Source organism: Ammodytes marinus (genome assembly GCF_949987685.1).
Source record: "Ammodytes marinus genome assembly, chromosome: 5".
Taxonomy (NCBI): domain Eukaryota; kingdom Metazoa; phylum Chordata; class Actinopteri; order Uranoscopiformes; family Ammodytidae; genus Ammodytes; species Ammodytes marinus.
The window spans coordinates 21,169,534-21,230,481 of NC_137234.1; the positions used below are offsets into that span (position 1 = coordinate 21,169,534).

General features: G+C 42.0%; 4 protein-coding genes across 4 annotated transcripts in view; 2 read left to right on the forward strand and 2 right to left on the reverse strand.

Moving 5' to 3' along the window:
* rhcgb (Rh family, C glycoprotein b) overlaps positions 1–549 on the forward strand; it is a gene marked incomplete at both ends in the record, with an annotated part of 7,669 nt that extends 7,120 nt beyond the window's left edge. Inside the window, one exon of the mRNA XM_080027812.1 lies at positions 522–549. Coding sequence (XP_079883938.1) covers positions 522–549 — 28 coding nt within the window. The remainder of the gene's footprint in view (positions 1–521) is intronic.
* Positions 550–25,646: 25,097 nt separating this feature from the next.
* On the reverse strand, positions 25,647–28,887 carry LOC307251098 (Golgi apparatus membrane protein TVP23 homolog A-like; the record flags this gene model as incomplete). Its single annotated transcript, XM_080028419.1, has 6 exons — positions 25,647–25,673; positions 25,772–25,900; positions 27,610–27,738; positions 27,986–28,075; positions 28,233–28,377; positions 28,808–28,887. 6 exons carry the CDS (start codon positions 28,885–28,887, stop codon positions 25,647–25,649), a joined length of 600 nt encoding a protein of 199 aa, XP_079884545.1.
* Positions 28,888–29,664: 777 nt separating this feature from the next.
* polg (polymerase (DNA directed), gamma) lies at positions 29,665–38,823 on the forward strand. The gene is made up of 23 exons (XM_080028607.1): positions 29,665–29,689; positions 30,347–30,945; positions 31,817–32,012; positions 32,206–32,373; positions 32,508–32,654; positions 32,780–32,859; positions 32,953–33,135; positions 33,337–33,470; positions 33,627–33,750; positions 33,864–34,088; positions 34,214–34,331; positions 34,591–34,674; positions 34,841–34,954; positions 35,067–35,227; positions 35,334–35,387; positions 35,487–35,604; positions 35,832–35,967; positions 36,078–36,324; positions 36,440–36,562; positions 36,711–36,879; positions 36,996–37,204; positions 37,312–37,472; positions 38,390–38,823. The coding sequence occupies exons 2-23, from the start codon at positions 30,374–30,376 to the stop codon at positions 38,452–38,454; spliced, it is 3,588 nt and encodes a 1,195-aa protein (XP_079884733.1). The 5' UTR covers positions 29,665–29,689; positions 30,347–30,373; the 3' UTR covers positions 38,455–38,823.
* On the reverse strand, positions 37,907–54,586 carry fanci (FA complementation group I). Its single transcript, XM_080028063.1, has 38 exons — positions 54,504–54,586; positions 54,286–54,385; positions 54,116–54,188; positions 53,802–53,932; positions 51,957–52,110; positions 51,761–51,818; positions 51,537–51,578; positions 51,253–51,376; positions 51,058–51,143; positions 50,833–50,965; positions 50,645–50,722; positions 50,406–50,542; positions 49,473–49,653; positions 49,269–49,356; positions 49,031–49,161; positions 48,393–48,463; positions 48,109–48,223; positions 44,871–44,993; positions 44,656–44,724; positions 44,489–44,590; positions 44,198–44,395; positions 43,673–43,794; positions 42,255–42,416; positions 41,807–41,986; positions 41,539–41,705; positions 41,353–41,429; positions 41,049–41,165; positions 40,914–40,965; positions 40,700–40,827; positions 40,475–40,540; positions 40,261–40,357; positions 39,944–40,131; positions 39,787–39,843; positions 39,650–39,709; positions 39,414–39,488; positions 39,115–39,210; positions 38,862–38,963; positions 37,907–38,655 (listed from the first exon to the last, which is right to left on the reverse strand). The coding sequence occupies exons 2-38, from the start codon at positions 54,376–54,378 to the stop codon at positions 38,590–38,592; spliced, it is 3,999 nt and encodes a 1,332-aa protein (XP_079884189.1). The 5' UTR covers positions 54,379–54,385; positions 54,504–54,586; the 3' UTR covers positions 37,907–38,589.
* Between the last annotated feature and the right edge of the window lie 6,362 nt (positions 54,587–60,948).

Below are 60,948 nucleotides of genomic sequence, written 5' to 3' on the forward strand. Positions count from 1 at the left end.
CGTGTTTCATACAGTATGGACACACAGTCAGCATGTGGAGAGTGTGGCACCACAGAGTCTGTGGCCACTCTATCACTGAGTGTGGGTTAGGTTACGAAATGCTGACACGGACCCCGTGCTCTGAACTTCCCAGGTTAAGTTCAAGGTGCTGTTTGTTGATAGTGGTTTTTCACATGCTCCACTCCTCGAAGTGACCTTGAAGTTCTGCAACTGAAGTCGTGCTTACTGTGGAAATGAAAATGATGCTATTCGGGGGTGAATGAACTGTGGAGTGCAGAAGATTAAAAATGTAAATACATGATAGATTATCTACAGTGTAGAGTGATATTGACTTTAAATGAACATCATCGACAGGCCAAATGTCAATGAATAAAAAAAGTTTATGTTTTTAAAACACAGGACATAAAAGGAAATACAATCATCAAAACCATTACATCCCACTTGTTTTAAGTATTAGATTTGATAATATTTAACTGTATTCTTTTCAAATGTTGTGTTTCTTTTGTTGATGCTTTTTTCAGAGCTGTGTCAAATTTCAACATGGAGTAGCAGAACTGATCCGGATCGATCTGTCTTCATCACACATGGCCTGTTTGTCACTAAATTTGCGACTGCACAGAAATATCACTGTGATCAAATTATTGCTCACCAATCAAAACACATTTTTTTTCATACAATGAATGTATGTCTGTTAACAAGGTTGATTAGCCCTGTTTAATCATAAAATCTTTTTTGTTTGTTTGTCTATAGTGAATATATATGCCAGTGTTGTAAGAGAAGTTTTTTTATTATTATCTGTTAAAATCAATTCATATTTAATCGAACGTATTAAAACTATTATTACATATGTGACATTTTCTTGGATCTATTTGAGTAACTAATCTCATTTCAACACTGAGAGACTACACTTTTACTTTTTAATTTACAACAAAATGTGTTAAAAACAGAACAGAACCACAGGTTCTTATAAAACGGTTGTAAGACAAATATCTAAATCTTTCCCTTTTTCTTTCCTTTTTTAAAAACATTTATTTTGATTTGCACTTTAAAATAGTTTTTCTGCTGGACTTTCACCTGATTTAAATGTCTTTTGTCGATGTGCTGTAACAGACTGCAGTTCAGAATTTTAAGGTGAGTTCATGCTGTCAGCTTATTTGTCAAATGTTTGCATTGTTACGTCTTGTCCTTATGTAACTTGTATCAAATGCATTAAAAAAACAGAACTCAAATGATTTTGTGTGTCTCCATGGAGAACTTTTATAGTGTGATCATGTAATGAGAATGATTTAGCATGTTGATGGATAAAAAAAGAAAGAGCTGAAAAAGAATTAAATAACCACTAATATATCACAACTACAAGAACTATTTAAATAGTATTTAAATATATAAATTATAAACCCTTTATTGAATGTTCATGTACAGCTTATGAATTCTCAATGGGGGGATAAATTAAAGTGTCAGTGGATATTTTTTACCCACTTCCTTCAAATAAGAATTTTGTATCTGACCATTGCACACAGTAGAAGGCAAAAACTGTTTGTTTATGGTAATGTGACATTGAAGATTAATAAAGAATTATTAACAAAGCATTATAATGCATTATATATGTTTATACTATTGTTTAAGAAATTGAATACCACTTAACCCCTTGTAGATACATAATTATGCCTAAGAAGTCATGCGTTTCCTTCATTTAAGAGCCCTTGAGTGTCCCCTTCCCTAGTGGGGTCAGATTGAGGTTGAAGGTCACACCCTTATTGCTCTCTCGAGACACTGTGGTGGCCAAAAACTAACCAGCCTCATCATCATGTCCTCGGGTCAAAAGGTAGCAAAAGGGGCAAGGTCACTGACATGGCTTGCGCACATATGCTGGAGTCAATCATTTTTATATGGTTGATAGAGAGAATTCCTGTGTATTTATACATTGAATATTGACACCTGGGTGGTTATTTGAAGGAGTAGATTTATTCAAAGAAAACAAAACAAAAGGAATGACGCCCAGTTTGTCTACAAATACAGAATATCATGGCCCTATGCAGTTCATTTTAGAACAGTCCTGTCCATCTTCTGGTGACGCCTGTCATTTTCCAAGTTATTGGTGGAACAGCAGCAGTGGCGGGAGCGCCGATGATTCCCACACATGACTAGCTGCTAGGAATCCATCTCCTCCGTCCAGTCCCCTTGCTAACAAAGGCAGGCTTAGTGCTGTTTTCTTTTGTCATCAGTAACGTGTTTGAGTAAAGGAGGTAATGGTGCCACAAGTGCTCCAATTAAACGAGATGCAGCCCTGCTGGGAAGAAAGGCTCCCCCACTGCCCTCGATACCTCCCTCCCTTCCTACCAATACATACATACAGTCACACAAACCGGGCCCCCTTCTCATCCTACCCCCATGCAGTTCCCGCTACAGCTCTGCTCATGTTTATTCATCCGCCACTTAAATAAGGGCAATTGCAGAGGCCTGTTAACAAGAAATCAGAGTTATTTTTATAAATGATACAAGGCCTTCTTCGCCCTCTAAATCCGTGGCAGCCATGTCTGCATGAAGCTGGCCGTTCTTTGGACAAATAGTGACCAAAGATGTGACTTCTGAACACAAACTGTATGTGGGTCAGCACAGAAGAAAGGGTTTAGGGGTTAGGAGGACGAGAGGCGAGATGGAATAAAACTTCGGGAGGCAAGGGGGCATGAAAAGGGGGAGGCACATGTAGGCAAAGAATGAGGCCTCACTTTTCATTACTGACTGACTGCCTGCCATCCAGGCTCAATCATGATCTTTTGATTGACAGGTCGAAGGGAAGCAGAGGGTGGGAACGAGGGTTGCAGGTCGAGGGCTCAGAATAGCCCCACAAAACACGCTCCCATATAGGGGGCTGCTTAGACGCTCATTAATGATAAAGAACATACCAGGAAAAGTGCATTTTCGCCTGCACGCCAGCGACGTTGTTTGTAGGGTCGAGATTAGTTTGTAATCTTCTACACACGAGTGAGGTAAAAACGTATAGAACACTGCAGGGCTAAGTGCTATGTGGGAGGTCGGCTTACACCACCTGGTTGTGGTATTTTGTCTTTTTTTTTTTTTTTGCTCATGTTACCATTTTGAAAACAAGAAAACAAACAACCCAATATGTCTGATTGGGGATTATGTTGCCTTCCAGCATATATTCGTCTCCACGTTTTCTTCTTGCAGTTCACAGATATGTGTCAGTCACTGCAGTAAAACTCCACTGAATCCACTTTACAGTTACGAGGATTTACAGCGGTTAGAGAGGCATTCAGGGATCCATGTTTCCTCCCTTGTTAAGAGGCTAGTAAAAGCCCCTATTGAAAGCAACCACAACTCCATAGAACTGTTCATAAACTATTCAAGCCTTTTACGCTACTTCTCGCTCTCTACTTTCTGTCCATACAGCTTTAGTGTCCCCTAAAGGTTACCTCTCAGCAGGTGCATCTGACTTTACCAAAACCTTTCTGACCATTTCGATGCGGTCTGTCTTTTTTAGAACATGAACCTGGCACTTATTGAGCGCCATATTTTCCCACAATCAGTCCTGTCCTCTTAGTCCTGGAGAAGTTATTAATTCAGCTACCGTTCCTTAAGTACATTTCAGGGGGGACAACCTTATGTTCCAGTACGTTCATTTGACAGATAAGGTTTCAGGTAAAGATTTTACATTAACATATTATAAGTTTGGAAAATTAAATGTATTGGTTTCCAACCTCTTTTGCTTGTGACCATTTACATGGAAAACACTAGTACAGTTGGGTACTTTGAGGTAACCTAGTAAAATCTTACTGGAGTACTACACATTTTCAACAATAAATTGTTCTACAGCAGTAAGGTGCTAGTTACTTTAGAGGTGAACATTTTTCATGCAGAAAAATCTAATCACTCCTTTAAACACATTGTTGGAGATAAAACAACCCAACAGCATAAGAAAGCTGTTAATAAGCTCTACTTCAATCATTTTAAGCATATAATATGTATAACAGTATAAATTCTGCATATTGGATACTTTTTGTGAAAATTTTTGCTGATAAAACTGAACATTTTGAATGTAATTTTTTTTTTTTTAAGATATCTTTTTGGCATTTTTATGCTTTATTGATAGTGTAGAGACAGAGTTGAAATGGGGCAGAGAGGGGAGTGACATGCAGAGAACGACCGCGGGCTGGAATCGAACCCGGGTCAGCTGCTGGCCGAGGCCCATGGGGGGGACGCCCTACCAACTGAGCTAAGGGCGCCCCAAAACTGAACATTTTGAATGCAGAACTTAACTTTTCTACCTATCAGTAGAAAATAATTGAAATATATCGTGTATAGTAACATATCAGTTAGTTATAAAAGCCATTTACCTGCTGGACCAAGAACAATCTTTGATATTGTAAGTACATTTTTCTGATAGTATATGTTTAACTTAAGTCATGCTTTTGAATGAAGGACCTTTACCTATAGTGGAGTATTTTGAAATAGCTGTTCTCATACATTCACTGGAATACATGAGCCCAGCACTTCTCCCACAACTGTCCATCACTGTTTTCTCTGTCCTGCTTGCAACCTGCAGATGAACCTCCCAGCTCTGCCCGCCCCAGGTATCCACACAGGCCTCTCCACACCACTGACCATCCACAGAGGCTGCTTAAGTGTCCCTATCGGACCACAGTGGTGAGGAACAGCAGATTAACCATGATCCTATCCGCTCACCGCTAGCCCCTTCATACGCTCGGTTACACCAGCATTTAAAAGGAGGAGGGTACACCATTCAGGCCCCTGATATGAATCCCAGACGTGGGGACAAGAACAGAGCTTTCACCCCCTGTTTCACAGAAAAAAGACCCCTTTCTGGCACCCACTAATTCTGGTTGCTACGGGCTTCTGGGTTCAATGGCGGACTCCCGTTGTGAGGGGACAAAGCCCCTCAGTCATCCGGCGATGGTTGCTAGGGGTGGCAGAATGTATGGGGAGGGACGGGCTGCCGTTGTCCCAGACGAAATGTCTCTCTTAAGGCAGCCAAGATCTGGTGATTGACAGGTGGCTACACGCTCCACTGCGGATCACACGGGAGGTCTTGGGGGCCTTACATATGTGACCGTGTGTGTGTGTGTGTATGTGTGTGTGTGTGTGTGTGTGTGTGTGTGTGTGTGTGTGTGTGTGTTTTGTGTGGATAAGTGTTTGTAGGCCTATGTGTCCATGGGAGGTTATGTTGGTTGGCAGAGTGAACAGAGAGGTTGGGGGGCATATTAAGCTTATGGTAGGTTTCTGCCACTATGAAAGTGGCACCATTTATTACCTGTAGAGGGAGCTGCTACTGCTTCAAGTAGATGCTTAATCATCCTGTGATAAGCTACTGTGTTGGCGTCTTTGCCTGTGGGCCTGCAGCCGACAGTGTTGGAAGGAGTACTCAGATGCACCAGAACAACAATGTAAAAAAAAAAAAAATGCTTCTTTCGTGAATCAATACTATGTAAGATTTAAGTTTTGTCTTGTTGTCAATTCGCTTGGATGTTTGAGACTGCACGGTTGAACTTGAACTAGTCCTCCTAACGTGCATGGATGTCTGTGCCATCTTTCAAATATTTGGAATATTTTCTAAATAAAGTTTAGTTTAGTGAAATGAAAACTATATTTTTTACATTTTAAATGAAAATCATTCAATAAATAGATAGAAAGTGAAAGCTGAAATAAAACAAAAGAGCAACATTAAATAAAAACTAGGGCCATCCTCTAACTATCAACTTAAATAATTATAGATCCAAGTAAAATTCTTGGTAATATGGTTGATACAAGTGTCATACATTGTAACCTACATTGTCTTGTAATGGTGCTTATTTAAATTCCATTGCTAAATATTGAGAATATGGATTTAAAAGAACTGCACACAGTGAATAATATATAGTTATGCATGTACATAAATATTTCATATATAGGTAAGCATAGTACAGAGATAAAAATTACGGTAATGAATAACAATTCATGGGTTGCACAGTGCAAGCAGCCAAAAGAACATTATTGAAGGAAGAGACTATCATAAATGTGCATTTCATCCTAGTTTAGTTTTTTTTTAAATAAAAAATAGGAGCTTCACTGTCAGAGGTGAAGATAAACGCTTCTGTGTAAGTGGGACATGGGGGGGAGCAGATTGAAAATAAAAAAGGGGCAATTTACGTCTGTGTGGATTTGTGTTCAGTTCATCTGCATCTAAAGGATTAGTGATAGTCTAAATTTGCATCTCTCCTCCTCCGGCCTGGGAACCGCTATGCTCGCCAGTCGCTAGACACCAGCGCTCCCTGTCTCCCCCTCCAGGGGCCACGGAGGTGAGTGGGAACAGACAGGGGTAGGATGAGGGGATCTAAAGGGGGTTCAAACACCACACACCGTCTCCCCTCACATAGACTGTCTGGGACTGTCTGGGTTGAGCACTCCCAGACAGGGAGCCCTAACACCCGTCAGATGCTGCCCCGCGCCCGCCCCGTCCCCCATCCCCATCCCCCCCTTCCCCTTGGACTTGACTCTCTGTCACCGTGGCCCTCCAGACAGTCTGAGGTCAGAGGCTAACACAGCAGCCACACATCAGACACGGTTCATGTCCCCTGTGTCCACAATGAATGCTGAATGGTAAATCACCCTAAAATCAAGCCTGTTGGAATGTGACTTTTTGGATTCCAGCAGAGAAGGACCCCGAACACCCCAGAAAATGATTGTGACAATATATGATGAGCATGAACACGGTTTAATTGTTTTTCATTCGTTATTTCTCTCTGTCTCGTCATGTCAATGTTGTATGGTTAAAATAAATATTGCCTTCTTTTTTCAAACAGTGCTTCAAAATGCACATGAATAATTTTACTTTATTCATAAAGAAAATCCTCTTTCAGCTATAGAAAGTAGCATCTCCAAGCAGCCAATCTACATTTTACTACTTCTACTTTCACCTTTGACTGCTGACTCACAAAGTCTTTGTCCAATCACAGCCGAGGAAACCAGCGTGTCATGACAGATTTGCTAGAGGAGGCAACGGCTGCATCCTCACGTGGCTTTTTTGTAAAATGCCACCCTTTGCGCGCCTCATGTGATCATGCGCACTGTGCAGCTGACTGACTGTGTCTCATCGTGGGCTCATCTCTCTCCCACATACTATCAACCTCTGTCCTGCTGGTCCTGCTCCCTGTCTCCAAACCCCTTTTCCTATTTGAAACGGCACGTCACATGTGCATTTCTTTTATCCTTTCATCTAAACGTATATAATAAAATTGTCTGACTGTCTGATTCGTTCACTATCGTAAACTTGTAGTAGCCTACATCAGCTCATTCATTTGGAAGACATTTTACACCCTATCAAGCCAATTAATACTGTTTCCTATGCCTTCGGCTGGATTTAAAATTACCATCGAGAGGAATGTTAAGCTAGCAGTCCCAAAAGACTAGTATACCTACAGTACAGTACAGTATACTTCAGCACAGTGCACAGTGAAAGAACAAAGCTTCCTCTCCTCACTCAGGAGGGGCATACCGTTAGTTTCAATGTTTCATACTGGACACAGACCAGACAAGTTATTCACTCTAGTAGCCTACGTTATTTCCTTGCAGCACCAAACCCCTGAACCTGCACATTATCTGAAATGATTCCACCTGCTCTTTAACCCCTTGTCTCAAGATGAAGAAGGATTTTAAAGGTTACTCTGCTACATTAAGGAGTGTAAATGACATTTAGATTTTTTTTCCCTGAGTAGGCCTACACATTAAATTAGCAGAAAGTAAAATATGCCTAATGTAGATATCAAGTCAGAGCAATAAGCACAAAAGTCAAGTATTAGTGAAGTTAATGAAATGATAAAATAACATAGGCCATTAATTAGTTTTATTTGGCTCGTAAAATGGGCTGCAGCCTTTTTTACTTTATATTCTCCCTTTTCTGTGTTGAACTATAGGGCTCCCTTTATGTAGGCCTAAGCTATAGCCTAATTAATTTTTTTTTCTGAATTGCACTTTACGAGGCTACGTCTGATTTAAGTTAATTTTCACTTTAACGCCTCACAAAACCCAATTCAGAAAACATCCTCAATAAAAACGGATATGTTCTCTTTTTTTCAAAACGGTTAAGAAACACAAAAGGCTGCGGATCACAAAAGAGTGCTCGGTTTTTATTGGACAAAAAATAATATAGGCCTAGGCTACACAGCCTACACAGGCCTGTAACAAAACTATAATAGGCAAAATAAGTCAGGCTACTGCATTTGTTTAACCACTTGATGTCTGTTTTTACATGCATTCATGAATATCTAGACATATTGTCCTATTTTAGCATTATGTTTTGCCTCATTCGTTATTAAGAACCCAACTGTAGCCCAACTTCACTGCATGACGCGTCGTCAAAAATCTACATTTTTAATTAGGCCTACCTGTGTGTAATCAACAGGCTACACGTTATTACATACCGTTCAAACATCCCAGCAGACCGTCGTTTGTGTGCCATGTGGCCTGTGACAGGAGCGTACAGTTTGGCTCTGAAGACCCACAGCACATTACACCGGCTGTCCATTAACTGTATTACAGGCCGCGAATGAGCCGCAGCACGAGGCGGCACACGCTGCACTGTTGCTATTACGTACCAATCAAAGGAGGCGATTTGGCTGCACACACTGTTGTAAAATATGATGTAAAGTCGTAAATAAAAATGTGCAAATTGACGTCCGGTCAAATTAAACAACCACTTACAAGAAGGAGAAAATAAATGTTTTTTTTGTTTTGTTTTAAATGAGAGAGGGAGACAGCGAAGGGGACAGACATTCGTTTGAGCATTCATTCTATCATGAAATATACGAATGAATGATTTAAGGATTTATTGATTAGGCCTACTTATCAGGCATTTTTATGAACTTATGAACTACTAGGCCTATAGGCTACCTTATTTGTTGTTGTTGATGCAGGAATATCATAGACACATTTAGATTAAGCACACATTGTTGAACACATGCATCGACTATTTCCCAAACCAGAGGATCACTGAATCATTGACTAAATTGTTCCATAAAAATACTATAATTCTTTCCCTATGATACATGGTAGCCTTCCGTGGGGATTTTACAATCAGGCTTTTTATTCCCATGCATGGTGTGATAACTTGTGGTAACAGTTTGTGCTTGTTGCTGTCCTTTCAGCACTCCATTATGATTCCTCACTCTGCCTCTGACAAAACTACATATATGCTTCAAAAAGACCAAATGTTCATATTCTTTTATCAATATCATCTCTGGTTTTTGAATTCACCAACAATTTCAGCTGATCGCCATATTTTTTCTTTTTTATATACATTTTCATTATCCACAATTTAATTATTTATGGAATCCACAGTAGTTGGGATTAAGCATCAGCTCCAGGAGGAACCAATTGATTATGAAGAGACCCTGTGGAAGGAGAAAGGGCCCCCTGTTGTTTCATACCAGCTCCTATAACTTCCCAAAGTGCGGGGGCCCAGAGGCAGGGCTGTGTGTGGAGTGAGTGGGCCTCCAGTAAATGGCTGCGGAGCTTCTCTTCTGAAGCAGTGGCGGTAGGGTGGGTGGTGAGGAAGGACTTGTAGGACACATTAAATCAGCCTGATTAGGAGTTTAGGCGAGGGCAAGGCTCAGGTCTGGCTGAAAAGCAGGCTGGGCAGCCCTTGAGTGATACTATTCACATCCTGCAAGGAAAGTTCAGTGTCAGAGGAGTTCACAGGCCCCATCTCCATTCTTATGCTAAAAGATCATAGACATGGACTCATTCAGCGGCTGGAAAGGCATAAACAGCTTCTGCCCACTTTCCCTCCAAAATTTCCTCGACTTGAGCGCTGAGGTCCTGCCTCTGTGCTACCCTCTCTTGTTGCTGCTGAAGTGGAAATGTGGTTTTGATGCAAGATTATCAAACTGAAAGTCTTCTATCAATGTTTATTTGCAACTATACTCAATTCAATCTGGAGACACTTAATGAACCAGAGGTTTAAAGAATGAACATTGATTTTTATTGAATGTGCAAAATCAGAAAAGTCTTTGGCGGTTAGACCCCATCGTGAATTGAAATCATCTGCAGGAGGTAGTAAAGCCATGGGCTGTGCAGAATACACCCCCGATGGAGCCTAGACACTGGTGGTGGTGGAAGCTGAGGTTTGGATGATGATGATGATGATGATGATGATGATGATGATGATGATGATGACGGGAGGAGGATGATGATGATGATGATGGGAGGAGGATGGGCTGGAGGAGGGTTGCATCGGAGCTGGAATGACAACTGACAGAAAAGAGAGGACGATTTTTAAACTTTGACAGGAGCGAAGTAATTGGCTCCCTGAGGCTGGGATGAAAGTGATAGGTTAAGGCTAATAGAGAGGACGCCTGCACGCCACTGAATAGGCCGGGAAGAATGAGCGAATTAACTGAGGGAGGAGTCTGAATACACGGTGCAGAATACCAGTCTTCCTCATAGCACTTTCGCTAAGCTTCATATCAAATCAGTTTTTCTTTATACAGCCCAATATCACTAACAGCTGTTTGCCTCAGTCCGTACACAATATGACACCCTCTGCCCCAAGCTTGACTGAGGATAACTCACAGCAAAAAAGTTTACCAGAGAGAAATACTCTTGTATCAAAGGCTAAACTTTGAACAAGAAGAGTTATGGATGGGATGTATCTTTCTAGATTAGCTAAACATCCAAAGCTAAACATTATTTGTTATTCTTATTTACTTCTTCAAAAAACCTCTGGGAGCTGAACTTGTTGTTTGCCACTTACAGAATATACTCTGACACTCCCAGTCACTGATTTGTTGTGTTTTTACCAGGCAACCTGATTTTATTACCCCTACTGTGACTTCCTCATGCATTTCCTTTTTAGTCTGTGGATCCAGTGGTCACTGGGGAATAGCAGGAAATAGCCACTTAATTAGCAGCCCTTGACCTTTGGCTCCAGCTCAGACGGCTCCTGACCGCCACATCCCTCCAGCCTGTTTATTGTCCTCTGGGGGACTGTCCACATCATGACCCTTGGCCCCTTGCTGACCTGTAGGGACTTCACCAACATGTCCCTGACCGGCTGCCCCGCCTAACCAAGACACTCATCATAAAGCAATATTCAACCCAATAAGCAGCTGATTCAAGCAAACGGATGGCAGGTTACTGAAGCTGCCATTATCATTCCCACACCAGAATGAATCTAAAGCACACGTTTACAGAGCATATTGGGTAAAGTCAACAGAATATGAAGCATTTTTTAATGAGTGAAATCACATCAGTGTGACCTTTTTTTTTTTTTTTTCAAATAAATCATTGGAACATTTTGGGCTTTCGTTCCATCCAGACTTCTGCAGAGGCTGATTTCACTAATTGGTTTCCATTCATCCAAAGAGGGGAACTAATCACCAAAATCAGCCGCTGCACAGTTTGGATGGAGTGAAAACATGCTGACTCCTGCGCACACCTCCATGAGCGTGATCTCTGCTGCAGCATGAGAAGGATTTTGGCATTTAAGCAGATGTGAAAAAAAAATATTCAAATTTCTCCCTCTCACTTTATTTGTGACAATGTTTGTCTTTTGAATATTTATCGTCTATATTAGATTCTCCATTATAGTAGATTCTCACAAGGTATACATTTGTGTTTTTTGTTTTGTTTTTTTTAGATAACTTATCCTTGTAAAGTTTATGTTTCCATTACAATGTATTTCTAATGATGATATGGTGATTCAAGTCAAGTCAGGTTAATGTATACTGTATATCCCTATATCACAAATTACAATTTGGCTCGGGGGCTTAAAACATTAAGGACGTATACCTTCAGAAATCCTGGATTCAGATAAGGAATAACTCAACACATTATTCATTCATTTTGAAAAAGCAAATAAAAAAAAGGGTTGAAGTTAGTTTTAAGAAAACGTTTAATCACTGACTTCAAATTATAATCAATGTTGGCATGTGTACACTAGGCTATGTATTATAAACAGATACCTTCAGCAACCATGCACAAATGTGACAATATAAAATAGCATACTATTTTCAAGAGGCCATGAGGTTTTTGTAATTTTATATTAGGCCTATTATCGTTTATAGGCTACATTACATTGAATAAGATGCTTCATATAGGCCTAAGTGACCCAATTAAAGAGGCATTTTATTTAGAAAAATATCAAATCTCTTCAGTAGCCTAGCATAAAATAAATGTTTTGTTAAACTTTCACCCGTTACAATATTGCTTCTGTCTACCTAATGAAATGTTTTCATTCACAAAGAGAGAAAATTAGTGCATTCTGGATTGCGTTTTGCTTGTTTCTTGGAGCCTAGAGACTCAAGAGACAGAAATAATCCCGTGTTGACCCCACGCGTGTCCATCTGTTGTTTGACTCCGGACAAAGATCAGCCGGACACTGATTGAGGTCCAACTGACTGACACGAGCGCACTGTAGGCCTAATCCCCAAACTTGATTAATCGTCAGATCATGATCCCTGTTGTGAAGTGAAACATTAGGATTATTTTCAAGTAGGCTAAACAACACATGTAGGCTACGGATAAAAACAGCCTCCTTCACCCTTTCCCCCCATCTCTATTTCATTACTTTAGGACTTTAATTTTGAAAATCCCTTAAACATTTGACTGATAAATTAAATATGAGGGTAACACAGTTAAGCTTATTAGGCTATAGGCTATATTTTAAAAGTGTAAAAGAGTGTTGTGGCTGATGAACTCCCCCCCCCCTCCCCCCACACACACGGATTCAACACACGTTCCTCTGTCTGCTCCTTCTAATTAAAACTTAATGCGGGGTCACTCAAACAATGATATATATAGGCTATATATATATAATTTATTTTTAAATTGAGAAAAAGGTCCTGTAGACTTAACAATTGAACACATTTCTTTAAGACTAATTTTAATTAAGTTTTTGTACAAAAATGCTGGTGAACATATTCGATATGCTAACACCACAAATCCCATAGCATGGCAGCAGTGTAACGATCTATTGTTTCCCTGCATAACTGATCACCAAAATGAAACAGCGTTTTCACCAAAAAAGTCTGCTACGCACAGATGTTTATATTTTTATCATTTTTATTTAAAGATGTGTCACAGAAGAAAACTCCAAACAATGATTGCCTTTGTTTTCTATTAATCATTATTTATATTTTGACATAATGAATACATAGACAAGATAATTAAAACATGCATTACGTACACATAATGTATTGAGTGAGAAGAAGGCCAAAGTGGTGACATTGAAACGTTTTTTATTTGCAATTCTTACAAAACAATATATTTGTTTAGGATTGTCTAATTGCACACTTCTTCAATAATACAGCATCTTCAAAAATAAACATAGCTTGACTTAAAAATGTCTGGCTTCCAGAATATCTCTTTTCTTTTGTACAGTCCTTGAACGTTACACTCTTCTTGCAGTGTGGAGGTGATTGATGATCTATTGGGTTCATGCTCAGGTGAGAGAGTCTGGTCCACCATCTCCTCGTGTCAAAGCAGGTTCCTACAGAGATCCTGTCCCATCCTGGGGATAAATGATGGAGGGAATCATTAGCATTACAACCAAACTTGATTACATGAACTGACAGCAGTTACGTTCCACATTTTTAAACCGAAAGTAAAAAAGTTTTTTTTCACTGCCACACAAACTTTCTCTAGGATTAGACAGTATTGAAAACATATAGCAAGTTGTTAAGAGAAAACAAATTCCTAATAATAATTCAAAGCTTTTTAAAGCCTTTATCAAGGATGGCAAATTGCTGAACAGTAAATACAACGTTTGCAATAAAATATATTACAACAACAACATAAAAAACAACAAGGGGCCACAGGTTAAAACAACACATAAAAGGATGAACAAACCCATACATAAAATGACTCTCATATAAAAGTTTTGGAGTCTATAGAGATGTGTTTTAAAAACAACTCTGGTGGCAATAGTGATTCTGCCAACCTAAGCTCTTCGGTTAAATGCTGATCTCTTATGTTTTGACAATAGTGAATTTGCTGTTGATTTTTATTGTATTTGTGTGCATCAGAAAAGCAGTGTTTCTAAAAAAAAAAAATTCCTTTTCATGCGCTGTTTAAAATAAAATAGGCCCCTGTGCTCTGCATGTTGTTCTTCTCTCCCATTTTCAGGCTGTATGCAATGCAGGGATCTGTAGGCTTTTATCCCCACAGGGAACCAGCCCGAACTCTTTCTCTGTCAATTTTCACCCACTCCCCAATTCAGACGAGCCCTTTCTCCCACCAACCCCACAATGAAGGATTTGTCCTTGTTCTCTTTGTCCACCTCTGACATATTTTTTTTTCTTCCTGACTGCTCCCTCTCTGCAGACAGCATGCAGCGTATGCAAATACGCTCTTTTATTCCTGAGATCCCTCCCCTGAATGAATGCTACCTTAAATGAGGACACACTTGCACACATTTACAGTGGGTGGGGGGGCATGTTACAATCACTGAATTATTCGCGCCTTCTCCGACAAACAGTCACTCAAACATTAAGCAATGACCATTTCAAAAACCAGCAGACAGAAATATACTGGTTTACTGTTGTCACTATTTTATTACTATTTCTATACATGCAACAACAAAAAAAAAATCAAGTGTGGACTGCAGAGGATGGCCCATTCATTAACTTTTGAATTTTCAAAAGTTAAGTTCCTGAAGAAATATGGACAGCTCAATTTCCTTCGGGATGAATAAAGTTCTATATTATCTTATCTCTCCTATCAGGATTGGTATTAACTTAAATTACACACATACTGTTGTATCAGTGTAGAAGCTCATGTGAATTTAAAAATCTTTATGTCCACAGATTCATCACGCACTCTACCATTTATTGTAATTCAATTTAGACTGAATACAAAGTCCATTTGATGATGCTACACGTTTGAGTAAAACATCCCTCATCTCTGCTGACTGACGGTTGAAAATACTGGTGGTTGGTTAATTCAACTTGAGAAACTTAGTGAAGGAGACAAAGCTCTTCATTTCCAAACTGACAAGGTTTGTTTCCCTGAATTAAGTTTGTGTCCATAAATCCACAGCACCCATACAAACACACACACACACACACACACACACACACACACACACACACACACACACACACACACACACACAACATGGATGTTGAGATGGGTAGGATGAACACAATAGCCTGGATGCAATGAGGAAGAGTTGCAGACTGAACGGGGTGGATGAATTATAACAGTGTCTGATGAACATAAAGCGTTCTCTCGCCAGCCAACATTCCCAAGCTGGCCCGTGCCATCTGTGAGTATATGTGAATGCGTTAGAGCGAGTGTGTGTGTGTGTGTGTGTGTGTGTGTGTGTGTGTGTGTGTGTGTGTGTGTGTGTGTGTGTGTGTGTGTGGTGGGGGGTTGATGTCTGCTGGACAGCTCTGACAGTTCGGCCTTTTCAGATGTACATTACTGAGCCGACCGGCCTCTTTCCCATAGCAACCCTAACAAAGGTCAAAGGCTATATACCCCCATCCATCCACTCGCCCACCACCACCACCACCTCCTCCTCCTCTTGTACTCCGGGTGGCCACAGACTCTCTCAGCTCCCCGACCGGCCGCAGACAGAGTGGCTTTAACCACGAACTTGAACTTGAACTTGACTTCTATCTATCTGATGCAAGAACAGCAACATTAGGATGATAATATTCCACACTAGTCTTTATGTAAACATTTCCTCCTTGTCTTCCCTTTTTTTGCCCTTTAACCCTGATGTGGAATGCACATACTGTACCAGTAGAATAAAAAAATAAAATGTAAAAATCTCCCCCTGATATGATTACAAAAGGGCCGCTGTATTAAAGGCTCAGTCACCTAATTCTCCTCTACTTTCATTGGAGAGAACACAGGACCCCAACTCAGTGACGCCACGGCCAGCAGACCTAATCTGAAAAGCCCGGGATGTAGAAACTTCTCTTCGTCTTCCTCTAAGATACTTAATGTCAGGCTTTGTGCTAGATTAGTCTCGGCCCGAAGTTGCATTAAAAACCAAGATGAGCCTCGCTTGACCCACATAAGACCTCATCCAAGACTATGGGCGGCCTGTGAGCCGGGCCTTTATATTTCACAGAAGGGCAGTTAAAACATTAATAGTGTCCACACACACACACACACACACACACACACACAGTGAGGAGAATCTGAGGAGGTAACCCAGGAGCTATATAGTATTAACATTTTACCGCTACTATGGCTACGCCGCTTTACCCGCACAGAATTGTAAGTGGGCGCCGGCGACCGTCACTTCATCATGTCACACATTATAAACACAACGCAACACACATTTAATAATGGATAACAGGAGGGACGAGAGGAGGAAGAATGGGGAGGTCATCATCTGTATTCGGCCAATTTCTGAAGGGGAAATGCAATTTTTTTTGTCAATTCTTTAAGTCATGATGTTCGAGAAAGGATGACAAGAATACATATTTAAGTCACTGTGTCTGCGGTGTGCAGCAGAACAGGATTCAGGGGCGTTGGCATCCTAAACCCTCCTGACACGGTGACCTCAGCCATTAAGCCGCTCTGCTTTCAAGACCATCTTTGGTTGAAAAAAACTCTCTTTGTTTTCAGATTAAAAGCAGACAGTTGAAGGTGTTTAAAATACACCAAATGAGATTAAAATCAAAATGAGACCACCTTGATTGTTGATATTTGTTTACAACTGTGTTCCATCCCTATAGCTCATTTCGTGTTATTTCAACCTGTGTATTTCAACTATTCAGAATTACAGACAGTAATCAGACGACTATTCTATTTTCTATGAGCATTTGTGCGTGTGTGTCAATTTTACGTCCTCTAAATACAAGAACAAAGTAGTTGCTATTCTCGCAGGCACAGGCAAGATGAACATATTTTCCTGACAAATTTGCTTCATTCACCACCTCTCTTTGACCACACTGTCGACTGCCACAGCTCCCACATTCAGTTACAGATCTACCTCCCCCCTTAACACACGCATTCACACGCTCGCACACGCACACAGTTCTCCATGCCCCAGCTCTTCCATCCATACTGCACAAGCTTACACAAGCTAACCTCATCGGCGGTTAACACTGGTGGCTCAAACATGGCTGCCCATGTGCTCCACCTGCCTCTGCTGCCTCCTTTGCATACGCGTATACATTTGTCTCCACTACCTTTAAGATAACCCTTTTCTGATGACCCACTCTTTCCTTTTTTACTCTTTCAAAGCAACGATTTCATCATTTCCCCCTCATCCTATTTTCTCTAACACGCCATGGCGATCTGCAAAAGAGACGTTGCATGGACAAGCTACAATATCTCCAAGATTAATTCCTCGCCTTCACCTGAGCGCTCTCTCTTCTGTCAAATCTGCCCTGAAGCAATGCGCCGTATATCACAGATGAGCAGCACAAATGCAATTTATAAAGACAGCTCTGAGTCTTTCCTATGCATAAGGAGAGGGAATTTTCCTTTTTACATGTGGGCTGCACATGCCTGATATATCTTTTGGAGGCACTCGTACAGTACGGGCTCATCAATAATCATTATACGCGCGTTACATCATTCAGCTTGTTAGGCACACCCATCGCCTTTGCTGAGTCACTCTCGTGATACGCCGTGGCACCAACTGTCCCTAGGAGATATTTAACATTTGTCTTTTTTTGTAACACCTCAGAATACAAAATTTAGTTCCTGTTTTGCGTGAAGGACAAATCAAACCCAGCTGATTGAGCAAAGATGAATATGTGCATGACTGATGAGGGAAGAAGCATAAAAGTAAAACAGTATTCTCAATGTTAAAAACTCGAAAATGCATCCCTGTGGTGTTGAAAGATCAGTGTATTCTGCCACACTCCATGATCCACAGTGTGACAGGGTATAGGGCAGGCCTTAGTGTGTGCACCTATATGCATATGATGAACAAATGCATCTCTAATGCATGGGAAATCCTTCTTGTCTCGTTAAGCATGGAAAAAAAACTGCATCTCCATGCCTTTCAGACATGCATAGGAGGCTGAATAGACTAATGAACAGTCAGGTGGCACTCCAGGGCCTGGACTACCACCCTACCCACCCCACCACCCCCCCAACCCACCCACTCTATCACACACACACACACACACACACACACACACACACACACACACACACACACACACACACACACACACACACACACACACACACACACATATCAAACACACACACATTAAAACTCAGCGGCTCGCCCGACCCCGTTGATCCACACGACAGTCTAATGTCTCAGGCATCTGCTCATAGTCTAGTCTGGAGGGTCTTTCCCACCCTGCCCCCCAGCCCTGGGCCCGCCACAGCACCAGCTCCCACAATGGTGGGAACGCAGGGCCTTTACGGAGGGCAGAGGGGGTTTGGAGGAGTGGGGGGGACTGAACGGCTATTGAGGGGGGAGAACAGAGAGCGCGCAGGGCTGAATGATAATGTGAAAACGAACGGCACTGTTCATTAACACACACGCACTGCAGCTGCACATGTTGGCCCTGCACACACATAGGCTCACGTGGCTCTTCTTTCTGATTGCTGCCAGAGCCACCGGGGGTACGGAGTGGCTCTACGCCATGATAAGGAGTGTTTGTGTGTGTGTGTGTGTGTGTATGTGTGTGTGTGTGTGTGTGTGTGTTAAAGATTCTGGAGCTTTGATATTCGGTTTGGTTGTCGTTTGCCCCAGATTTGGGAAGGATATAAAAAAAATTACATCACTGATGTGTGACATTTTCTAGTCTGTGTGCATCAAACAAAGCTCATAACCACGTGTGCAGCGTTATAGTGGTAGTAGTGTTTTCTTACAACACTTCTTTCTATACATTCTGAGAATTGCAATCAATGAGAGCCTACATGCAACCCCATTTTTGTAGTGTTTATGAGCATCATTTTATGTCATCAGCGTTGATGTTATTACACATAAGGAACTGCTTTTTCTGTAAGAATTATCTTTGCTAATTGTGTCAGTTAAATTCACCTGAGGGGATCTGCACAGCTAAGATACTTGCTATGTGAATTTCAAAAGCGTGAATGTTTTTGCATGAATGGATCTACTCGATTGGTGGGTTTGTCTTTGCATCGGGGACTTAAAAAGCACCATGACAAGCGAGGATGGCAGGTTTCCTTCAACCAGTGCCAGCTCATTAATTTTGTTTGCTAGCCCCCCTCCCTCCTTCCCGTCCTCCCACCACCACCCTTCCGTACCCACATCACCCCTTAACTGCTAATTAGCACAAGCAAAAGATAAAGTAGAGAAGGGAGAGTGGCCATGTGTGATTGGGGAGGACATGGGGAAACTCTTCTTCTTTGCCATCGTTCTTTTTCCTGCCCCCATTCACCATTGTACGCAAACACACACACACACACACAAACACACACAAACACACACACACACACACACACACACACACACACACACACACACACACACACACACACACACACACACACACACACACACACACACACACAAACACAATCGCACACTCCACCAGCCTCCTGCCACCACCACCACACTGGTACCCAACAGAGAAAGCATGACGCAGCCTCACCTCGCATGCCAGCCCCAGCCATTTTAGGTGGTGTCGCGGCAACATCTCCCAAGATGGCTTCCTCTGAGCGCGCCCATACTCCCAAGTATCCGGCAGGGTCTTTGTCCGCCTCCTGGCACGGGCAAAGTATCCCCCCGTTGGCAGCACAGATGGCATTAGGAGGCTGGAGTGGAGCCGTGGGGGAGGGGAAGGTGCCAATTCCGGATGGACCGCTTTCCTTCCCTCCGAACCCTCCCTCCTTGTTTTCTCTTAATGATGGAGCTGCCCGCTTTTTTAGTAATGGACGATCATTCAGCGCTGTTAATCGGAAGCCTGTAATAGGAGTGGATGGAAGAGAGAAAACAGAGGAATACAACACTTTTAGTTCTCAGCATAGCTAAACACAGAGTTGTGGTTCTAAAGTTAATAAAACCACTTGAATCGTTGTCCTTTCAAAGAGCCCCTAAAATCCCCCTGTTGTGTTCTTTTTGTGTGTGAGCACATGGGTGTGTATTTTTTGCAAGAATAAAAGCACAAAAAGAGTCATTTGCATCACAGGTACACAGGCCGGAACAAGCAGGGCCTCGGAGCATCCCATAAATAAAGCCTGAAGCGTTTTTATTCCCATTCACTGAGAAGGCACGCCATGTTGACACGCCACCTACGAGAGGCGAAGCTCGGGGGAAAGACTTGGACCACGGCCTTTTGACATGTCCAGTATCTCGCTGTGAAACGAAGCAATTAGCCCGGTTTGACAGCAAGCTCTGCTGAAATAGGTAGTTAACAGAGTGAATGAAACCTCATCTCACTCTGGTGCTCTTTAGGCTTTAGTGGCATTCTCCGGGCTGAGCGTATGCACCGCACGGCGCTGAAGTACCAAGTTGAAAAGTTCAGCTCCTGTCTACAGGATGGCCCTGGCCTTCTCATTGAGGCCAGACACAATGTGTCCCAAAAGCTCTGAGATTCACTACAGCTTTAAACACAGGCGCCAAGTGTTTTTTTTAACCTTGTGTGTGTATAGGGAGCCACACCACTCAACTGCATTATTAGCAGTGCTGAAGACATTAGTGCACGGACAAAGCACTGCCTCCCCTTTTCTTTCTTACATAAACAAAGTATTGCAAGTAAAATCCTTTTTTGTTATAGATATTCATATAAATGTGAAATACTCTTACAAAGGATAAAAGTTAATTCCTTAGAAATGAGGAAAAGACCAAATGAAGAGTAAAGAGGTGCTGCTTTGGCAAAACATTAGATTTGGCTAGGGCTGGCGCAGTGTGTCCCAAAGCAGGTTCCTCCAGGAAGTATTGAGGGAAATCCTGGAAGACCTCAAAAGAAGAAATACTTAAACTTTACTGTTGTTGTTGGAGGCAAAACAGAGGTGTAAATAATAAGATGAATAACGGCTAAATTCCATTTCTTCAGTCTGCAGGCTGGTGTTGTGCATTACTGGCTTACTGTGCCACTTGAATAGAACAGGGCTCGTCTTTAATGCTGACCCTTGAGCTGTTACTACGCTCACCAGTGAAAATGTCTGCTGTGAAAAAAATGTCTGCTGTGACCCCATAGTCCAGGATTATTTAAAAAAAATATAAAACAAAAACAGTGTCAGGTGTTGAGTAGAGGCCCTTGTGCAATCTTTATACTGAAGGTTCAAAATAAAATTAAGTATTACTTTTTTTTTATAGAAAAACAAAAAATTGTAACATAAAGAAGAAGCGGGTGAACTCTGCACTTTTTCTCTCCCCGTGAGGTGAAAATAAAAATAAACTACACACAGTATATTATATGAAAGGCATTTTTGTTTTCTTTATCATTTTTCAGTGTTTCTACAAAAAAACAAAAAAAGACAGTGAGCCAGGCCTATTTATAGCTTATAAAGAATGGAGGGAATGGACTACAAAGTGCACCTTTGCTTTGCACCAACCTTCTGGTATTGTTTGTTGGCCAACTCTCCTAACAATCTTTAAAAAAAATTAGGAAAACAAAACAATTTACTTCTTACCTTTTTTAGAGGAGGAAGTCATGAAGTTCGCCTTGGAGCCTGATCAGGAATCGATACAACGTCACGGGAGTCATTTTTACTTTCGGTTATCTAGCTTTATGACAGGTATTTAAAACTCATACAGCTAGATAACCAAAGACAAAAACAGACCCCCTCCAAAAACACACTGACACTCTCGTGCTGCAGCCCGACACACAATGCTGGCGTCATCTAAGAGGGGACGGAGACGTTTCAGCATGCCTGTAATATGCACAAACACACCCCTGTTCATATAGGCTACTGTACAATATTTAGAGAGAGAGAAAAAAAGCTAAACAATTGAACAACAACAGTGTGTTACGGTAATATCACACTGTAAAATCAGACTGTATTAAATGTAAATAGTGCTAACACATGGGTTGAATAAGCTATAAAAACAATATCCATGTCGTAATAGGCATAGCCTAGGCCCTAGGCCATACCTATAACGTGACCTGGTTGAAGGTTTGTGCCAAAATAATATTACTGTAGGTTTACATAAGAAAAAAGAAAGTAGGCTATTATTTTGTATTCCTATGCATGTGCAACTCTTGCGCTATATTTACATAAAGTATCGGACATAATGTTATCTTACATAATTCACGAAGCAAAACGTGTCAAAATATTGTAATTTATTCTCTTCAACTCCCAGGGACCCTTTATTTATTTTTTAGTTTGAACCATGGCAAAGGACCTGAATTCACTAGGCAACTGCAAATGCACAAGTTTACCGAAATAATATTTAGCAATCTCATTTGTAGGCTACACTTTGGCCTATACCGTTGATTACATGCCTGTGTTCTGCAGAGCTGCTCTTTGACACATGCCGTTTAATTTTTCTTAGACTGAGCTGCTATACGCAACAACTTATGCCAGCTTGACACTCACAATTGATCGCCAGTGGTATTGTACAGTGGTGGTGACATAGGCTAATTTGTAATAAATCAAGTAAGTTGAACGTATAGGCTACTAAGAAACGACATGTTCACATCAGTCTTTCGCACTTCACTGGATGATCGTGAAGCATAGTGTGACCAAATAGGGCGGCCTGAACAGGACCATATGGCCATGAACCTGAGGCAGCAAATGGCTCTTTGATGCAGCAGTGTCAGCTCCAAGATCAACAGATGAATCATAAAATAAAATAAAATAAGAAATCTAACAATCTGGATTGAGTTGTGTTTTAAGATGCTTTAGCCTACTTTTTTTCGTGGGGGTGACGAATCTCTACTTTTAATGAGAGTTTCGAATGACCTATCATTTTCTTAAACTAGACTATTTCACATCAGGAAGATTATCCATAAATTGTTAGAAAAAAAACAATTTGTAGCTGATCATAATAATAGGCCATGGGGGAAGTGCGGTGGGAATATTCTGGCACTGTAAAGAACAAGGTTTTTCTTCACGTTTAGGTGCAAAAGAGCCACGCTTTCTGCTAATTTTAAACGAAACGCAAGGGCGTTTCTTAAGGTTAAATCGTATTTTACCACGCGCGAAAAAAAAGACTAAAATAGGCTATAGGATTATAAAATAAAATAAAATGTAAACTGGACGTGCGTCTTCTGTTTCCCTTAAATCTCTGCACGAGACACATGGACATTGCATGAGAGCAGATTGACAGCAAAGGTAAAATATGATGCCGTGCCGTGCACATCACGTCTGTTTCCACGCGCGTTTTCTTACCAGTTTCAGAAACAAAGCAGACTCCGGAGTGAAATGTCCTCAACTTTAGGTCATAATGAATTTTCCAGATTGGTTCGTCTGCATATACGCCGGGCCCAAGAGGAGAGTTAGCGCTGCCACTCTCAGGTGAGACCGGTTCCATCCTCAGTCCTCTAGCTTCTGCCTCTCCTCCAGCCTGCGTGCTACCCCTTCTCGCTCCCGCACTGACGTCATGCCAGCACCAGGGCGGCGTGTTGACCAATCACAGAGTCCGCCGCCACCGAAGCATGTCCACATTCAGTAAGACGTCTCACTCCAGACAGTTTACTCTTGTACTTTTGTGGTTTTCCTCACAACGACTTATAATAGGCCTACAAGCACTACCTTTGGCTTGACCAAACAATGCTCAAGAAAAAAAAATGTGTTTGATAAAAATAACTTTTCTCATCTTGGAATTGGCCGAGTTGTCTCATAGAGTGCTTTAAGGAATTCTCATTGTCTTGAAAGTTCAACCTCGACCTTGAAAATGTTACTTGAACTAGCCTACTATTTCCAGTTTAAGGCACAAAAAAGATAAATAAAAATAAACAAATGTTACATTCGGAATTTACCAGATCTTAAAGACTAATCCCTTTGAATATACATTTCAGTCTAGCTCCATATGCCTATAGGCTACTTGGCTATTTCTCTTTTTAGTTATTCCACGTTAGTTACAGTTCTCTAAAGATCTAAATACAATGTGAGCTGATATACATTTGGCCTAAATGGATAGTCATAATGTTGCTCCAATGTTATGAAAGCTACACGTTTGAAACACAGACATCAAAAGTGTGTCGGCTATAATAGGCTACAACCCAAGGAACCAGCATACCAATATTTTAGTGACAACAGGCAGCCAAATTGAGCTACACACGGGTTCATATGTTACACTGCAAAGCACATGGCTTCAGGTAGGTAGGACATTTTAAGTCTAGCCAAGTTTGCACAAGAACATTATTTTCCGCCCTACTCGGCGCCGTTCAAATGGTTTTGACAAGCGGGGGCTGGAAGCAGGTGTGAGCACCCTACTTTTATAAAACATCTTTGAGGTCTCAGGCATTTGGAAGTGGCAAGCGGCGCTATGGGCAAGAGATGGCTTGAGGGCACAGGGGCCACGGCCAAGAGTAGCATGGACAGTTCCCTCCAAATATGTAGGCCTACGTTCAGGAGGAAATTAATTATTTATCATTTACATGTGGTAAACTAGGCTACACTGGAAACACGTGAATATAGGCTATACGGTCCATTCCAAATAGGCTATCTATGTCTATGATGAGAACGGTGGCACGTATGGCTTACTTAAAACACATATGTCTGACCTAATTTTTATTTTTTTATATATTTGTTTTGGCATTTTTTATGCTTTTATTGATAGTGTAGAGACAGAGTTGAAATGGGGCAGAGAGGGGAGTGAAATGCAGAGATCGACCGCAGGCTGGAATCGAAACCGGGTCCGCTGCTGGCCGAGGTCCATGGGGGGGACGCCTTACCAACTGAGCTAAGGGCGCCCCCTGTCTGACCTAATTATTAAACCTACCTAGATTATTTGCCAATCAATGTCACATTTTTATCCAGATTAAATGTTGAATCGGAGCAGTGAACAATACATTGATAGGCTACAGAATGTTAGGCTACTTGTTCACTATAAATAGACCATCTTCTTCAACTACATTTTTAAGATGCAAATATAATAGCCTACACAGTATGATAATCCAAATGTGTGATCAACTGGTCTCTAAATAAGTTTAAAGGGTTTAAATAATTTAGACTATTTATTATTTTATATATTTTTTCTTTTGTCCTACTGCAAATTACAAATGTAACACACTGTATCTGAGGTGCTATTTAAAACTTTTAGAGGTCAGGTGGAGCAAATTGGAGAAAGGGTGTGTGCCACTGAATTGTAAAATCATTATGTATATACACTTACTTCCTTTTCTTCCATTAATAAAGCCTAACCCTGTGCGTTCTATTATAGATTAAGTATGTATACGGAGACTTCTAAACAAACAGGTTTGCAATAGACCTAGACAGACAACGACTGTCTATGAGCTGTTTTAAAACCATATGTATTTGCAGATATGTGGTGTTCAACCAAAGTAAAAAAGTTCTATAAGCAATTAATTGATCTTTTATTGACATAATGGCCAGACCCTGTGAGGTAAACAGTGAACCGCATAAGGCATGCATGGGTCACGCAGCCATTCAAGTAGATGCAGTTGAAACTTTGGAGATGAGGCCGCTCTCATCTATCTCCTTCCTTCTTTCTCCCTAACACACACACACACACACACACACACGCGCGCGCACGCACACACACACACACACTGTATATTAAAGCAGGTTACGCAGCAAAGTGGCTTTACAGGTGCAGGAGGTCATCTTCATAGTATTCCAAAGATGATGTCCGGCTGGAAAAGGAGAAATGATTTGTGAGTTCACGTTAGGTTTTAAATGAACACCAACATGGTAGCTGTTGTAATGCTAAACACTGAAGCCGGTCACTCACGCGCTGCAGGAGGTGCTGTCCCGTGAAAGAGCGGCTGTCTGGAGGCTGGCCGTCTTCTCCCACTGCCTTGCAGCGTAGGTAACCATAGAGATTTGCCACTTGGAGGGAAATACTAACCACCACAAGTGACTGGGGAAGATAGACAGAAGCATTAAAGAGGGGGAGTTAATGGGATGTACAGTCAAGTGCGAAAGTTTGTGAACCCCTTGAACATTTTGGAATTGTATTTATTTTTACCATTAATAATTCATTTTTATCAATACCAGTATTTTTTATATGAAATAACATATGTTTGTTTATCAATTCAACATTTTTCTTTCCCAGAAATAAATTTCTAAAACAGATAAAACAAATTATTTGACAACTGTTGTATGATCAAAAGTTTGTGAACCCTAAGCTGCATTGCTTAAATCGAGCAAGTAAACACAATCAGATGGGCCAAATTGAGTCATGAAATGGACCAATGTAGTGAGAGATCTTTAGGGAAGAAATTGGGCGGCACTAGATACAACAGAGATAAAACCAGGTCAGTTTAGGCTCACCAAAGTGAACCCATACAGGTCAGACATGCTAAAAGGGAAACAAATCTCTGAGGATCTCAGGAATAGAGTTGTGATGCTGCACATTTGTCTGGGGACAGCTATAAATTATTTTAAAAAAAGTTTGAGCTCCATCGGTCCACCGTGAGGCAAATCATCTACAAATGGAGAGCTTTAAGAGTGACTGAACATCTGCCTAGAAGTGGACTTCCTTCAAAAATATCCACAAGCGCCACAAGATAAGTGATTTTTCAGTTAAAAGCCAACCCAAACATTACATCTAGTGATTTGCAGACCTCTCTTGCAGCATCTGGGACAGATGTGCATGGTTCCACAATAAGAAGAAAACTCAGTCAACATGGCTTTCAAGGGAGGGTTGCTGAAGAAGCCTCTGCTCTCAAAAAAGAACAAAACTGCTTGTCCCAACTTTGCCAGAGAGCACCTGGAGATACCTGAAGTCTTATTCTGTGGACAGATTAGTCCAAAATTTAACTGTTTGGTCATAACCAAAACCGCCATGTTTGGGCAAAAACGCAATTCTGCCTACCACCTAGAGAACCTTCTCCCAAGTGAATAATGGTGGTTTCAAATTGTCTGCAAATCTCCAGATGTAATGTTTAGGTTGACTTTTACCTGAAAAATCACTTTTCTTGTGGCGCTTGAGGATATTTTTGAAGGAAGTCCACTTCTAGGCAGATGTTAAGTCACTCTTAAAGCTCTCCATTTGTAGATGATTTGCCTCACGGTGGACCTATTGAGCTCAAATTTTTTTGTATGAATTTATAACTGTCCCCAGACAAATGTGCAACATCAAAACTCTATTCCTGAGATCTTCTGAGATTTGTTTCCCTTTTAGCATGTCTGACCTGTATGGGTTCACTTTGGTGAGCCTAAACTGACCTGGTTTTATCTCTGTTTTATCTAGTGCCACCCAATTTATTTCCTAAAGATCTCTCATTACATTGGTCTATTTCATCAACCAATTTGGCCCACCTGATTGTGTCAACCTGCTCGATTTAAGCAATGCAGCTCAGGGTTCACAAACTTTTGCACATACAACATTCGTCAAATAATTAGTTTTATCTGTTTTAACAATTGATTTCTGGAAAAGAAAAATGTTGAATTGATAAACAAACATCTGTTATTTCATATAAAAAATACTGGTATTGATAAAAATGAATTATTAATGGTTAAAATAAATAAAATTCCAAAAGGCTCAAGGGGTTCACAAACTTTCGCACTTGACTGTATATCTCTACCGCATACGCAGTGCATGCACACACGCAACATGCATCTCACCAGCCATTTAATTTTCAGGGAGAAGAGGGAGGTGAAGAAGAAGAATGTCCATATAAGAGGACAGATGACGAGACCCAGCCAAAATATCCTTGCCTCGGCCTCCGTCCCATTGTTATTGCCTCGGCAGGGCTATGCACACACACGCACAAACACACACACACACACACAATACAGTTATTTAAAAAAAGATACGTATGTATGATTTTTTTTTAATTTCAAGCTCACACTAAAGATGTTCCCTTGCAGAGGTTCCAAGATAAACATCCAGATAAACTCCAATATGTGTAGAAAGAGAGAGGAGTGTTCAGAAAGCGAATTAACATACCCCAATGTCATCTGAAAGGCTCTGCACTGCACACAATAATGACAGTCTTACTTTTTTGGCTTCGAACACCCAGAGGCTCTTTCCATCTTCGTCGATCTGATTCCACCAGCGTAGCCCCACCAGCAGCCTGCCAGTCACATTCTGAAACGCAGGATAAATGCAAGTAGGCTAATCAAGACCGGTGAAGTGAAAAAAAACACAAATTAAACTGTCCTGAAGTGCACCAATAGGGCAAGAAAGGTGCAGCGAGCGGAATGAGCAGCTGACCATATAGTGTACAGTAGGCTACACCTCTCACCTTGACAGACCAGAAGTCAAACGAGAGCAGAGTGATGATCAGGACAAAACATGATGCAAAGTTCTGACTGATCCAGTCACAGAGCAGGTAGATGACTATGGCAACCACCCGGAAGAAAAGATGGAAAAAGGAGGCGAGGGGGTGTCTGAAATCAAAGGCACAGTGTTAGGATAATTATGATGAGAGCCTAATATGCCAATTAAGCATATAGCCTACAGTGAGAGCAGAGACAGACAGCGTAGTTAGCCTGCTGCAAATCCGTAGCCTATCTTTCACCTAAAAACATCAAAATATCACATTTTAAATATTTGGGAATAGGCTACGCACACATAGCCTATAGGGCCTAAATGAGAGTGCATGTGGCTACTTTATCTAATTAAATTGTTGAGATTTTTTAAAGACCTTTTGTACTACTCCATATGAAGGACTAATTATGACAAGTTGAAAACAGTCTCAGATGTAGGCCTAGTTCATATTAGGTAACAAGCGTAAGACAAATAGGAGAGGGGGTTACAACCCCTGCTGACAAATAGGCTAGTGCTAGGTAGGCTATGATAAGATCTCCTGCAGTGCACCTTATGGCTGCGCTTCTCTGCGCCCTCTCCTGCTCGTCAGCAGCAAAGTCCAGCTCAACATCCTCCGTGTCATCCGCCATCGTCTAAAAAGATGCAACGAGAAAACACAACAGAGGATGGATCAACCAACCCAGACCACCCCGGCTGATACGACACAGGCAAACATTTAGAGGCGGACAGACACAAACTACGCTTTGGTTATTTGATCGTGTGTAAGTAGCCTATGCCTACCGTTTGGAGGAAGAGGAGCTGTAGGAGAGTATAGGAGCTGGAACAAGCCAGGTGTTGCAGTCAGATAAGACCGACACCGACACTGCCTCCGTAGCCAGGACATTCACATCCACATCACATCAGGAAGCTGGACATGAAATGTTTCAAGATAAAAAAAATAAAATAAAAAAATGATTTATTCGATATAACCATTAAGTTGAAGCCTTTTTGCGATATAACAGTCCAGTCGCTCAAATGTCGACCACGAATATATATTTCTAAGCTTTTTCTAAGGTTAACATATCCTCAACTCAATAAGGACAAAAATTCGACCGCGGCAGGACTCGAACCTGCAATCTTCTGATTCGAAGTCAGACGCCTTATCCATTAGGCCACGCGGCCGACGGTGCACAGTATAAAGTGAAATACAAAATTAAATACGGTGTGGGACAACGATTTTGTTATTATGTAGTCTAGTTTGTATGCAATAAGTACTGCATACTGTACGTTTGCCCAAAGTACAGAACTAGCTTGTCCAACTTGGTATTCATCCGATTTTGTGTTACGTATCGTTTAAACCGACGCAGACCTCCGGGCCGCTTGGGCTCGCTGTCGCTTCGTCTTTCATCTGGTCTTCAAACCCAAACCCCGTGGATAGGACGACAGGCTAAGGTAGCAATTTTACTTGTTTGTGGAGCGGATTTGAACATAGTTTACTTTACCGTTATACTTGATATCACAGGTCTGTCGAGGTGCTTTTCTTTAGGCAACTTTTAGCGACAGTGCTTCTAGCGGGTAATTAAGCGGCTATTCATTTTGCTCGGTGGTAGAAATTAGCAACAGACCTGTTGGGATTCAGCATGGGTCAGTTGTTAGTAAACATGCACATTACTAGCTTGATGGTATATTAACTTGCTTATAAGCAACGTAACATTTAGTCTGGTGGCCAACGTATGTTATGCATATATATATATCTATATAGTGAAATATTAAGTTAGGTTAACTTTTTGAGTGAGGAAATATCTGGAAGTGTTTTATACTGAGTAGGCAATGATAAGTGATATGGGTATGTGAGAAAAATAAGACCAAGTAGTTGCATTCACCAAGAGTTCAGAATATCACTTAGATGTCATTTAATGAATTCCTGAAGACTAGCAAAATGATCATAATATTAGACTTGCAAAATCACACATCATACATTGAAATCAAATATTATTAATCAATATCTAAAATCTACCTTGTGCTCCCGATATACCTGGATGTATGAAGTTCCAGTGTGTGCCTCTCATTATTATCATGTCATAATATTGATGTATCAATGTGATCCAGCTCTAGTGTGAAGGTCCCCATGAGGTGATGCTGCCCGCGTTGCGCTGTCCTCTGCAGAGGTGCCTTAGCTATCTGCCATGGAGGTGTCTCCGCTCCCTCTACTCCACCAAGCCTGGCTCTGCCCGGGACGAGGACTCCACAGAGACCCGCATGAACCCCCTCAACATCCAGATGCTGTCCAGAAACCTCCACCAGCAGATCTTTGCAGGGCTGGAACCCGAGTACGGCGAGGAGGACGTGGAGCGCGCCGTCAGACACCTGCAGAGACACCAGCTGTGGGGGAAGGAAACTTCACTGATGCCCGATGTGGAGCTGAAGCTTCCCCAGATGTACGGCAAAAATATCGACGAGCACTTTCGCACCTTGGCCGAGACGCAGAGCCTCCCCTACCTGGAGGCCGCCACCAAGCTGCATCTGGCCCAGCTCCCCGCCATGCCTCGGGAGTGGAGCTGGGAGGTGGGCTGGACACGCTACGGGCCCAATGGGGAGAGTCAGAGGGTGGATTTCCCAGAGGAGTCGGCGCTGGTGTTTGATGTGGAGGTGTGCGTAACAGAAGGTCGGTGTCCAACGCTGGCTGTTGCGGTGTCTCCCACTAACTGGTGAGGATTGGAAGGAGTATGTATTCTGAAGATAGTGTGAAGGGGGAAAGGACTGGCATTCAAAGGTGGAGGGAGCCATTCTGGAGAATGCTTGTTTGTCAAAGTAACTTTTTCTTAAAATCAGTGAATATCTCCTCACGATCCATTATCTGAGTTAATACACAGCCTAGGCTCTGTAAACGGGCATTCAGATTGAAAAACTTTATTGTCTGTCGTGACAGAAAATCGCCTTAGACGTGACTCAAACATACAACATATAGTGCAAAACAAACTCTGACAATCAACAGAAAATACAGAATATTAATAGAAAAAACTTACACATGATACAAATTATGCTGGTAAAAATATGTATGCAAAGTAGAATAGTGTTTCAGTTGGTGTGTGGTTGATTATTTCTTATTTAGGATGTTATTGGCAGTGGGAATGAAGGAGTTTTTCTCCGCTAGGGTTTGGCCAGTTATTTTGCTTGATTAATAATCCGGGAAAGCTTTGATTTATTTTTTTAACAGAAATTATATTGAACCTGGATGGCCCTCTTTGTTTACATACTAGTTTACAGAGCGTATTTTGTGTAGCACCAGAATTTTTTTCAGCAGGCACACAGTATGACCAGGTAGCGGATCGTGAAGAGATATTCACTGATTTTGGCAAACATTTATTTCGACAACAAGCATTCTCCAGAATTGCTGACTCCACCTTTAAAAAAGGTTCATTGGAAGGATTCATCACTTCATTGTGATGCGTTTAGGTCGAGTTGTTTTGTTTAACGCTACCATAATTGCAATAAACGTAGGCCTACATGTTGGATGTAAATGGGCTGAAAAGGCATGAGACTCACATTTTCCCACTATGTGTATATCTCACTTGCTAGGTACTCGTGGTGCAGCAAGCGTCTGATTGAAGAGCGCTACTCCTGGTCAAACCAGCTAAACCTGGCTGACCTCATCCCACTGGAGACACCTATCAACTCTGCCCGCCCGCCCACTGGCCAGTGGAAGGAGAGGCTCATAGTGGGCCATAATGTCAGTTTTGACCGATCTTTCATAAAGGAGCAATACTTACTAAAGGTCAGTATTCAGAGGGTGGTGGTTGTTTTCCCTTTTCGCTCCTTCAAAACTCATCTTTCTTGCACTCTGTTTGCATCTTTTTTTGTTTTATTTTATGATTCTCAGTGGTATGAGTCACACAAGTAAATTTGCCAAATAGCGTGTACTTGCTGTGTCTGACATAAAGGTCCAAAAATTGTGTTTTCCCCCAAAGGGTTCTAAAGCACGCTTCATAGACACCATGAGCCTTCACATGGCCATCTCAGGGCTGACTGGGTTCCAGCGTACACTGTGGATGGCCAATAAGCTGGGAAAGAAGACTGGTCTTCAGGAGGTCAAGAAACATATTCAGAAAGCTGGACAGAAAAGGGAGGGCCCAACGGTTTGTGTTCCGTTATTTATCGTGTTTCAGCTACAACATGAATCATTGGTGGAAATGTTGTATCTTTGTGTTAGGACAATTTTCCTTTTTTGTCATCAGCAAAACTCACTGTGAAGTGATGTGTCTGTGTACAGATTGGCTCCTGGGACTGGGTGAATATCAGCAGCATTAATAACCTGGCTGATGTCCATGCTCTGTATGTGGGAGGGCCTCCACTGCAGAAAGAGGCCAGGGAGACCTTTGTGAAGGGCAGCATGGCCGATATTAGGAACAACTTCCAGGTCAGAGGTTCATGATAAGCCCTGTGTCAGTTATCATAGGCCATATTCAATTATATGACAAGGTCCTCTCAAATGACTATTCATGAAGTACAGAGGAGTCACTTTGGCTTTGCTGTCCTCTACAGGAGTTAATGCAGTACTGCGCCATGGATGTTCAAGCCACACATGAAGTCTTAACAGAACAGCTACCGCTCTTCATGGAGAGGTCAGTAAATCCCAACCCACAAACCTTCTCCCTTAACATATCTATGTATTGATGCAATCCTGCATAACGGACCGTCTCTTATTTGTTCCTAAGGTGCCCTCATCCTGTGACGTTTGCAGGAATGCTAGAGATGGGCGTGAGCTACCTTCCAGTCAATCAAAACTGGGTTCGCTACTTAGAAGATTCTCAGGACGTTTACGAGGAGCTCCAGAAGGAGATGAAGCAGTCTCTGATGACTCTAGCGGACGATGCCTGCCAGCTGTTGCAGGGGGAAAGGTGAGAAGAGTATTTATCTCTCTATATATGTGTGTGTGAGGTTAAAAGGGATTATAGGTTTATGCATATTCCATAGGTCCATTACTGCAAGGGATATTTGCTTTCAGGTGCTTTTTTATTTTACTTTTTAAAACGACATTGTATGTGTTATATGCATAGATTGTATATAAATGGTGTTTTCTTTTGTTTTTTTAACTAAAGGTACAAAGAAGACCCCTGGCTTTGGGATCTTGAGTGGGATGTGCAGGAGTTCAAGCAGAAGAAAGTACCAGCCAGCAAGAAGAAAAAAGCAGTTGAAACACAAGCCGCTACTCCTCTACCGGACCTGGAAGAAGGTATAAGCTCAGAACATGGACCACATTGTGAAAGCCAATGCTAGTTTTCTCTCTTTCTCGATTGCTGTTGAAAATTGAAATCATCTAATAATGAATATGCACCAATAAAAAAAAAGAATAGAGATTATTTAGTTGAGGTTTTGTCTATATTATTAGATCCAGGTCCCCCCTCCGAAGAGGAATTGGCAAGACCGTGCCCCAACAGGCTGGCTGTGGAAAAGCTAAAGGAAACCGTGAACCGACTTCCTAAGAGAAGACAACATCTGCCTGGACATCCGGGGTAAGCTTACTCCCAGGCACCCACGAGCTATCCACTCTTTTATTGTCTCTTCAATGTCCATTTGCCATTGAAAACGAGTGTCAGACCTCCTGTACTCTTGACGTGTCTTTCAGGTGGTACCGTAAGCTGTGTGAGAAGATGTCGGCCGGGGACAGCTGGTCTCCTGGAGCCAGCCTCATCAGTCTACAGATGAGACTGACGCCTAAGCTGATGGGCCTGACGTGGGACGGTTTCCCCCTACATTACACTGAGAAGCACGGATGGGGCTACCTGGTGCCTGGACGCAGGGATAACCTGGAGTCTCAGGAGGAAGATACAGGCCCTGTGTGCCCACACAGGTACTCAGTGCACTGTGCTTTAACATCGCCAAGACATGATTATGCTCTTGATTATTCAGCCTTAGATAAACACAACATTGGATGTGGTTGGGTGTTATTTATTAAAGCACTGTTTTGTCCCACAGAGCCATTGAGAGTGTTTACAGAGAGCACTGTGAGCAGAACAGCAAAGAGCAGCCCGAGTATCAGGACAGCAGCCCATCAGATGAACTCATGTGGACAGACAGCACAGTGTGGGCAAAGGTCTGGGTGCTCGTGATGTCATTTAAGTCATTGTTGCAGTGTTTACAAGAAGCTGTTTTTCTCTGTGACTTTTCATCGTACAGATTCACCTAAATGTAATGTATTTGAAGAAAAGGAGCTGAAGTGTTGAGTCCTCTGAAATGGACCCTGTGTATGGGTTGAATCGGTGCTACTTTGGATCACCGATCATGTTGGTGGGCTGTGGAATGATGGAATATGTATCATGAATGTGATGTGTGTTTTTTAACCTCTCTTTAAGGTGGAGGAGTTAGGTTCTCTGGAAAATCTGGCAGAAGAAACTACAGTGAGAATGACTAAAAATGGGTTGAAGAACAAACATGTGGTGAGTGGAATTGCTGTTGCCGTTTGCAGATGCTTTTTTATGACTTAATGCTGTTGTAATGTACCGTTTAATAAATGTATTCCTTCTCCTGTGCAATGTACAATGATTTCACTTCTACATGTATAGAAATCGAACATTAGTAATGTTTTTTTTGCTTGAACAAAAGTCCCAAGATCCACATCACATCCCAGAGGAAAGTCGCTGCCACTATCACCATGGAAATGGTCCCTACAATGATGTAGATATCCCAGGGTGCTGGTTTTTCAAATTACCTCATAAGGTGAAGTTCCATTGTTTATCCACATAGTCCTGAATAACTAGCATTGGCACATTGTAACTTTTTTGAATTACATTTAATCCTCTGACTGAATGTGTGTTTCTGGGTGTTTCAGGACGGTAATCACAACAATGTCGGCAGTCCTTTTTCAAAGGATTTCCTGTCCAAGATGGAAGATGGTACTCTGAGGGCAGGACGGGGTGGAACCAACGCTACACGCGCTCTGGAGATCAACAAAATGATGTCCTTCTGGAGGAACGCCCAAAAACGGATAAGGTAGCCTTTCACCATAAGGGTTTTCATTTGTTTTGGATGATCACAATTAGCTTCATCACCAGGCATTAAGACGATGAATACATGATTTAACTTTGTCTTGTCATAGCTCTCAGATGGTTCTGTGGCTGCGGAAGGTAGAGCTTCCTCGAATTGTCAGCAGGTTTGTCTGGTCTATCCATAGCTATCCTCTATTTATTGTTCAGCCATGCAGTGGGGAGAAAGTCATCCCTGCATTTAACAACATTTCTATCCCCCAAAGACACAAAGAGTTTGACGAGGAGGGCCAGTATGGTGCCATATTACCTCAGGTCGTCACCGCTGGTACGGTCACTCGTAGGGCCGTGGAACCAACATGGCTGACTGCCAGTAATGCACGGGTAAGAGGCAGAGCTGGCAAGGAGCAACCATACACAACACAAATCTGAGATACTGACTGCTGGCAATTTCGACTGAGTTGCATTAATCAGCCAGTACATAAATTGTGTTTGTTTGGACTGTATGAATTAAGGTGACACCGTGTTATTGTTTTTCTTCTGCTATTTATGTTATGAATGTGATGTTGTGTATTGAAAAAAAATAAACTGTTTTTTGTTGTCGACAACAGCGGGATCGTGTCGGCAGCGAGCTGAAGGCCATGGTGCAGGTGCCGCCTGGATATCACCTGGTGGGAGCAGACGTAGACTCTCAGGAGTTGTGGATCGCTGCTGTGCTTGGAGAGGCTCACTTTGCTGGCATGCACGGTGAGATTGGTCACTTAATGAATATCTAGTATAGTCCTAGTGTAGTCCGAACAAAACAGCATCTGATGTTTGTTCACTGGGTTGGTCTGGTCTCTCTGCTGGGGGTTCAGGTTGTACAGCGTTTGGCTGGATGACCCTTCAGGGAAAGAAGAGCCAGGGCACTGACCTGCACAGTCGCACCGCTGACACTGTGGGCATCAGCAGAGAGCACGCCAAGGTATTCAACTACGGGCGCATCTACGGAGCAGGACAACCCTTTGCAGAGAGACTGCTAATGCAGTTCAACCACCGCCTCAACCAGACAGAAGCCGCCAGTAAGGCAAGACAGATGTATGCCTTGACAAAGGGCATACGCAGGTACACTCAAAAATTCTATTGTGTGCTAATGTTAAGATTTTATATTAAGGTTTAGCAGTTTGCACAAAGTTGATTTAGTTGAGCCGTTTCTGTTTATATGTTTGACTTTTTTCAGATACCACTTGTCAGACGAGGGGGAGTGGCTCGTCAGTGAACTGGGTATAGAGGTGGAGAGAGAGGAAAACGGAAGTGTCTCCTTGCAGGAGCTGCGCAGGATCAGTAGACTGGCTTCACAGTGGTGAGGGAGCAAGCAGAAATATCACACAAACATTCACAACCACTAATCAGCAGCCTTATAGTTGCTATAAAACAGCTATTAAGGCTGAGCCAATGTTTTCATTGGCTCGGTTCCTTCATTTCCCCTTTGTGTTCCTTCTACCCCTCAGCTCTCGGCGTAAACGGTGGGAAATTGTGGATAAGCGTCAGTGGGCTGGAGGAACGGAGTCGGACATGTTCAATAAGCTTGAGAGCATTGCTCATTCAGCCCAGCCTTCCACTCCTGTTCTAGGCTGCAGGATCAGCAGAGCTCTGGAGCCCAAGGCTGTTAAGGATGAGGTGAGGCAGTGTGCTGATCAGTGGGACAGACACAACTCCTAATATAGGTCATATCTACATGCTGGTACCTTCCTCTTCGTCTTTAAAGCAAGATGTTGCACCGTTTCCTTTGTCAGTTTATCACGAGCAGGGTGAACTGGGTGGTCCAGAGCTCTGCAGTGGACTACCTTCATCTGATGCTGGTGGCCATGAAGTGGCTCTTTGAGGAGCACGGCATAGACGGACGTTTCTGCATCAGCATCCACGACGAGGTGCGATACCTCGTCTGCAGCGAGGACCGTTACCGAGCGGCACTGGCACTTCAGATCACCAACCTGCTCACAAGGTCTGTTCACAACTCAGGATTTTTTTTTCTTTGTTGAAATGTCCACTGCACAATAGGAAATGCATTCGAAAGCTTTTTCTTATCGTGTGCCTTCTTCTCCTCTCCAGGTGTATGTTCGCCCATGCGTTGGACATGCCGGACCTTCCCCAGTCAGTAGCTTTCTTCAGTTCAGTGGACATTGACCAGTGTCTGAGGAAGGAGGTCAACATGGACTGCGTGACCCCCTCCAATCCCGCAGGTCTGGAACGAAGATACAGCCTACCACCTGGTAAGTCCTGCACACCACCGTCAGCCTTTATTTTCTCTTTGTAGTATGAGGCCTTTTCTATGCATTGCACAAAAGTTTTATATCAATAAGTGCTTAGAAAACAGTAGTGGGAATTTAAGGATCTTCAAAACCAACCGCAACTCATTTTCTGTACATTAATTTTTTCATGTGCACAAATTATTACATGTGATACTGTGCACATGAATTTGAATTGAATTGCACAAATTTCGACTGGGAATTGAGAAGAAGCTGAATACATTTTTTTCTTTACCTTTTTTAGAGCATTGCCTACCCACCACAACTGTACTTTCACCCTTTGGCAATTGTATGGCTCGTTGAGGTTCATTTGCACTGTATTTACAGCCTTGAGTAACTGGGCAAAAATAGTTCAAATAAGAACTTAAAAAAACACAGTAATTCATGTGAGGGATTTTTCTTTTTAATAAATGTATTATTTGTACACACAAACCATCAACACATTTACTACAGACACCTGACAGAAGAAATCAAAAAGACTATAAAATAGTAAATAAACAGTGTGAACATTAATTTTTATTTTAAAACAAAACGGCACGACTTAAGCTTGTGTGAATCTCTTCAGGTGCAACCAGAGTTCCACCTCTTCCCTTAGCGTAGCCAAGGGCCGATAAAGTAGAGGCATCTTAAGTCATACTGTTTGTACAACTGTACCTTCTGTAAGATAGTAACAGCAACATAGTTTAGTCATCTTGATATAGGGTGGACAGTAAGTCAAATTAGTCCCTGACCGATCTTAAATTATTTAAAATAGATGTCAGTCAGCTAGAAGTGACACTTGTGTGTTTTGTAATAAATGTTTCATACCAAAATACATATTTCTTTTGAATAAAGTGAACTATCGTCTATTGTTAAACAATGTGTGCAAACTTTTCCCACAGGTGAGGCCTTGGATGTGTACCAAATCATCGACATCACCAAAGGCTCTCTGAACAAAGGGAGGTAGCAGCTACTGCCAGAAGCAGCAGTTTCAACTCACAACTCCAAGGAGACTGTTCGGAGGCTTAAGTCAACTTCAAGATCGGCGAGGAACTTTGAGATTAGTCTGTATCAAAGCGAAAGAGCCTAGAGGAGTCTTGGATCACTGTTTTCTCTTCTTCTTCTGTTTGGGCTCTGGCGTCTCCTCTGCGACCTGTGACTGTGTAGCCTGAAAAGGAAGAAGAAGAAAGGCTGAGATCTTACCAACCAAGAAGCCTGTTGGTATATTGAGCATTCAAGGGAATGTATTTACACAATCAAGTAAAAGGCGGGAGGGGGGGGGGTATGAATAAAACAATTCACAAACAATTGTGAATGTGTTAGGAAAGAAGTGGACCATTGAAGCTGCTAGTTACATAATGAGAATGCACCTACCTCCTGACTGTCGCCTTGCTCCTGCAGGGCCGCGTCAAGAGTCGCAGCGTTGATGCGGAAATCCCTTGAGGTGCTCAGCTTCATGTACTGCATCAGATTGACCTGGATGCACATTACTGTTTATGAGTGGTCTGACTGATGACACAGTGATTCAGGGAGCACTCTGTGTTATGTTCTACAGGTTTCTCTATGTATTTTATTTTGAGAGTCGTATGTTGTCAACTGCCTCGATGCGTTTAAGTTCACACATTACCTTTGATTTCTTTGAGAGTGTGATGAGGTATTTCTCATACTGCTCGATGCTGAAGATCAAGTTTGGGATGGCCGTTGTCTCACGCAGGAGTTTTGCCTACCAAGATCCAAAGAAATGAACAGATCTAGTTAGACAAATGGGTTTTTGAATGAATCCATTCAGATTTTTTATTTGAGGATCAGAAGTTTCTTATTGTACAGTGTGTTTATATAAATTTTAATATAATAAAGAAACAGAAAATAAAAATGCATTGTTAGTATCAATCATTAAAAGTACAATAGTAAGATAAATGTCCTTACAGAGGCAGCAGTGCTCGTTTCATTCTTTTTCTTTTTCTTCTTGTCATCCGCACCTCCGCCACCTAATTCTCCGCTCTAGTAGAGAAACACATTGTCTTCAAAACATCAGTACTCCTCTCTGGAGCCTAAAGTTGATTGTGTCATATCCATAACTGAAAAACTCAAAGGGTCGTAATCATTATCATTGGTCTGTAAGCTTTGGCAGGGACTCGTTTACAAAAACTCAGCTGCGTTACCTGTGCGTACGTGATGAAAGAGTAGCACTGTGGTGTTAGGTGGGATCCAGACAGTTTGACCTGCAAAAAATCAATACGTTAGCATGACATCAGAATAGCTAGAACATTCAAGCAGAGAAACCATATGTCAGACTAACCAGCTTCTCCAAGCGTGCAGGCAGTGCACCGTGCTGGCTGGCACACACCTGGATGTACTTAAAAAATAAAATAAAAAATAAATAAATATCACTTCAGACTAAAGGTCGCAACCTGTGCTTTTTCATACCGAGATAACAAGAGTGGACAAATACTCACATATTTGACCAGGGTGGTGAGGATGGCGTATGTGCGGCCCAGTTCTCTCAGCAGTGTAATGGTACAGGTGCCGGGCAGCAGGGACGTCTGAACCAGCTCGTTCAATGCTGTCAAAAGAGTCCCCAGCTGCAGAGTCACCGCTTTCTCAATTGAATCCTGCTGACCCGGGGTCTGCGTGGCCTCACCTACTGTACATGAATCAGCAACATAAAATCACAGATGTTTTTATTACCTTAACCCTGATGGATGATGCATCTCTCCCCGTATATACTCCTCTCAACTCCAACTGTAGCGTCGGCCCGAAAAGCTTTTCTTACCGGAGCCCGATTTGTCAGAGGCCGTCTGGCTTTTCTTTCTGGCAATCAGCCAGTCCACTTCATCGAGCACTTTGTCAACCTGAGACAGGACCAGCAGCTGGGGGCAAGAGATTAAAATGAAAGTGGTGAACACACACTGTGCGATATATAACGCGATATGGAGATATCTGTGTCGTGGCAAATCAAAAGATTTGAGGTTGTAAAAATCACTCACTGCTTCTGTGGTTGCATTCTTCATGTTGACAATGGCAAAGTGAGACTGTCTTTCCACCTCCACATCCTGTCCGTACAGGAAGAGGAGGCAGAATGAAAGACCCGGAGAAAAGGCACATAGATTAAACATAGTTGTGGAATGGTAAAATTGCCGTTACCAACTGATACAGTAATGTGTTTGCAATTGTTTTTATATTACAAAGTTGCATGTGCGCTAATCGTGTACCTGGTCGATATCTCCAAGTTGGCAGTGGATGTCTTGGCAGAGTTCCAGAAGCAGGCTCGCAGGGCTCTTGAACAGAACGTGCAGGCTGAAGAGAAGAGAGAGCAGGCCCTTGGAGAAAGCTGCATCCTCTATAGGAGAGAGATAGAGATTAAACAAAAATACCTTATAAGACACCTTACTACGCCTGAAATTGATCACGGAAACTGTCACTCACCAAAACTCGTCTCCTTGCAGATTTTCACAGTCCACGTGATCATCTGAACAAACTGTAGATGTAGACGTGTGTTAGTTAGCGGAAACAAGACTTAGGAAATGTGTTTTTCTGAAGTTTGCTAAAGAGTACCCCTACCTGTTGTGAGGAGGGCTTCAGCTGGCGTGAAAGCACACTCAAGATGCTGACCAGCAGCTGGGCCTCTTTGCTGTTAAATTCATCCTCGCCTCCGCTTAACTGAGTGAACAGCGCCCTCTGTTGACAGAAAATAAATTTGGATTTTAGATTACATGCTCAGATATTTAAGCCTGACAAATCCTCTCAGAAAAATAAGTGCAGAAATATTACCGAGTTTAGATTCTACAACAGAAGCAATGGATAGGTATAACTTTGACCTTTACATAATAGAACAATACAACATTGTGTATATGGATGGAGGCACCTGAAACTGTCGGATGTAAAAGAAGTTCATCTCTGTTACATTGCCGTCGTCCGGCTCGCCATCGTCCTCTAAAATGTCTGCGGGGGAACACACAATGTGATGAATTCCGGCGTAACATCAAGGTAAATGGACATAAAATTCACTGTTTGTTTTTTTAACAGTTTGGAAACGCTGTGCTTATCTGACCCATAGTGGAGAGGAGCTGGGCCATCTTGTCTGGGTAACGCTGCTGGCAGGCGGTGAAGATCCTGAGCAGACCCTCCAGACACATCTGGGACAGGCTGCAGCGCTTCTCCTTCTTCCCCCCGTCCTCCACAGCACTGGGGATGTTGGTGTAACGCCACATCAGAACACTGCAATGACAATTCACTTGGTCAAAACAGTGTCATAGAATTTTTAAAAAAAAACAAACGCTCAAATGCTGACGTTTAGGGGGCGGAGGGATATTCCAAACCTGGTCATGTCACAGAGGAAGCGGAAGGTCCTCTCTGTGTTCTGTCCATCTGGGCCGTCCGTGTGTCCCGTTTCCTCCAGCTGCTGGATCTTCTGTAGCGCCACGCTCAACGCATAGCGCACAAACTCTCCACTGGAGCGCAGCACAGAGAGAGCCTCCTCTCTGCTCTGAGTACTGTCTCTGGAATAAAAAATTTAAAAAAGGGAATGACAACCAACACAAAATTATTTTATTTCTTATGTATACAGCAAACAATCCAGTACATTCTTTAAAATGATTGAGTCAATGAACGCATTACACAAGCAAGTTTTAGCCCTCGTACTTTCCTTTCCACTTGTAACATGTCACTTTTGTACTGGCTACAAGAATATTGCAAACAACCTCTGATCAGCGAACCGGTACAAACCAGTATATAGTCACATTGATTCATTTAATATAGCATTTTTACCTGAAGAGCACCGTGAGGAGAGTTGATATGAAGCCCAGAGAGAGCAAACTGCGGGGGGTCTTGTTTGAGGGCACTCGACCCTTTCCCGATTTCTCCTTCAGGATCTCGGACAGCTTGTGGTAGCGGTTAAACAGCTCCATGAGCTCCTCAAAGTGGTTTTTACTGCCACACAAAGAACCACAAATAAAAATGAAATATACTGTATAGGGGAAGGTGGGGTGATTTGTGCATTTTGGAAGTTGCAAAACCCCTTGTTTCTAGAAAACCGTGGAAGAAATTGGAAATGTGACCACATATTTAAGAAGAGCCATCCATTTGACTCATCCTGTAAAGAAGGGAGACACAAGGAATAAGATATAAGCACATTTAAGCTCAAAAAACTGTGTTTTGCCTTTCAAAGTAAAATTTCCATGATCAAGGTTTTTTGATTATTGTGTCTGAACAATTATAGACACGTTTGAAAACATTTGACACATGTTTTAGTGCTTTGGTATGCTACACTTTGAGTCTATATAGTTAGCACAATGTCAACCCTAAATTGCTGCATCATGCCTATTATCCAAAATTCTGGGGATGGGGTGATTTGTGCGCAAGGGCCTGGGTGAGTTATAAGTAAGTAAGTAAGTAAAATGTATTTATAAAAGCACATTTATGACAGTTTGCACTGTCCAAAGTGCTGTACATAGTGCATTCAGTAGGTAAACAATGAAGGTAAAATAACAATAACCAAAATAAAAGACGTAAAGCCCATACATCCACATAAACACAGATAGTAGTGCAGAGGTAAGTAAGTAGTGCAGAGGTTAATGGGGAGGAAACACCAGGGTGTACATATGGGTTTTGAGCCTTGATTTAAAGGCAGTAATGTAGGGGGAATCACATTTGTCAGGTGGCAGTTGGTTCCACAAGCACGGAGCAACTAGTGCAAAGTACATTTCTGAGAGTTGTGCCAGTGGCATGGCTGTATACGCTGGTCACCAAAAGAAAGTGATTGTCTACAGTAGCTCAGAAGAGAGTGACATCTCAATTCCACTTAACGACACCACTGATGAGAGTTCAGATGGCCAGAAAGATGATGATGGTGACTTTGTCATTGTGACACAATGACGCACAAATCACCCCACTACGTGGGGTGATTTGTGCGACAAGACAACTTTTTTTCCGAAAGCTATATTTCTTAAACAGTTTATTCCAGATCCAAAGTTTTTATTGCCAGGGATGCACAACATCCTGAAATATATGTACATATTTGAGTTGGAGACTTAACTGTCAAGGCCTCACTTTAAAATCACTTTGAGTAAAAAGTTGCACAAATCACCCCACCTTCCCCTACAGTATTATTTTTTTTTAAATCACCACTTCAACAACATTTAAGCACAACACAATGTCCTGGCCGCACACAGTGCGATGGTTTTTACCTGTAGTTGGCTTTGATGAAGGTGTACTCAATAAGGACCTCATACACTCCCATCACCAGCACAGCATAGATGTTATTCTTCACCCCGACGCTGGATCCCATGGAAAACTCGGCCGACTTGTCCTGATCAAAACACAGACACAATAAAAACTGACGAGGGTGAGGGATGAGCATGGGAGCAGTAGGTGAGGAACACCGGCAATAGACCACAGCAATTCAAAATTATGTCCCTCAGTTCATTTTTAGGATATTTATTGGGATCCTTATATGTTCTTTACCTACGGATTTTATTAAAACTACAACCTGTTAGTGCTTTTCATCTAATAGCCTTGTGAAGACACATAATTAGTAAGACCAATAAGTATTTATTTGTGCCGCCGATCATTGGAAAGATTCTCCTGCTGTTGATTTGAAAGTGGGGGAGGTAAAGACTGAGCCAAACCTTTGAAAGACATACAATGTAGCTAAGTGTACAGGATGTTTTTTTTGTTGCTCCTGTTTTTTTTTTTCTTGATTGCATGCATACCAGTTCAAAGTCCTCCAGTTCACTCTTTTTCATGCGTCTTGTCATGCTTTCCAGGATTGCCTGGAGTTCTGACTGGTATCCCTCTTCCTCCTCCTCCTCTTCATCCTCGTCATCGCTGTCGCCGGCGTTGGGGTTGGCTGATCGGCGCATGTTCTGCAGCCACAGCAGGCAATGTACAGTGCAGCTTATCAGATGGCCCTGAAATGAAACAATGGCCGTTTATAGCAGATGCAAACCTAGCAAAATAAAAATAGAAACACAGCTACAAAAACGTTAAAAAAATGCAGTCACCAGTGGCTCCTGGAGGAAGACCTGGTCTCCAACAGCTGTGATGCAGGGTTCAAGTTTGACCGGGGGCAGAAGGTCTGGTTCAGGCTCGTAGTATCGCCTCAGCTAAGGAAGCAAAAGACATGTAACACAGCCCTCCATGTTATAAAAAACAACACACACACACACACCTGTGAGAGCAGGGTCTGCATGATGGAGCTGGCAAGTTGAGAGTTGCGACGGAGTACATCATAGAAACCCTGAAATAGGCAAGAACCTCATATAAACAGGATGTTCCTAAGCTTATCAATCGATAAGCGATCACAAACCACAGTAGAAATGTAAAAGCACATAGCAAAAATGTAACCTCAACGCGCAGACAAGGCATTGAAAAGGCTTCTCCTACCTCATAGAGCATGAGGCGCACGTCAGCCTGCTGGCCGAGGCAGCGGCGCAGGCTGCTGAGGATCTCCAGACAGAACGCCTCATTGGCCGCAGAGTTGTAACGAGAATGAACGTCCACTTGGACCTGGATTCAGGCAAGGCAAGGCAAGTTTATTTATATAGCACAATTCAGACACAAGGCCACTCAAAGTGCTTTACAGGGGCAAGATTAGAATACATAAAACACATTATAAAACATTTAAAAGCGAATAAAAGAAGCAAATAAAATAAAAATTGCAGGTTAAAATGGAAACAAAAAAGTCTTCAGACTCGATTTAAAAGAACTGAGAGTTGCAGCAGACCTCAAGTTTTCTGGGAGTTTGTTCCAGATTTTTGGTGCATAATAACTAAAAGCTGCTTCTCCTTGTTTAGTCCTAACTCTAGGGACTGTAAGTAGACCTGTCCCAGACGGCTCTGGACGGTTCATAACGTATCAGCATATCAGTAATGTATTTTGGCCCGAAACCATTTAGTGCTTTATAAACCAACATCAGTATTTTGAAATCAATTATTTGAGTGACAGAAAGCCAGTGTAAAGACCTCAGAACTGGGGTAATGTGATCCACTTTTTTGGTCCTAGCGAGGACTCGAGCAGCAGCGTTCTGAATTAGCTGAAGCTGTCTGATATATTTTTTTGGAAGGCCAGCAAGGACACTGTTACAGTAGTCAAGTCTACTAAAGATAAATGCATGGATAAGTTTTTCTAAATCTTGCTGAGACATAAGCCCTTTAATTCTTGATATGTTTTTTAGGTGGTAGTAGGCTGATTTATTAATTGATTTAATGTGTTTCTTGAAATTCAAGTCGGAGTCTATGACAACAACAAGATTTCTGGTTTGGGGTGTGGTTTCTAACATAACGGATGTAAACTGTGCGCTGACTTTTAATTGTTCATCTTTGGCACCAAAGACAATTACTTCAGTTTTGTCATTGTTTAATTGAAGGAAATTTTGGCACATCCAATCATTGATTTGTTCAATGCACTTACTCAGTGCCTGTATCGGACTGTAGTCTCCTGGTGATATGGTTATGTAAATTTGTGTGTCGTCTGCATAATTATGGTAGCATAATTTGTTCTTATTCATAATCTGAGCTAGTGGGAGCATGTAGATGTTAAACAGAAGAGGCCCAAGAATGGAACCTTGGGGGACTCCGCATTCAATATTTGCCCGCTCGGATGTGAAATTGCCTATTGACACATAGTAGTCTCTATCCTTTAAGTAGGATTCAAACCAGCTTAGTACAGTTCCAGAAAGTCCAACCCAGTTTGCTAGTCGATCTAGTAATATGCTGTGGTCAACTGTGTCAAAAGCGGCACTGAGATCCAGTAAAACTAAGACAGAACTTTTGCCACTGTCTGTGTTTAAATGGATGTCATTGAGGACCTTAACCAGAGCAGTCTCAGTGCTGTGGTGTTGTCGAAATCCTGACTGGAAAACATCAAAGCAGTTGTTCTTTGCTAAGTAGTTATTTAGCTGTTGATAAACAGCTTTTTCAATTATTTTACTTAAAAACGGTAGGTTAGATATGGGCCTATAATTTTTCATGAGTGATGTATCTAGATTCTTTTTTAGGAGTGGCTTGATGACTGCTGTTTTCAGGGCCTGTGGGAATACACCTGTCTGAAGGGACATGTTGACAATTTGTAGAACATATGATGCCATACAGCTAAAACAGTTTTAAAGAAGCCTGTGGGCAGAATGTCAAGGCAGCAGGATGAGGAGTTTAGGTGTTGTATAATGTCCTCCAGGTTTTTTGAAAATTCTGTCATTGCATTTGAATTGATTTTAAGAGGGAACACATATGTTGAACTTGGTATTGATGCAGTGACAGCTTGTCTAATTTTGTGAATTTTCTCAGTAAAGAAGGAGGCAAATTCATTGCAGGATCTCGTGGAGAGATGTTCAGACGCTACTGACACAGGAGGGTTTGTTAATCTGTCGACTGTAGCAAACAGGGCACGTGCATTGTTGTTGTTTTTGGTGATGATGTCAGAAAAGAAAGACCGCCTTGCATTTCTCAGTTCTGAGTTAAACGTTACAGTTTCTCTTTGAAGATGTCATAATGAACCTGGAGATTTGTTTTTCGCCACCTGCGTTCTGCTTTACGGCACTCTTCTTTCTATTCAGACCTGCGGGGCATTTCTCCAAGGAGATCTTTTCTTACCAGAGACAACCTTCATCTTAGTGGGCGCAATAGCATCTATAATACTTGTAAGTTTGCCGTTAAAGTTGTCTAAGAGCTCCTTAACTGAGTTACAGGGGAGGGGTGGTATTGAAGAAAATGCTTGAATGAATGTTTCACTGGTATTTTCTGCAATATACCGTTTTTGTATTACTTTTGATTGATCAATTGTGTGCACAGACATTTTACTCTCAAAAAATAAACAGAAATGGTCTGAGAGGGGACCTATATCTGCCACTGTTACGTCTGAAATGTTCATTCCTCTGGAAATGATAAGGTCCAGCGTGTGCCCTTTGTTATAAGTTGGTTTGTCAACATGCTGATTTAGTCCAAAGTTGTCAAGGACACAGCACAGTTCTTTCGCACATCTATCCTCTGGTTTGTCAGTATGAATATTGAAATCTCCGACGATTAATACACAGTCAAACTCAGTACAGATTACAGACAGCAGTTCAGCAAGGTCATCAAAAAAGTTTGTATTGTATTGTGGTGGCCGGTAGATATTGATGATAATAGCTCTAGAGGCTGAATTTAACTGGAGAGCCACATACTCAAATGAATCAAAATTTCCATAAGACATCTTTTTGCATTGTAGAGATTCTTTAAACAGAATAGCAACCCCCCCTCCTTTTTTATGCACTCTGGATTCACTCACAAAATTGTAATTTGGGGGGGCGGACTCTATGAGAACAGCTGAGCTGTTATCTTGGTCTAACCAAGTTTCAGTTAAAAACATAAAATTAAGATTGTGCCTAGTAATAATCATTAATTAAAAATGTTTTACCTGCCAAGGATCTGATGTTTAATAAAGCTAAATTTAGTGTGTTCGAAGCATTGTCAGCCCAATTTATTTCAGCACACTGTGGCTGAAGAGGAATGCTTATCAGATTTGATAAGGTAGACATTTATTATACCACAAGCCATGTTCAGAGTGAATACATTTAAACTGCCTGTGTTTTCCAGGACCGTTGTTGCAGGAAAATATTCTGAAAGACGCAAATACAGTTTAACCGTACCTGGCTGGAGGAGATGGCCTGGCTACACTGGCTGGAGGCCAAGCTGCCCAACACTTTGAAGTTTTTCAGCAGCAACAAGAAGCCGGTCACCGCAGACTTCCTGCCTTCCAGTTGGCTAGTAGAGGGTCACGTATGGGGGAGAAAACAGGGTGAGAAATTATCTTCATTTGAAATGTAAAATCACCCCTCTTTTTGCTCTTGAGTTATCAGATGTGGTAGCCAAAGCATGATTAATTACACTGCACCGATAAACCTCATTTGATAAAAGGCAAAGCAGTACACACCTGGAAAACATGGCTTTGCGGAGAACTATGATCAAAGAATCTTTCAAAGACATACTGACTTTGAGCAGCGGCTGGAGATTAAACAGAAAAGATTGATTAGAAAAGAGGTGCCTCTACAGTTTGTGTGTGTGTTAGGGCCCGACCGATTTATCTATGATGTACACTTTACATCATAGAGAATCATACATGTAGAAAAAGAAAACAAAATACATAAAAAATTAAAATAAGGTTTGAAGTGGAGTCAGGTGTCATTATGCTTCCTTAAAGAGGTGACTTTTGAATGAGTTTATTGAGTCTGAGATGCTGATTTGGGAGAAGGGAGTTCCAGAGGGTTGGGTGCAGTAAGATAAAATGCATAATGTCTGAATTTAGACATATTTGTTACACTTTATTTTTTTTGACAATGCGTATTGCAATAAAGAAAAAGTTCCTGTACATATTTTCAACAGTAAAAGGTATATATATTTAAGGGTTCAAAAAAATATTTTTTCAATATATATTTTGGGGATTTTTATTTATTTTTTAATCGGCCGATTTAATCGTAATCGTAATTTTTCTCTGAAAATAATCGGCATCGGCACTCCAAAATCAATATCGGTCGGGCCCTAGTGTGTGTGTGTATGTGTGTGTGTGTGTACCTGGACTGCTTTTAGCAGACCCTGAACTGTAGCCAAGGGTAGGTAGGACAAGTGGTCAAATGTCTCTGTCACCTTGGAAGATGACTCCAGGAGGATAATGGGAGCAGATACCACAATGTCAGAAAAAAGATCTGATGATACAGAAACAAGAACAAACACAAACAAATGACAAAAGTTCTAAATCTAGGCACAGGTGCGTGATCTGAAAGCTGGGACTAATATCTTCAGGTTGCGTTACCTAGGTAATGACTGACAGGCGAAGCCGTCTTTGTGACCAATCGATTCAAGACCTGCTCCAGTATCTCTCCTCTGATAGGCTCATGTGTCTGTTGTAGGAGGACATTGTAGGACATTCTCCAGTGAAAAAACACAAAAACACATCCTGTGTGTGTTGATAGTTTTCAGTCATAATTCAATGTATAAAATAAACACACTACGGTACCTTAAAGCCCTGCAAGAGCACCTGTCCGCCCAGCTTACATGCCTGCTGAGTCGGGGTACGGGCTACGGTAGAAGACCCTTCCGTGGTCTTGCCAAATGGCCCAGGTTTGGGTCCAAATGTGTCCATAAGGAAGAAGCCGAGTTGCACCAGCCCCTGGGTGACGTGATCCCAACCAAACACACTGCACAGGTGGAACAGCAGAAGAAGCAGATTTAACTTTGAACATCCTTTTCAGATCAATATAAGATGGTAATGTAGCACTGAAAGAAATCTTAAGAGTCGTTTCACACCCGATAGCCTGCTCCTAGTTTGCTCCCATGTTTTGCACCAGATGAGAGAATGATCCACTGTTTAGTTTTTCACCAGGTTTGATTATCTTTCACACCTATCTTTTCCTATGGTCCAAAGCTAACCAAAATGCAGCACCATTAAGCCACATGATAACTTAGCCATAACTCTCTTCACTCATTTGGCTGATATGTTTGGGGATGGGAGCAATAACGTAGTTCCTTAACTGCAATACAATTAGTCAGAATTTCCATGCGGGTAAAACTACAGAAAGAAACTTCAGAAAAATTATTGTCTAACTCATCCCATAATGCATAGCGTAGCTGGCTAGGGGGAGCTCCTTTAGTTAAAAAATACTCAGTGTTTCCTGCAATTGGGTTGAATGTAGTACACTGACGTTCTCACCTCAAATGGGCCGCACCTATGTTAATTAAGAAGTGTACCAAGACCACCTTTTCAACAATCTCTTAGTACACTTGTCTTTTTGTACACTTTTGGTGCGCACCCAAAACCGCAGCAAACGTGGAAACAAACCTGAGTTTGATTCAATTGAAATGAATGCGGCAGGTGTGAAAGCGTCCTTAATGTCATCACAGCTCCATAGGTTTCTTTTACCCTCCACAGAAGAAAAAAAAGTTCCCTGACCTGTTCTTCACTGTGTCCAGTATCATCTGAGCTACACTGCAGTGTGCAGGCAGGAGGTCCTGCAGAAACTTGGAGCCCTGCTGCAGCTGCTCATCCTTAAAGCTCTTGATGATTGCACCCTTCAAAAGTTCAAACACCTACCCGAAAACAAGTAGAGCAGAGAAATGCATTAGTGAACAGAAAAAGATTTTTTTTAAAAGACTCAAATGAGAATGGGATAATTAGCACAGATTTCTCACCTGCTCTTCGTAACGCTGGATGCGTGCCACAGACAGCAGCAGGGCCGCACTGAAAGGGCACATATCTCCATACGATAACTGCAGGAACGCAATTCAAGATTGATGGCATACTATACATTACAAATTAATTGTTTATCGAAATTAAAAAAATATATAAACATTAAAAACATCTTCAATAACAGACAGACCTTGAAGCTTTTAAGGAACTCTCTGCCAAGCTCATGGTCCAGTCGTATAGCAAAGACTATGTGGAGGATAGCAGTGCCTTCCACGTGCCTTAACTGGTCCTGTGGGATGGACTGGACCTCCAGATCCAGGCTCCTGAGGAAAAAACAGTGGAAGACAAGTATCATCAGAACATGTAAAGGCAGACAGTGCTGCATGTGCCACGTGCAGGATGAGGAGCCACTCACTCTCCGTGCTTCTGCTCTTCCTCCTGACGAACGTCTTGCTCCTTAAAATAACTGACGATTCCATCCAGGACCTGTTTCTTACATCCCTAACAGACACAGTGCAGGCCGGGGCAGGCATTTGGTTCATTAAAAGGAAATTGTAATTAACTGACTCCTAAAAAATAAAAACATGTTGTTTCTCTCAAACATACTCACTTTTGCACATAAAAGCAGCAGCTGATAAACCAGTGGTGGGATCTCCTGCAGATCCAGTTTGGAGAACATCCTCAGTACTTTGTCCACCAAAAACTGCAGCTCCTCTGAAGACAGGGGCACATCCCTAAAAAGAGACAGACACACACAAAAAAAAAATGCTGAATGATGTTGTGTGACCCAAGACGCAACACAAAGAGCAAATAATAGCAGATAAAACATTGTGAAATCACTGTGAAGGCAATTCAAATCTGATACGGTGAAGGTCCGATAGTCGAAGGTGTTACCTGAACATGGTCGTCAGGTGGATAACACATTGCGGGTCCCATCTGGATGGAAAGAAAAGAAGGAATAGATAAATACAAACATCCTGCTTTTGTATAAACCATACTTAATGTTTTGGAAATAAATATTTCATCTCAGTGAGGGGAGTGGATGTTCTATTATTATCAAACATGCTTGCATCAAGAACTCCTTCACATGTATTGTATGACATTTGAGATGTCCTCACCTGCTTGAGCAGAGGCTATTGATCAGCTGTTTCTTGTATGCCTCACCATTAAGTTCCCCTAACGTTGTGATAAAAGAACAAGCAACCACAACAGACAAGAGATTTGTTATCTACTTTTACCATCTGCAACTTGTTGATGTAGATGTTTCTATTTTTTATAACAAAGTAGTTCCCAAGGCTAGTAATGTGTACTTACCTTTGCCATAAGACAAAGCTTCACAGGCTGAAAGGGCAGTAAGCACAGTAGGAAATAGCTCCAGGGATTTCCCACTACCCATTTTTCCCACCTTAATGGCCTCAACAAAAAGAGACGCCAGTTGTGCAAGAGAGGGTCCTGGCAGTGTGTGAGTCTGTGTATAACATTAAAGAGGGACAATAGTAATTGTACCATGGGAACTGTTGAGACAGCAACTCAGCACAGGAAGCAGAAACACATTATTTAGGATTAACAAAAAAGAAGAAGCAGTAGAGATCACAAATCTAGAAGCCCAAATAGATTGTTGCATGTCATCAAACTAATGTGTTGATCGTTTCTAAATCTGGAAGTAGTGTAGAATGATGCTGATTATAGTTTAAAACAATGCCTCACGTCCTCTAATCCAAATAGAATAGAAAGCCCAGAGAGCTAAACCAAAGATAAAGTTGCATGTGAAAGACAAAACATTTTGGAAAACCAGTGCAACTACAATCCTGACTGTATAAAAGTATTTGACTTTTAATGAGATGATGTTGCTTTAAGAACCGTTGCTCACGCTAAACAGTGCATGAGAGTTAAGTTTCGTTTTTTCAGTGTGTCCAAGTGCTTGATGTCGGCGTGCACCACCCATGGACCTGGCACCAGCGGGTGGCTCATCTTTATTTGTCTGTTTCCTGTGTTATACTCAGAGTATAAAGTTATTGATAAAGTAAGTGCTTTATTTTCTTTATTGTGAGTTTTATCACGCACTTGTATGTGTCAGTTTGATGTTGTAATTTCCTCGGTTTAAAGGCTAAGCTAAGCTAAAGCAGCGATGTTGAGGTTGCCATGGTACTTAATTGATAGCTAGCTAGCTCGCTCTCCAAGTAAAATGGAAATGTCGGCCACGTGCAGTCTAGCGTTCCGGCCAGGCGAGGCCGTTGCGCTTTGCCTTATGTGTGATCTGTTTTATTTTGTCTGAGTGGTAATGTTCTTTATGTAACTTTAGATGACTATATCTGAATGCTTAGCTCATGTGAATGCTGAGTTGTATTGTTTTAGTTATTTATATAGGCCTATAATGTATACAGTAGTATAGTGTTTACAGCCGATAGTTATTTCTTTATTCATGCTTCATAGTAGTATGTGAGTACCTAGTGCATAATGGTGTTTTTATTTGATTTATGTTCTAGAAACTGGTGAAATTAATTATCGAATGTTGTAAATAAATACGGCTGGAACACAGTACACTTTAAACCTGCAGTGTGTAGAATTTTTATTTCCTAGCAGATTTTGTAGAAAGTAATTATAATATCCATAAGTACATTTAATTTTGTGCATAATAGCTGAGAATTTTTTTTTTAATTATTATTTTTTCCCTTAGAAAGGGTCTCATATATGTCCATATTTCTGCATATTTTGGACCAAGGCCTAGTGCCGCCATCTTGAAAGTGTCATAGTTGGAATGTCATCAGGTGCATTGTTTAAAATTTAGAATTGTTCTTGTCCTTGAAGGCCACTGTAGCTTCTGTTATTATTCGAAAGGGGTGGGGTTACCCAGGGAGTGTTGCATTCTAGAACTTTGCAGAACTTTCTTGATGATGTCATATTACACACTGCACCTTTAAGATGAAGCTACATCTCCTCATCCTGATCATCCTTGGATGCTGTTTAATCCTAATTGAGGTAGCCATACTTCATTACCTCTAAAACACTGTCAGTAACAAGGCATTACTTTATTTTAAACAATTGTCATTATTATTTATTTACCTCTCTTTGGAAGGAGTAGCTTGGAGTGGTGTCTTATTATTCTATCACTCTCATCATCATCATTATTAGTATTATAAATATATATATTTTTTTTACCTCTAGCATCAGCAGCCCAATGATATCAGCTGCCACCTCAGTCTGAAGGTCCCCGGATTCACACAGAACGATGCAGTGTTGATACACAAGAAGTCTGCGATTTGACCCCTCAGTGGAGTTGGGCGGAGAGCCTAATCAGAAGGAGCACACACTTTACATGTTTTACACCAGACAAGTGTGACATTAAAAACCAAGGTCATTTTTAACATGTTGAATGATAGTGCATGGAGATAAGACAGTGAAAATGTAAATGCTGTGTTATAATCTCAAACATCTAATGTATAAACATTGTAGTCAAAGCCCACTGGACTTACCTTTGAATATGCCTTTAATCATGGTCCCGACCTGTTTACCTTTTAATGCGCCATTGGTAATCACGGTGCTTAGCTAAAAAGCAGTTCATAGTTTTAATATTGCAGATGTCTTTATTAATAGGCAATTCTATTTGGAAATGATGTAGGCTAAGTTTACAGATTTACTTTACCTGGTCATTTGTAAGGGAGGACAGGTACTTTTGAAGCTCGGCAGTACTGTCTCCATCTGATAGAGTGACGATTTTTTCCATGTCAGCCCTCATGAGCAACCTGCAAACAGACACAAGAGAGAGGTAAAACACTGAGATAGCGAGAGAATCCTCGTTTGCTGTCACTCAGTACGCTTGTTATTACTGGACCTCAATGTAAACGAACGTAACGGGTTTACCTCTGCTTGTCGACCGTTTAACTATGTTTGGTAACGGACAAACGATTTAATTTAATAAACTGGTCCGTGAAAGTGGAAAAAGTCAAGCCGTCAGGAAAACATGAAACAAAATTCCCGCCTGCACACACTTCCTGTTTTGCTTTGTGGTTGCCATGTTCGGCTCAAAGTATCCTACAATTACATCATTTGAGATTCGTGTCAACAGATATTTAATGTAAAGGATAACAATTGAGCATTGCAATATATTCAATAAAATGCTGTAATATGACCTGAAAATATTAAGTTACACAACACAAAATCCGTCTATTTATTTACCCATTTAAATATTTGGTAGAAAAACTTGATTTCTACCAACCTGTTTACAAGGCACAGTTTAGTTCTTCGCTGGGTCAGCCCCGAAATGCAATCACTAATTCATGCGTGTTCGTTTTAATTTTATGGACTTGACTGTGTTTGACTGCTTACTACAAACAGGTAGTGGTTCATGCCTAGACGGTTCGTCAATCATTAAATAATAATAATAATAATAATAATAATAATAATAATAATAATAATAATAATAATAATAATAAATGAGTTTTCGGGGGAAGTCGCCAGCTTCTTTTGACGGGCTCGGTGTCTTGTAGGATTTTTAGGCTAATATTGAGTGTAGCTGTATTTTTCCTCTTGAATTTCCATACCTTGTCAGAAATTAGACCGTTTCTTAAACATTCAAAAGTTATTTGTAGCATGGATATGCAGTGTTGCTTAAAATGTGTAATTACACCTTTAAATAGTCACGTGACATTCTCTCATTTCTTATGGGCTAGTGGCGCTCCCGGTCGCTTGTCAGTCGAGCTGAGCCGTCACGCGAGAGCCAATCAGATTGCTTACTGCTACCACGATATCTACCAGGAATTGGCCAATGAGATGCCTCCCTGCTACGAGAGGCCAATCAGATGCCTCCCTGCTGTGTCGAAGGCGGGCTTTAGCCTTGTCAGTGTTGTTGACGGAGAGAGACCACAGCAGCGGAATTTTACCAACCAGAGCAAGTTTTACACACGGTAAGTCACCTGTATTGATGAATGAAAAAGTTTCCTCCATGACAACTAGGACTAACTTATGTGGAAATTTAATACGAAAAACGTTTTACACGGTTACTTAACAAACCAACCGCCGGTAGCTACTATTATTTATTAAGCGGTTTGATTTTCGGGACGTAAAAGGCACGGCCCGCCACTGAGTCACCTGTATTGATGAATGAAAAAGTTTCCTCCATGACAACTAGGACTAACTTATGTGGAAATTTAATACGAAAAACGTTTTACACGGTTACTTAACAAACCAACCGCCGGTAGCTACTATTATTTATTAAGCGGTTTGATTTTCGGGACGTAAAAGGCACGGCCCGCCACTGAGAGTCACCTGTATTGATGAATGAAAAAGTTTCCTCCATGACAACTAGGACTAACTTATGTGGAAATTTAATACGAAAAACGTTTTACACGGTTACTTAACAAACCAACCGCCGGTAGCTACTATTATTTATTAAGCGGTTTGATTTTCGGGACGTAAAAGGCACGGCCCGCCACTGAGCTAGTTAGAATATTATCAAGTTTTACACACGGTAAGTCACCAGTATTGATGAATGAAAAAGTTTCCTCCATGACAACTAGGACTAACTTATGTGGAAATTTAATACGAAAAACGTTTTACACGGTAACTTAACTAACCAACCGCCGGTAGCTACTAGCTAGTTATAATACTATCTATGGTTAGAAGGCATAACGTATAGCGATGTGTAGCGACAGTATCACCGGCGGAAAGTCCATCAAACTGAACAGGAGTCAGACGTTGGCAATGACTTATATTACCATATATGAGTAGGCTTATCATTACACCGATGTTGTGTATGACATAGGCTTACATAGTAATGACATAGACTTAAATTAACAAGTTGAAAAAATTTTATGTCAAGTCTACAACATTCTGTTTTCCCTTCAATATAGCGGTCTGTGGTCTGTCTGCCTAGTCTGCTCATTATAAGCCGGCTATTACTATTTCCCCAGCAGTTTAAGTAATTTTAGTATGTTCTTCCTTCGTTCTTAAAATATGAAGTGATATAAAACGTCAATGATTAAACTACATGTATATTACACATTATTTGAGAGACTGCTTGGGCTGTAATGAGGGCCAAAGGTTCCCACAAAATGTCCCATCCCCCCACTACACTTATTTTATTGTCTTACACCTCTCTGTGCCTCTCCCCCCTCCCTCACCTGATGGGCCAGAATGTAACAAGAGTCCTCTTCATGTCTTAGGGATTGAATATGAAGCTTCTGTTTGTTTGATTGAATACACTTTTCTTTAATATATATTATAATAGTATATTACGTCTCATTTTCTCTCAAAATAGGCTTTATAACTTTAATGATTAATCACAATGTATAATACACATTATTACTGGATTATGTCAGAAGTCTAACACTTTTATGAACCGAGAAGATTGATGTTGTTTGTTGACTGTGTCTCTGTAATGGGAGATTTCTTACTTTATTATTTTCTCCACTTTCAGAATACGAAATGGATCCTAAATTCAGGAAGAAAGGGGATGGCTGTGTCAGCCTTTTCGACTCCGATGAGGCCAAGAAGGTGAAGGCGGAGAGAAGGCCATGGACCAGACCTCTTTCACCTGACAAGGTGAAAGAGTCTGCAAGGGATGCTGTTGGGCATAAAGGTGGTGACCCTAACAACGAGGAGCATGTGCTGGGCCAGCATGAGCTTCAGTTTGGCGCTTACAGGGGCCAAACATTTAAATGGCTGGCAGAGAACGCTCTGGGGTACGCAGGCTATGTGGTGGCGTCCATGTCTGCGGAGTCCGGTGGCTCTGATTCACCAAACAATCTGGTTAATAAGAGGCTTTTGGCAAAGTACGTTTCTCAATTTCCTGCTGGCCGCTATGCCATCCGGGTCAAGAAGGAAGTAAACGCCAAAATTCAGAGCCAAACTGCCACAACTGCTTCTGCCCCTACACAGGCCGCATCCACATCCCAGCAGCCTTCAGCCTCTTTGCAGGTTGCTGTCAACGCAGCACCTGCTGTATCTCCAAGACCATCTCCAGTGCATATGTCTTCCCTACGAGCCTTGGTGTCAGGGAGAGGGAGAGGCCAGTCCCCCCAGGCTATCGCCAAAGCTGTAAAGAGGCTCTTTACAGCACCAAGGTTTCAGCCATGTAAGTATGCAACAATAAAATATACTTTTGTGTTGTACTGAGTTATACATGTTTTCATATTTTTAATGTACACTGTATTGATCTCATTCTTTTTTAGCTGTTCCTGCCCTGCCACCTGCTGGAACCTTTGAGGCATTGTCTGCTGGAACAGTCAGAGGGCATGAGCCAACTGACAGTGAGCTCTTGCAGGCGGCCGCAGAGGTGGAGCCCGACACATCACGTAAGTTTTATTTTTTATTTTATCTCTCACCTCTCTCTCTCTCTCTCTCTCTCTCTCTCTCTCTCTCTCTCTCTCTCTCTCTCTCTCCTCTTGCTGTAAAAAAGAAATGTATGTAATGTATGTCATAACATGATTACAGTCATTAATACAAATTTGAATTTAGCATACTTGAATATAATCAAAATGAAGATAGTGTGGTTTATCATATATAATTATTAATTCCATAATTTCTGCTTAACAGAGAGCAGAATTTGCCTTCCTGCTGGTTGGATCCCCGCCCTGCCAGAGGTTGACCAGCGCTGGATATCGAAGGCTCTGTTCCGGTGGTCACACTTGGGTCAGCCAGAGCTTGACAACGACAAGGTGGATAAAATGTGGTGGTATCCACCTCGGCAGTCGCTGACATCCGGTGCGATGCCATTGATGGAGCAGTTCTTTGGGCACCCTCTGTTCCTGTGGATGCCCAGGAAGCTGTGGCGTGTGCGACTGATGTGTCCACATCCAGCCTGTGGGAAGTCAGAGCTCACCTCTGCGGGACTCCACCAGAGGGTCAGGCTGGTGGTTGGTGTCAGCAGCTCTTACTACATGGTAGGCGAATACCTTGCGTGTAAGAGCTGCAACAAGAAGGTCATCAGCTGGAGCCACAACGTCGTCTCTCAGCTAGACATTGGCCACCGCCTGCAGTTCCCATGTCTGCTGACTTTCAAGCTGGGGTGCGACATGCAGGTTGTGCGCATGATGCGTCAGCGGGGACTGGGGAACAGCAGCAGCCAGCTTCAAAAACAGCTGGAGGAGCAGCATGCAGAGAGCTGGCTGGGGAATCAAATTCAGTTCCTCACCGCGTACAGAGGAGTTGCGCGTGCAGTCTCCTCTGGGCTGATTTTGCCAGTGCCACTACCGGACTTGCCAGCTATGCCTGCAGTGCCAAAACATCGCTGGTTGATGCAGGTGTACGCCCAGGATGTCCTTGGCAGACTGGAGGAAGTTAAGGCTTCAATCACCTCACTCTTTGGACAGGTCCTCAAGATGGACTCCACAAAGAAGATTGTGAAGAAGCTAGCTGGTCAGGCACGGTCTACAGCTTCTTGGGCCACCAATGTTGGGAATGAGCATGGACATATCATCATATCTGTGCTCACAGCAAGTGAGGGCTGGGGCCTGATGAAGATGGCAGAGGGGCTTGTGAGGCGTTACAAGGATGCTGGTGTGCCACCTCCAGAGATCCTGTATGTGGACCGGGACTGCTGTGGGAACTCTCACCTCTTCAAGATCTTTGGTGCATGGCCAGGCATGAAGGTCCGGTTGGACATCTGGCACTTCATGAGGAGATTTGCCAGCGGTTGCACCACAGACTCTCATGCCCTCTACACCAGCTTCATGGCCCAACTCTCCCGCTGCATCTTCGTGTGGGATCAGAGCGACCTGCAGCGGCTCAAAGCTGCCAAGCGGGCAGAGCTGGAAGCAAGCCGCATGCGTCCCACAGAGGCAGATGTCACACGCCACATCACAAAGGCTGAGACAATGCTTCACTGCAGGAGAGCTGTCCGGGAAAGTGGGGAGATGGGTGTCCTGCTGAAGGACCTGATAGAGGCATACTCTGGAGAGAAGGGTTGCAATACCCTTGGTGTGCCTCTAATCAACACAGCAAAGATGGCGGAAATCTGGAAGGCCCAGGAAAAACACCTTCCCTGCCTCCAGGACCCTCCAGGTTTCCAGTTATACACTAAGACTGGGACAGTGAAGAAGGCTGGTCATGTACTTCCTACGTACCGCTGTGCCAGGGGATCCACCTCATTGGAAAGTTTCCATCTCCACATGAATCGATTCATCCCAGGTAAATAGTTTACTGTTAGGTTACTTTCCATAATAATTGTAATGTAATAATAAGTATTGCATGCAAGGACTCACAATTCAAATATCACAATGCAAATATTCAATATTTTTCAGGAACCCTGGCAAGTGACACCTTCTTCCAGGCATACCTGGTTGATGGTCTATTCAGGTGGAATGAGGACAGGACCGTGACAGCAGAGGGGACCGAGGGGCCTCACTCATACAGTGGAGTTCTAAAGCAGGCTGCCAACCAGTTGTCAGAGGAGGTGCTTGGGAGGAAACTGGTGGAGTACACGGCCCCACGAAAATACACTGGTATGTATGTAGTAAATTGTTATTTTTAAAAAGATTTTTGGCAGTTCAATCACTTATGACCATTTTTTTTATTGTTGCAGGAGAGCTTATAGGTATAGAATACCTATACAGCCAAAACAATGCAGTGATGGAGGACTACAAGTTGGCCTTAGTGACACTGCAGACAGAAGACATCACTGTTGCAGAGGGGGAGTCTTCTTTGGAGCCATGTGACATGGAGGATCCAACTGTCCCAACCCTGGAGACAATATGGCCTCCACAACAGGTCACCCCTCCAGCTGTACCTCCGGCTACTGCTCTGCCAGCTGTACCTGCAGTCACTGCTCTGCCCTCTGCCCGTCAACCTGCAGCTTCTGCTCTGCCAGCTGTACCTGTACCTGCAGTCACTGCTCTGCCATCTGTACCTGCAGTCACTGCTCTGCCAGCTGTACCTGCAGTCACTGCTCTGCCATCTGTACCTGCAGTCACTGCTCTGCCAGCTGTACCTGCAGTCACTGCTCTGCCAGCTGTACCTGCAGTCACTGCTCTGCCAGCTGTACCTGCAGCCACCCGTCAAGCCACTGCTCTGCCAGCTGCACTCGCTGCAGCTTTTACGGTTGCCCCTATTCATAGTGGTAAGTTTTTATTGAAGTTTCAAAGGTAACAATTATTGTGATTAATATGAAACATTACTATAACAAATCTATATGGAGTGCCCTGATTAATAGGAAGTAAGATCCTTATGATGTTCATTTCATCTGACTTCATATTCACACATGTTCTCTTTCTCTCTCTTAACTTTAATTTCTTCTAATTTAGCTCTCCAGCATCACACACAGGGCTTGGTCGAAGAACAGCCTTCAACATCAGCTCAGGGCTCCACCAGT

Bases quoted from the DNA above. Each gene is read 5' to 3' on its own strand.
- fanci (XM_080028063.1), bottom strand. From the start codon at position 54,378: ATGAGGGCTGACATGGAAAAAATCGTCACTCTATCAGATGGAGACAGT. The intron at 52,111-53,801 runs GTAAAAAAAATA...TGTTATACACAG, and splicing joins TTGGGCTGCTGATGCTAGAG to ACTCACACACTGCCAGGACC. The intron at 39,489-39,649 runs GTAACGCAGCTG...TTTCTCTACTAG, and splicing joins CTTTCATCACGTACGCACAG to AGCGGAGAATTAGGTGGCGG.
- polg (XM_080028607.1), top strand. From the start codon at position 30,374: ATGCTGCCCGCGTTGCGCTGTCCTCTGCAGAGGTGCCTTAGCTATCTG. The intron at 32,374-32,507 runs GTTTGTGTTCCG...GTCTGTGTACAG, and splicing joins AGAAAAGGGAGGGCCCAACG to ATTGGCTCCTGGGACTGGGT. The intron at 34,332-34,590 runs GTCTGGGTGCTC...CCTCTCTTTAAG, and splicing joins ACAGCACAGTGTGGGCAAAG to GTGGAGGAGTTAGGTTCTCT.